The 72,089-nt window shown below is 46.7% G+C and overlaps 1 protein-coding gene and 2 long non-coding RNA genes across 4 annotated transcripts; all 3 read right to left on the bottom strand.

Annotated features, from left to right (window-relative positions):
* Positions 1–55,807: 55,807 nt before the first annotated feature.
* Positions 55,808–59,946, bottom strand: LOC112898414. Of its 2 annotated transcripts, none has more exons than XM_025966736.1 (3): positions 59,692–59,946; positions 59,203–59,558; positions 55,808–56,063 (listed from the first exon to the last, which is right to left on the bottom strand). In XM_025966736.1, exons 1-3 carry the CDS (start codon positions 59,875–59,877, stop codon positions 56,036–56,038), a joined length of 570 nt encoding a protein of 189 aa, XP_025822521.1. In that variant the 5' UTR covers positions 59,878–59,946; the 3' UTR covers positions 55,808–56,035. The 2 variants fall into 2 exon arrangements, with proteins under 2 accessions (XP_025822521.1, XP_025822522.1); XM_025966737.1 differs by lacking the exon at positions 55,808–56,063 and adding an exon at positions 58,551–58,663.
* A 4,432-nt stretch (positions 59,947–64,378) lies between these two features.
* LOC112896468 lies at positions 64,379–64,983 on the bottom strand. Its single transcript, XR_003229462.1, has 2 exons — positions 64,588–64,983; positions 64,379–64,507 (listed from the first exon to the last, which is right to left on the bottom strand). It is a non-coding gene; the product is annotated as an uncharacterized LOC112896468 (long non-coding RNA).
* Positions 64,984–68,362: 3,379 nt separating this feature from the next.
* LOC112896464 lies at positions 68,363–69,056 on the bottom strand. The gene is made up of 3 exons (XR_003229461.1): positions 68,956–69,056; positions 68,569–68,876; positions 68,363–68,488 (listed from the first exon to the last, which is right to left on the bottom strand). It is a non-coding gene; the product is annotated as an uncharacterized LOC112896464 (long non-coding RNA).
* Positions 69,057–72,089: the final 3,033 nt, after the last annotated feature.

Raw genomic sequence — 72,089 nt, 5'->3', positions numbered from 1 at the left:
AAACCGAATTACCTTGGTGGCCAGGAATTTTCTTGGCGGCCAAGTTTGAACTGCCAAAGAATATTGTATTACCTTGGCGGTGCTTCTTAACAGCCAAGAAAATATGATTCAATGGCGGGTTTGTAGGCAGCCAAGAAAATTTGTAATTGCCTTGGCGGTTTTTTAGTCCGCCAAAGTGCACATTTCCTTGGCCGTTTCGTCAAACCGCCAAGGTAAGGGAGCATTTCCTTGGCTGTTTCGTCAAACCGCCAAGAAAAGTGCGCATTCCTTAGCTATTTTGTCAAACCGCCAAGAAAAATGTGCATTTCTATACATATATAAATTTTTGTAGCACATTAGATTGCAATAATTAAGGTCATATTTTAGTTTTATCAAAACAAAATACACCTTAGTTCTGCAATTATTTTTAAAATTGACATGTGATGGATAAACTTCTTGATGGCGTGTACATGTAGGTTTCGCACAACATATATCTCATCCTAAGGCAGTACACATGTGATGTAACCATCAAAGAAGTACACATAAAAGTTGTTTTAGTCCATATATTTATATGTACATTTATATTTGCAATCATGGAAATATTATGATGTTGGCTGGCCATTAGGTTGTCAACCAACCGATATATGCTACCCAGCATCAATCGGCAAATGCTTGCAATCCCGGACGATCAACACCAAATAAAAGAAGATGTGGAAGGGGAACGCCTCATTGCATATGTGTCCTTCCCATTAGATATTTGCACCATAACACACCCATACATGTAATTGATGGCAACAAGGGTTGGATCAATGGCAGGTCATGTATGGCTGGCCACCATTGCAGTAAAAAACGACAGTCACATACACTTAGCAAAATTTTAATTGAAATAATCACCAATGGCGGAACCAGGTGGGTAGCACTATAGGCCTAGGCACATGTTATTTATAAAACCATACATGACTAATGTAATTTTCTCAAACAAGGATTTGATGATGTTTAGTTATCATATCTGAGATTGTTATATATATGAAGTATATATAATGTTTTGTACTAGAATTAGTAAATTAAATAAACCAACTAGTGAAGCTGTGCTAATATCTATCCACACTAAGTTCTTTTGAGCAACAATACTAATTATAAATTAAATGAGGTAATTTTGAGAGAAGAACATGTGGCTATCGTACCATCCATGTATACAGTATGTCGGGCAGCCACCATCAGTTTGACTTGGTTAATTCCTCTTAGTTTTGCTTGGCAAATACATTATAATTTGGTTGCAGCCTCTTGTTTGGCTGGGAATTAAGCATGTAGCTGTAGATGGCATCAAATTTTGTTTATTTACTCAGATTATATGTTAGTTCTCAGTTCTTACATGATCATACAACAACTGAAAATTTACTGATTTGAAGACTGCTGGATCATCACATGGAGGCTCTCACTCAGTTGATGATAGGCGTGATGAAAGCGATGACGATGATGCCACGTACAATGAAAGCGACGACGATGACGATGATGATGACGATGACGATGATGCCTCCTTTGAAGGAAATGTTGATGCTGATCCCTACCTAGAAGGTGAAGTTGATGGCGAGCGACCCATCGAAGGAGATGCTCATAGTGAGAGAGCTGTCGAAGGCAATTCATGATCAGTGACCTTGACTGTGACCTCAACTAAAGCCAACAACTCCTACTGACTGCAGGATGTGGTGTTGACTGTTAGCCTATTTTGGAACAGTAGCATATGACGTGAGTCTGATCTTTTGCTATGTATTTTGTGCATGTGGTGATGTGACATGTAGGCATGATACAGTATTTGCCACAGATTATATGTAGGCATGATGCATGCATATGGCAGACATGTTTGCCTTTAGCTATGCAAAATGGACTTGTGATGAACTAATGGATGTATTATCTATATATTGCTTCTACTATCACAAAATCCAATTTCGATCTGTTGAATTCTGCCTGCCAGTCCATTGTTTTTGTTTCTATTTTCCTAGTTATTTGAAACATTTCCTTGGCCAATGTAACTGAATTAACTTGGCGGTGGAAAGCAGCCAAGCAAATAGAATTAACTTGGCGGCTGCAACGCCAAGTTAATCCTTAATTCCTTGGCTGTTGGTGGTCGCCAAGGAAAACAAATTACTTTGCGGCTATCGACAGCCAAGGAAAGATACTTACTTGGCGGTTCTTGGTCGCCAAGAAAAGTGATTTATTTGGCGGCATCAAGCCGCCAAGGAATGTAATTTACTTAGTGGTAGATAGCCGCCACGGAAATTATATCATTGGCGGTTGCCATGTTTTCTTGGCGCAATGTAGATTTTGCCGTTCATCCATTTCGCTTGGCGGCCAAACCGCCAAGAAAATGATCCTTGGTGGCTAGCCGCCAAGTAAATCGAGTTTCCTTGGCCCTCTATCCTTAGCGGATTTTGCTGCTAAGGATCATTTCCTTGGCGGTTTTGGTATATTCCTTGCCGGTTTTTGGCCGCCAAGGCAATTCGATTCTGGTGTAGTGTTATGAGCTACAAAACAGGATGCAACAATAGTAGAGAGCAGATAATTCAATTAGGGTCTGCAGATCTTATGCCTCCTAATGCATTAAGCTCAGAAACAAATGACAAACTTTATAAGGCTGTCAATATTCACACATTAAGGAACATTAATGAAACAAAAACTAGCCACTAAATAACCAGATTATGAAGTGGTATAAAAAATGTTTATTGTTTGATTAGAAACTTCAACAATTTGAGTAGGCATACACACTGGTACCCAAATCCACTGTGGTACGAATTTCTCTAAAGAATAAAAAGGAAGCTACTAAAATATAGTCCCAATGAAATCAGATATCTTCTAGATCAGAGTACCAGACCAAATGCAAGAGAAAAACTTAAGATTTTTGTAGATTCCTTATTCTAGCATAATGAACGAACTTTCCATTTCGAATTTCAAACACGGTCAAACAAACGTCATCAATTAAGTTGGTTGGTTATATGCTCTGAGTAGCACAATAGAGTTCACAGATTTTGCTAATCTAAACAAAGAAACACGAATTCAGGTCTTCAGGAAGGGGTAGTATCGATACCTTCTCCCTCCTCTCCTTCTCCTGCTCCTTGAGGTCGAGCTCGGCACGCTCGCGGACGCGCATCACGACCAGCTGGACGTAACACGGGGAGAGCAACACCATGACGAGCCTGGAACACGCGCGGACCGCGAGGCCGGCGGCCTCCACGGAGGAGCCCTCCCCACAGACCCAGCGCCCGAGGATCTCCAGGACGGTGGAGACGAAGTTGTTCGCCCATAACGCGGCCAGGAAGGCGTAGAGGACGGCGTCCACGGCCGCGCGGGAGAGGACGCGCAGGGCCCCCTTCGCCTCCGGGAGCGGGACGCCACGAGGCCTCGCCGCCGCCGGCACGGGAACCCTAGCCCGCCGAAGCATCTCTCGCTCTCTGGGTGCGAGCGTGTGTGCGGAACGGAGGCTTCAGGAAGAAGCTTCGGACCAAAAAGGGGTTTAAGGTGACTCGGAGTCTTCTCGGGTCTGGGGGTGGTGTGTGCACCTGAATGGGGTTTGTTAAGACAAGAACATCTTGAGCAGATTATTAGTTAGCTCATCCTCTCTCTGCACACATGTATGTGGTTAATTGGGTAGGTGGAAACGGTACACTTTGAAACTTTGAAAATATTTTGCTCCTAAATCATTTGCTTGTTTTCATCGAATTGAACTTTTATGTTAATTAAGAATATACAATAAAATAAGATCCAATAGAAATATTTTTTCAATCATTTAATTTATAAATATTCAACACTTTTATCGTCAACTAGAATATTTTCTTAGCTAGAACATTTTTCTCAGGACCTAGAAAATTTAATCACTAAGCTGGAATAATATTTTTCTTGTGAACCTTACATTTGTTCCGCTTACTGGCCAGCTCATGTTATGAAATTGGCATTGATGTGATTTCAATTTTTCAGACAGTTATGATCTGGCCAAGTGAGTGTTGTGCAGTACGTATAAATGAATCTCATATGTTCCTTAAAGAGAGATGCTACTGCTTAGTAGTCCATTGCCAGAGGCAGATGCCAAAATCATCATCGACAGTGTGGGTCTCGAGGATTTCTAGATGCTTACAGACAAGCCAAGAGCAACACCTAGGAGAGATCAGTAGAAGAAAATCATGCTCCAGTTTTGTCTCTTCATGTTGAACCATTTTCACGCTCGCCTCTGTGCAGCTACTTCGTGGCCTTGCCATGCGCCGTCACTAAACATGATGTTCTTGTTGCCATTACATCCCATTCCCTTTCGACTTGTGCTTCTGCAAACAATCTCAAAGCTCAAAAACTGAGCGTGTCCACTGCCACTCACATTAGCAGCAGCGCCACGCCAGCATCAGACATAATCAATGTTCCATGGTCCACGTACTACAAGTGAAAAAGTTCAACAACCGAATTTGAGAATCATACAGCACAATCATGAATCGCCAACTCAGCAGCCAACAGAACTAAAAAAACTACACACGCAATACCAAACTAGCCGTTGAAACCTGATTAATCATCGCATGTTCATAAGTAAACATAACGTCCGAGGAAGATAAACCTCTACCAAACCATAAGAACAGTCACTTTATAGCTGGTAGCATTTGTCTTGTAGCGTCGTTTCAGTTACCTAACGATAGCATGAGGCTATGAGCTGCCTAAGATAACATAAACTGAATATCTTCCAGCATGCTAGCAGCTTGATGATTTATACATACATATATATTATGCCAAGAGTGCTTCCGAAATGATGAACAGTCCACACTACAAGGAAACGACAGCATCTCTGGGTCTTGTTACTCCGTGGACTTCCGTATGCTGCGCCTCTTCAAATCTATTCATGGGAGTGAAACTGCCAAAGAAGAGAAGGCCAGACATTTCCAATCCAGGAACACCGCAGAAAAGGCTAAGTAGTTTAGATCAAAATGACATCCTGTACATTGTAAGCAACAAACAACGCATTATACCACAGCTACTACTAGGGTATGGTGATCATACATCACTTTTTAGTTTTGCTTTGTGGACATAGTGGATGACAAGCAAACTAGCAAACAGACAAGCAAACACGCACATACCAAATTCAAAGCTAACGTGGTCATTCACAAATCCAGAAGTACCAGGATACCAGGAGCATACAATTGTGTTGGAGTTTTCAAGTATGATACCATAAGACATCATCTTAGGACAGGAATACACGACACATGCATCATGGTAACTATATGCCCACATTCCTTACAGCTGCCAGTTACACTATGCACTGCTAATGTGGCATATAAGGATATCCTTCAACTCTGCTAACAAAGAGTGACACATGCAACCACCTAGGCCCCTGCAGCGAGCCTACTCCATGGTAGGATTCTACATGCAATTAAGTCAAACAGATGAGAGAAGAGTTCTACATGTTTTAGCTCAAGTTAAAAATATGGGGATGTTCAACGCCACAATTTTGACAAAAAAAACTAAGCTGAAAAAAAAATGATAAAACACCTCACTGGAAAATAGTTAGCTAATAAAAGATATAAGACAACAAAACCTACACCATAGGATGGCGCATCAACAATATAGTTTGGTTGTATCATTAATTCGTTGGTCATGTAAATGCAAGTTACATTTATTTCATAAACAGTAATAAATGAAGATTTTCACTTTACTTGAACGATGACACATCATACTAATTAGCAGAATTTAGCACTGTTAATGGATAAAAAATAAGAAAGTATAAGAAAATATAGTTCTTTCTTGAATTGAAATTGACTATTACGTACTATTCCTATATATAAAGTATAGTTCTATCTTAAACTAAAATTGACTATTAACTACTATTCCTATATTCATTAAATGCATATGCATCTGTGCTAAGAGCAATCGGCAGATGTAGTTTGGTGATAATCATTAGTTGCCAATTGCAACTCATAAGAATACAGTGAGATGCTCCCAAGGGAAATAGGAGTGAGATGCTGCCAAGGGAAATAGGAGTGAGATGCACAAGGGCCACCAACAATTCGGAATAAGAAGCATCATCAATTTAGCAAGTTTTGGACACCATTTGAGATGAATGACAGTTTTTTTATGAAACAGGAGGGGCAAGCCCCTACTGTATATATATTTATAGGAAAAGAAGTTACTAAGTTACATAGTAATAAATAAGAGGACAGATACGAAGCAACTGATTCTAGCCATTCTACAATTCCTAGAAATTACTTCTTCTTTGCTAGATGAATGACAGTAATTATCATGCATGTCATCAATTCAAACTGATTATCAGGCCTGGAATTATTATATTCGTTACAGGATTCCAATTTTTTTTTGTTATTATCATCGGAGAACATGCAGTAATTCACAACTTCTTTGTTATAAAAGGTAGAGCACAAGTTATACAAAACAACTAGGGTCTCAAAAAAAAATACCTAACTAGGAACAACCAAATTAGTATCACTTCACTAAGTAACCTGACAAGGTACACTTACTAACAACCCATGATTGTTTAACACGATAACTTCTGTATATAGAAATCTAGTGATCATTGAAAAGAAATTCCTGCATTTTGTTCGATATTATACTTACATGACATAATAGAAGTAACAAAATTACAAGAAAGGGTTCAAGACACAGCATAGCAAGAAAGAGCAGAAAACTATGCCACCATAATCAAGTTAAAAAGAGCTGAGTACAAAGGAACGCACTTGTTGCTCCTATGAAAATGCATTATAGATGTCTACAAGTAAAACAAACAAGTCACAATTGCTGCCAAATTAGAGGCGCACCCATCGTTTTGCCAACTAAGTGAGCAAAGGGTAATTATGATATGCCGCAGGAGGGCCGCGGCGTGCGCTGCTACAGTGCGCACAGAGGCTACAGCACGGCAGGTCAACATAGCCCCTTCGCCTGTCAGCGGGAACTGTGACCCAACAGTGACAGCACGTCTCCCACTGTGCATGTCACTGGTAGCAGACCCTGTGCAGGCGAGACGGCACAAGACCAAATTCAGACGGAGGATACGCACGGGAGCCGAAGAGTAAGATTTCCGAATCTGTAGCATTTAGAGCTCAAATGTGTACATTATTTAATATATCGCCGGGTCCACCTGTCGGGACCTCGCTCAGTGTACGCGCTCCCCTTGAGCCTATAAAAGGGAGAGCGCATACGTTAGAACACAGGGCACTCTCAGGCTCTCTCAAGCTCGCTCAGGTGCTCACTCAAGCTTGGGCACACCCGCACGGGCTTACTAAGGTTCACTTAAGTCTCTCAGACTCACAGCAATACAACACACAGTGGACGTAGAGTTTTACGCTCTGGCGGCCTGAACCACTCTAAATTCTTTGTGTGCTTTCCGTGTTTATACACATCTTGATCTAGCATTCCTTGGCTTCCCCCAAACGCATCCTAAACTAGGATTAGGCGGGTGCATTCCGCCACCCGGCTGGAGAAATCCTCCGACACATGTCATTTTTCTTTATCGATGTGATCTTCGACTTTACCATTGCGCTTCTTTTGAGCCTTTTATAGAATATATCTAAAAGTCACCTGGAAAAACCTCTCAATTTAAGGGTATCTCGAAAGCTCCCTTACTACTCCATGAGCACATAGAAAATAACTCTACCTCGAGAAGAAAGTAACAAAGAGAAAGAAGAAGAAAAAAGGTAAGAGCACAACGGTTCTAGCGATGGACGGCGCTTCGATGAGTTAGAGTTTGGAGGTTTTGTACTACATACGTTGCCGGCGAGATAGAAAGAGCTTCGGGATGGCTGCCAGCCCAGCGTTGGAGCGAACTGTGAACGGCATGGTAAAATTGCCGGGACGTCACTTGCCGGAAGGTGGCAGATAACCGGTGGCTAATGAAAGCAGCGGGGGGCGCTGACTCCATCATTCCGTGCCAGCCATAGTTGTGGCGGCGGCTCTGATGACTCCCACCAAAGCCGGGGGAGGCGGACGCAGGGACATGTGTAGGGGTCGGGATGCGAAGGGAGGAAATAGCTAAATAGATAGAGGTGGAGTACATATAGAATTTTGTACGGAGGATCTCCTAGTATGAAATGAAGAATTTCGGTGTAGTTGTCTCAAATAAGTAAAGATGAGCTTGAACTAGCACAAATAGGAAAAATGAAAAAAAAGCATATGAATAGATACAAATAACTTGTTACTTGTATCTTTTAGTTTACTTATTCTTAAACTGCGGGATGTATGTTAATCACTTAAGATTTAAAATTTGCAATAAATTAACAACTTGTACAAATATGTAGAAAAATCTCAACTGAATTTCACCATCGCTAATGACTCGAAGAAATCTCATTCCGAATCGAACCCTTGTGCAGACGGCGGCAAGGGGATGGAGTTTGGCGGGACGGTACGTATAGGCGGGAAAGCTCACTGCTGCTCCCGCCAAAACCATGCCAATGCTAGCGGATGGGGAAAGCAGCAGAGGAGGTACGGACCTGCTTTGGATGCATTTGCTAGCCGCACACGAAACCAGTGCCCCCGGGCGAGGGAGCGCCCCCAACGAGCTCGTATTGCCGCGGATTTTGCTCTCCCTTGCCTCTGACCTTGTCGACTTGCTCACCCTAGTAACTTCGACACAGACACAGTTGTGCCAATGGTCGTTAGTTGTGGCCATTGACTTCTTATCCCCGGTCCTCTTTCCTTGACAGAGCGAGCCGATTGCCGCTCGACCGTTGTGGTCACTGATAGAGCGTGCCGGTTGCTGCTCTTTTCCACCAATTATTGCTACCCTTGCATAGAAATTCTGTTGGACATTCCAAATTGTTATGAATACCTAGACCAAACACCAACTTAGACAACAATCAAAAGAACTCTTCCCCCATGTTGCTAGTAGCAATTTAGCATAAGTGGATGTAAACTGTAATTTGTTGTCCTGAAAAAAAAATTCTGTACATGCAATTATTCATTTAACTAAACAGCACGAAACTATATCCGTACATATGATTAGACGAAACTACATCCGTACATATGATTACTATGTAATTAAATATACAAGAATGTGCACATCTCCAAGCAGCATCCACACTATCTCAAATTGGCCCAAGTGCATATAGGCCATAACTGCATCATAACTGAAATCCGGAAAGACATCTGCAATACTGGGATAACCAAACTGACACCCCAGTTTTTGTAGCCAAGAACAATGCACTAGGCAATCATCATTTGGACCGAAAATTATCTATGCTGCATGGATCATAACTTCACAAGCCAGAACAAAATCAAAACAACAGTACATCCATATTGGTCTCAGCTTCAACACTAGTTCGTACAGCCTTGATAGGCTGCCCATATTAAGTTCAACATGAACACCAGTCCTAGCTATGAAATCACAACCATCAGAACACACAACTTAACATTGTAGGTTAGGACATGACCAGAATGGTCTCAAAGGTGAGTCTACAACATTGATGATTTTCACCACCATCACACATTGTTACTCTGGCTGGTTTGTAGGAATTTGCATCTGTTATTAGAAACAGTCCAATTACTCTAACCATCATCTTGCTCGGAGAACCAGAAGAAATTGCAGTCTAACAGAAGAGCACCTGCACGTCCCACAAATTGAACGTCATCAATTAGATTATAGCACATCCATGTCACATCAGTAATCCATCACACAATCATTGCTACTAAAGAATAATTAGAGCATGCATGATGCTACCAGCTAAGCTTTACAAAACAGATCAAGTTGTTAATATCATCCAGACAAACGTTTTATTTCTGAAATGTGATATTTCAAGTCCAACGACAATTGAGCTCAGGTCCATGTTGACAGCTACATAGGGATCACTAAATCGATTTTTAATCACCATTTACTAAATTTCAACATATGCAAACAATTAATAGAAATGACTACTCAGAAGAGAGCATCCCATGCCCCAAGGCGGTAAAGGACCTCAAAATTTAAATTTAGTCTAGATAATCTAAGGGACGGACCCTAAAAGGACCGGACTCTGATCTTATATAATTGAGCTAAAAATATATAAGAGCTAAGTTGGATTGTGAAGAGACCACTAGGGTCATAATCCGTTACCACCCCTACGCCATGCCATATAGACTGTTTCTTTATGATAGTGTACCACAACAAAGAACTGTCACTTTGCATCAATCAATAATAAAAGACTTGATAAATGATATTAGGAAACCTACAGTGCCATTCAAAAGCGGATCACATTTTTTCAGGTCATAAACAGTAGATCCTAAGGACACTAACTTTCATCAATTAACAATTCCACTACTTGTGCCAAAAACTTAAAGTGCAGATCAACATAAGAGTATCAGTGAGTGATTATTGACAGCAAGAGCAACATCAGGTACCTTCAGCGATCCACACACACGTCATGCCGGCAGCGTGACAGCCCAATTCGCCCTGACGAACCTCCTCAATCTAATCATCATGTACGGAAACACGAGGCAGCAGTATTCGAACCACGAGGCCAGGCATCCAGCAAGTGTGATGGCCGAACCAGATTGAGCTAGCGTAGTAGCCCCCGTATCAGCCGGATCCTGCAGCTGACGCCGGGAGGCAGCATTGCGAACCAACAGACCAAGAACCATGACCAGGAAACAGTACACATAGATGACGATCATGACGCCGAGGGCCATCGCATCGGATTCACGCAGGTGGCGGCTTTCCGGCCCCATGGCGATCCCCACCTCGGAAAGGTAGAGGTACGCCCGCGCTCCATCCCACGCCTGGAACAGCGGCCACCAAAATTCGCGTAGCAGCGTTAGCGAAATCCACGCGGAGGATGCTTGAAATCTCGACAGATTAGGCGTGGAAGGAGAAGGCGGCGGGCGAATCCGCCGAGGACGGAGCAGCGCCCCACCTTGCGGACCTTGGACTCGGCCCGCGCCTCCCGGACGCAGAGCACGAGCGTCAGAGCAAGCGAGACGACGGCCACCGCGGGCGGGTACGTCATCAGGTGGCGGCACTTGTCCTCCGCCCACGCGGGGCCCCCCTCCGCGGCGAGGCAGCGCCCCACGGCCCCCGCGATGTGGGCGGCGACCATCACCCAGGTCGCGCCGAGGAGGAGCGCGACGAGCGCGGCCAGAGCGGCCAGCCAACCGCGCGGAATCCCCACCGACCTCGCCCTCGCAGCCACCGCCGCCACCGGCGCCGCCATGGAGGATACCTAACCTAGGGGCTGGAGGATTGCTACGGCGCGGAGGAGAGGGAGCCGGTGGGCGACTGGTTGGACTAGACGGGACGAGAGCGGAGCGTGAGAAGGACGCGAGGAGTGGTGGCGCACGCGGATGGTTCACGCGCAGGCGTGTCTGCGTGGCGCGTGGCGCGGCGCCGCGGCGGGCGCGACGCCCGTGCCCCCGCTCGGGCGGTCGGCGCCGGCCTCGTGTCAGGTCGGGGCGCGGGCACGGTAGAACCTGGTCGAGAGGAGGCTGCTTGGTGCACCCGCTAGGCGTACACAGAGGAGCGGACGCATAAGTGTCAACTCTGAAGAGGTAGCGGGTTACTCTGCTTTGCTCTGTTTTCGTGAATTCTGCCGTCGGCTGCCGGCTGAGCAGGGCAAGCAAAGGAACCCTCAGGAATCAGCACGTTGCACGTACACCTGAGCAGTGTACGATTTCTCGTGTGTGTTTAGCTTGCATCCAAATGAACTTCGGCAACAAGTTTGGCACACGGTTGATCGTAAAGTCTGAGGAAATCACGTCTCTTTGGTCATATCCGATGCACCTCTCTATCAATCCTTGGCCAGACCAAGCAAAGGAAATGGAACATCAAGTCAGAATAGCTCCAAATCCAAGTCGGAACTTGGAAGTAAGAAGACAACAGATTTGCAAATTGCAATCACTGAGCATACAGATTGCAAGTCTGCAACGCGACCAATTGCAATTTGCAAGTAGGTTACCTTAATTAGATTGGCTGTGTTTGGCCAACCCAAATCCAAAACACGAAAATGTTACATCAAACCCTGGACTCACAACATTGGCAATGGAGGTAGCACCAAGAGCAGATGGAACCATATGTGCTTCATTCAAGTGCAATGCTGTTTCAGCAATAAAACTAGGTTCTCAAAAGATTCCGGATCGATTCAGTAGCGTCCTGGGTTAACATATTAACATACCCAGAATGGTTCTAAATACAAAGGGGATAAATATAGTAACATGTGCACATTTTAATTCTGCGGGCAAGATAGAATTTGAATGCAATTACACCATCAGTATCATCATCCTCTCCTTTATCTACCCTATCTCAGTCGGTCTAATCAAGAGGATTGCATATTTTATGGCAAATCCTTGGTCTAATTTAAGCAAAAAACAAAATGCCTAGCAACTCGTACAATTTCTATTTCAAACAGCAGGTTAGAGCAAGGTATAACAAACGAAATGGATTTGCAATAGATGTAAAAACTGCCAACCCCAGCATTTCAACTGGTGCATTGGGTTATCAGGTGTGTTGAGCAACTCACAATTTTGCATGACACCGCAGAGTCGCAGACCAATCAAGCAATGATAAAAAAGGATTAGCATACAGGTACCGTAGGTAGCTCTGCACATGAAACATAAGTATGCTAGACAGCCAATTCAAACATGATAAACCCATGCATTAAGTCTAGCTATATAGATCCTATTCATCTAAAGCTGCAATCGGTCTACCTAGCTAGAAAAAGAAAAGAATACTATAGGCAATGGCATGCCCAGAACGGCTCCGACAGAGGGAAAGAAATTATAGGAACACACTATACTGAAATCATGGCTTGTAATTCTGGGGCAAGTCTGAATTTGCATGTCACTGAACACTTCCATCAGTCTATTCATCTTCTGAGCGTGGAAAATCCAGTTCAAAAGGTCACCTGCACATCATGTAGGCAGAAACTTTTAGTAGTTTATATAGGCTTTTCTTTGGTGTAAAAAAGTAGATTGTAGAGGCATCGCTTTCAAATATTTGTAATAACTGTGTCTTGCAGTATTTTCTTTTAGCAGAGAAGGAAATACATGTTTGGCTATTTCCTGTATGCCCTATAGGTTATTGTATTTTCCTGCCAGCATCTACAAAACCACAGTAAAATCTGATTCTGGCAACTGCCATACAGTTTACAATAGGGTAGGAAGATGGTAATAAATAAAGTATGTAATGCAAATTGATTCGAAAAATCCGTGCATCATTTTGCTTGGAGTTTGGGACCACTTAAATTGGCCGGGGATGAAATATATTACTACATAAACTAGGCCCATGGAGCAGTTTCTCTGATCAGCAGGAGTTTATTCTACGTGAATAGCCCTTCCAACAAGAGGTTTCTAAATACCACACCTCACTATATTTAATCTCACTTGATGACAATAACCGAACACAACTCACAGCAATCATGGGGACAATCTAAGCTGTTACTCATTATGGACAGTAAAGGACCTGCATGTTGATGATATCTCTTGTTCCGACAACTATCCAATCAAACTGTCATTTATTGCAGAGAAATTAGAGGTGACACTATCATGCTATGCAATTTTTTACCAAATAGCTAGTGTGTAATAGCAGAGTCTAGTATGAGTAACCATCCAAGTACAGAGCAAAAAGCTATTAGGTGCAGTATATGTCGAAGGAAGAGGTCCTTTACACCTCACTATATTTAGTCTCACCAATCATGTCATTGAGCTACTCACAACGATCATGGGGACACATAGTGCTGTTACCTATTATGGATAGCAGAGATTTAGCAAAGTTTGGTGATACCTTGTTCACTCTTCAGATAATTTGCCAAATGCCAATTCTATCACTTATGACCCTTTGGATACCAATTAATGCAGATGATATGCAGTACTCCTTAACATAACAACTAGTATGCAATAGCAAAGCTTAGTGATGGCAACCTTTCAAGTTAGGAGAACTAGTAATGTCCTATCGAGTAGGTGAACTCCATATTGAGGAAGGTTTAATACAAATGGAAAAATTATCACAGCAGTAAATTAGAGAAAAAGTAAGAGTTGGAAAATCAACCACCAGATCACAACTCAGAAAGCAGCATGGACATGACTCCAGCCTCCAATGCTAGTTAAACTCCAAGGAAGAACCAAGTATATACAATTGCTGACAATATATCAATATATGCCACACAGCGCATTATATTAAACCACAAGGACAAAAAATCCTCCGAAAGAAAGGTCAATTTGATACTCACTGAAGCACAATGACATCTAAGATTGCAGACAGAGAAGTGATTAATTACCTCGCATTTGGGCATCATCAAGCCGCCAGCGACGATCCCACGCACTTCTCCCTCAAACCACACCAATATAATCTCAGCAGCATGTAGGGAATGACGGAGCAGCAGTGCACAACAGACAGGGCAGGGCCAGGTATCCGGCATTGTAGTGGATGTGACCGGAATGGAACAGACGCGCAGCCACCTGATTGGCCGGGTCCTCCACGAGACGCTGAGCGCCTGCGTACCTGAACGCCTTGCCCCAAAGGATGAGAACAGCAGCGATCAGGTAGATATGGATCGGAGAAACACAAGGGCGCGCGGCCTACCCGTGGGAGAGCGCGACGGTGAACGCCAGAGCGATGACGGCCGCGGTGCCCGCCCACCTGATCGAGAAGCAGCACTCCTCGTCGCACCACACGGAGCACTCCACTGCGAGGCAGCGCTTCACGGACCTGGAGACGCGGAGGGCGCTCGCCAGCCAGAGCGCGCCGAGCAGGAACGCGGCGAGCACGGCCAGGGAGACAAGCCAACCGCCTGGAGTCCTCTCCGCCGCCGCCGCCGCCGCCATGGGAAACCCTAGGGTCTACGAGCTTCCGCGCTGGGGAGCAGACGAGTTGCCGAGTTGGTCTGAGCGCCGCGAGCGTGGGCGTGACCGCGTGAGAAGAGCGGGGCGCTGCGGAGCACCGGGCTTTCTGAGCGGAAGCATGTCCGTGTGCCGTGTGGAGCCTACCTACTGGGTCATGTTGGGTCTGGCCCAAATGGGGAGGGGGGCTGCTGAGCTGCTAAGGGCACCCAGCTAGCTGTACACTGCTTTTTGCTTACTAAGTTGTACGTACACTTGCTTGTTCTGTTGCTGCACGAACATTTGCAGTTACACATACTATGCAAGTTCATATTAAACCACCAACGGGTGAACTGCGTGATGGGGTGAGATTTGCCAATTCATATCATCGACGAGATGATAACAGCGTTGCTATAAAATGAGAACACCAAAGAGAGAATCAGCGACAGCTTGGGAGAAAGCTAGGAAACATATGATAATTTCGACTTTAGGTGAAAGCTTGCTGACGCGAGGAGGATGGTCTGGTCTTGATGGCTACAGTTTACGAATATTTTTCTTTTAACAACAACGTGCGTGTTGTTTAATTAGGTGGACCAATGACATGCAAGTAGCTCGGTGTTTAAACATGCAGTGTACTCAGTGGACATGCTGATCGACTGATCTAAGGCCCTGTTTGGATCTGTTTGGAAGCAGGGACTAAAGGCCATTAAAGCACTAGTAAAAAGTCAATGATGCCCCTGGTTTGCTGCCCCTGCTGCCCCTGGTCTTGCAAACGCAGGTGCCCCTGCGCCGGTCTTGCAAAGAATAGTTTGAAGGCTATCGAAACAGACCGTCAAATTTCAGTATGCGCCACAAAACAGCATGGCGTGCAATGGCCCAAAGCTGAATTGCAATAGGCATTACCTCCTACATACGCGTGCAGGAGGTGTCGAAGTCGTCGGGGGCAACCCTTGCGATCCACTCGGCGAGTACATGTCACACCCGGTTTAAGAAAAGTAACTGAATGCATCCCATATGTGCGCCAGGATCAAGTTCCGCACATACAGTAGACGTCACCAGCGAATATCCGAAACAATGCATTAACGAAAGGAGTATATTAATACTTTATTACATGACCGACAGTCTTAATCTTAAGCAAATAAATAAGCGTCGATAAATAGCAGCGGACTTCAACTTCACAGGCAGTTGACTGGGAGACATACGCCTAGAAATCTCCAATGTCTTCTGGAAACTCCGGAAAGTTATCTTGTTCTGAGCAGCATTATTTTAATAAAGCAAGCGTGAGTACACTTATGGTTGGTACTCAGCAAGTGGAGGGAATAATATGACATGCAAGGCCAATCAAGGATAAGCTGACATGGTTTGACTGCGATAAGCATTTTAGTTGGTCATGTTTTATTTAGCAAGCATTAACTAGGTTTAAGTTTATACCAACCCTTATATAAAAGACTGAGTAAATAAACAACAACAACAATAAAGAATATCAGCTTAAGTCATCTTTAAGTTCAATTATCATGTGAGGGTCCAAGCCGCTCGTAACCGTGAGCACGGCTGATATATCAGTTTTCACTCTGCAGAGGTTGTACACTTTACCCACAGCTCGTGTTTCCCTTGATGCCCGGGTTTGCAAGGCCCTTAAATACTTCCGAGGTGAGTGGCAGGGATTCACTACGAGGCCTTTACAAAGATCCCCTAACTTATGACAATCCGCTAAGGTTTCAAGTCAAAGCGGTCATAACTTCCCCTAATGAGGCGGACGCCTTACCCAGGACCATATCACACCCTCAAGAGGGCCAAGCTATACCCCGACGATGCAACCCCTCTTGCCCTTTCGGTAAGATCATCATAAGCTAAAGTTTCTAATTAATTAGCCAAGACCAGAGCCATATAGTACTGTGGTTGTACTGTTTTCCTGGGTGGTTCTCCATGTTCCAATTGATTCAACATTCTTAATTAACACCAAACAGCATCCCAGAAAAAGTAAAACATCATCATTGATATCCAAGTTATCCAACCTAAATCTATGCAGAAGCAATAGGCGTAGCTACAACATAAATGTAAACACCCATGTTTAATCAAGGAAGATAAATTGAAACTAGGCATGTCCTTAACTTGGGTTCCATCATATTCTAGACACATGCATGCACATAAAGTAAATGTGTATTTGTGAGATTAATAGGACTGAAACATGATCAAGGACCACTTGCCTTCGTTAGCAAACTGCTGCTGCTCAGGAAATTCTTCAAAGTCTTGCCCCTGCGGATCCTCGAACTGCGCACCGTCTAACGTCGCACACAAGCACATACAAACAAGCAATCAAATAAATTAAGAACAGTACACCAATCATTGAAAACAGAACAAAATAATATGCTAAAAACATTGTACAAGTCGTAAGGATCGCGTGAGCGCAAGAATCATTGAAATCGGAGTTAAAACGGAGAAGTTAGGGCTAAAACGGGGTTCCAGGGGCTTATCTGCGAAGATTTGGATCTAAAAAGGACCTAAAACAAAGAAACCAGGGGCTAAAACGAAATTAAACCCTAGACAGAAGGGTTAGGACGCAAAACTAACAGGTCTAGGACGGCGGGTTCTATTTTGGAAAAGCACAGGGGTCTAAACGAAAGAATCAGGACCTAAACGTGATTACTTTTGAACTGGAAAGGACGGCGGGTTGATTTCAGAAAAACATAAGGGCTAAACTGCAAATTTGCCTCGGTTGACCGGTATCTAATTCTTTTGACCCGGGCTAGATCGGTTCTGGGCCGTTGGATCTAGATCCAACGGCCAGGCGGCTCGGGCGGCGGCTGAGCCGCGGCGGAACGCCGGCGGCGAGGTGGAGACGGCGGCGGCTCGCCGGAGCAACGCGAAATTCGCGTCCCCGGCCTCGGTTTCGAGCGCGGCTTGGATGGGGAGGTAGAACGCGACGCGAGGAATCGATCTAGGGGGTTTAGAGGCGGCGAACTTGGCCGGAGCGGCCGTGCGACGGCGAGCGGCGGCTCGGAAACTCCGGCGAGGCCGTGCGGGCGCGGTAGAGCGGGAGGGAGAGGGAGAGATGGCCGGGAGGCATCCTCACCACGTCGCGGTGTACCGGCGGTGGTCGTGCGACGGCGGGGAGCAAGGGAAGCGGCGGCGCGGCAGCGGGCCGAAGCGCGGACGGCAAAGGCGGCGGCGGCGGGCGCAGCTGCTAGGGTTAGGGCGGGGGCGGTGGCTGCGGCGCGGAGGCTAGGGCACGGGGCGGTGGCTTAAGTAGGGGCGCCGCGGAGTGCCTGGGCATGCGGGTCCAAGGCCGATGCGGCGGCGGAGATCGCGCGGGGGCGAATCGAGCTCGGATCCGGCTCGGGTCCGGCTCGGGCGCGGGGGAGGGGAAGACCCCGACAGGTGGGGCCCCCTGCCAGAGAGAGGGAAAGGGAGAGAGCGCGAGGGAAGAGCGGGGCGCTGGATCGGGCCGGGGCGAGGAAATGGGCCGCGCGCGCGAGAGGGAAGGAAAGAAGAGAGGAAAGGAAAAGAGGCCGCGTGCGGGAGGAGCTGGGCTGGACCGGGGAGTTGGCGGGCTGCGCGAGGGGAGGGAGAGAGAGGAGAGGGGGGACTGCGGGCCGGGCTGCAGAGGGAAAAGAGGAGAGGGAGGAGAGGGGTGGCCAGCCGGGCTGGGCTGGGCCCAAGGGGGAAAAAGGAGAGGAAAAAGAGAGAAGATCAAACAAAAACAAAAGGGCTTTTGAATTTGAACTCAAATTTGAACTCAAATTTAATTCAAATAAACTACAACCAATAAAGCAATGCAAAGAGCATGAATGCACATGACATATATATTTTCCTATATTTATTTTTATACCTTAAGAAAATTGCTTATCAAAATTCATGTAACCCTTTAACCTATCATGCCATTCAAATTACTTTTGTACTTTGCAAAATTAGGGTGTTACAAACCTACCCCCCTTAAAAGGAATCTCGTCCCCGAGATTCGGCTGGGCTAGCAAAAAGCTGGGGAAAATCTGCCTGTAACTCATCCTCTCGTTCCCAGGTAGCCTCATCCTCTGAATGGTGACTCCACTGAACTCTGCACATTCGTATCCTCTTACTCCGAGTAATTCTCTCTGCCGTATCCAGTATTTTGATCGGGTGCTCCTCGTAAGTCAAGTCCTCCTGCACATCCAGTTCCTCCAGCGGTAACTGCTCCTCAGGTACCCTCAAGCATTTCTTCAATTGAGAGACATGAAACACATTGTGCACATCTGACAACCGTGCAGGTAACTCTAGTTGGTAAGCCACCTCGCCTTTCCGTTCTAGAATCTTGAACGGACCAATGTAACGAGGCGACAATTTCCCTTTGACCTTGAATCTGCGCAAACCTCTGATAGGTGACACCTTCAGATATACGTAGTCGCCTTCCTCAAAGGTCAACTCCCGTCGTCGAGTATCTGCATAGCTTTTCTGTCTTGACTGAGCCACCTTCAAGTTCTCACGAACAACCTGTACCTGCCTTTCAGCCTCTTTAATGATCTCAGGTCCGAACAGCTGACTTTCACCTGTCTCACTCCAATACAACGGAGTCCTGCACTTCCTGCCATACAGTGCCTCGAACGGCGCCATCTTTAGACTGGCCTGATAACTGTTATTATAGGAGAACTCTGCGAACGGCAAACTCTTGTCCCAACTGCCTCCATGTTTCAGTGCACAGGCTCGGAGCATATCCTCTAACACCTGATTTGTCCTTTCGGTCTGCCCATCAGTCTGCGGATGATAAGCAGAGCTGAAGTTCAACTTCGTATCCATTGACTCATGCAGCTTTTGCCAGAATCGAGACGTAAACTGAGTACCCCTGTCTGACACTATCTTCTTAGGTACTCCATGCAAGCACACAATTCGCGAGATGTACAATTCTGCCAGTCGTGCACCTGTATATGTAGTCTTCACCGGTATAAAGTGAGCTACCTTGGTCAATCGATCCACTATGATCCATATCGAATCATAACCATCTCGTGTTCGTGGCAAACCCACAATGAAATCCATACCGATTTCTTCCCATTTCCACTCCGGCACCTTCAAAGGCTGTAACAATCCGGCTGGTCTCTGATGTTCTGCCTTGACTCTCTGACACACATCACACAATGCCACGTGAGCTGCAACGTCACGTTTCATGCCATACCACCAATATCTTTCCTTCAGATCCTGATACATCTTAGTACTGCCAGGATGGATAGAATAAGCTGAGTCATGAGCTTCCTGCAGAATTTTCTCTCGGAGGTGGTCCACATCTGGTACACATATCCTCTTTCTGAACCATACTGTCCCATGTTCATCTTCAGTAAAATCTGGTGCCTTGCCTGCTTCTATCATTCCTTTTATTTCCTGTATCTTAGAGTCCTCAAGCTGACCCTTCCGTATGTCTTGGCCGAGGGTCGGCTCAACCTCTATAGTGATTCCTTCCGTATGAGCGACGAACCCCAGGTTGAGTCGTTCAAATTCCTTGTACAACTCCCGAGGCATCTGGCTAATCATCGTCGCGTTTACATAGCTTTTGCGACTCAAGGCATCCGCAACCACATTTGCCTTCCCTGGGTGGTAGTGTATCTCCAGATCATAATCCTTGATAAGCTCTAACCATCTGCGCTGCCTTAAATTGAGGTCATTCTGAGTGAAAATGTACTTCAAACTCTTATGATCTGTGTATATCTGGCATCGGTGACCCAACAAGTAGTGCCTCCAAATTTTCAGAGCATGTACCACTGCTGCCAACTCCAGATCGTGCGTGGGGTAGTTCTGTTCATGCTTTCTCAATTGACGGGATGCATATGCAATCACGTGTCCCTCTTGCATCAATACACAACCGAGACCCTGCTTGGATGCGTCACAGTAGATATCGAAGCTTTTGTAAATATCAGGCATAGCCAACACTGGTGCAGTTGTCAGCCTCTTTTTCAGCTCCTCGAAACTATCCTGACATGCCGCAGACCATATAAACTTCTTGTCCTTCTCTAGCAGTGACGTAAGGGGTTTCACTATCTTAGAGAAGCCTTCAATAAATCTCCTGTAGTATCCCGCAAGTCTTAGGAAACTCCGGATTTCCGAAACGGTCGTGGGTGGCTCCCATTTCAACACATCTTTTACTTTCCCTGGATCCACTGCAATACCTCCGCCGGTAATGACATGACCCAGAAATGAGACCTCATTCAGCCAAAATTCACACTTGCTGAGCTTAGCATACAACTGATTATCCCGGAGCTTCTGCAAAACGAGTCTCAAGTGCTCCTCATGTTCCTCTTCATCCTTGGAGTATACCAGAATATCATCAATGAACACCACCACAAACTTGTCGAGATACTCCATGAACACTTTGTTCATCAGGTACATAAAGTAAGCTGGAGCATTAGTCAACCCGAACGACATCACCGTATATTCATATAACCCATACCTAGTAGTGAATGCTGTCTTGGCAATATCTGAAGGTCGTATCCTCAGCTGATGATAACCTGACCTCAAGTCAATCTTTGAGAATACCTTGGCTCCCCTCAACTGATCAAACAAGTCTTCTATACGCGGCAATGGATACTTGTTCTTGATAGTCACCTCATTCAAGGCCCTGTAGTCAACACACATCCGCTGTGTACCATCTTTCTTTTCAACGAATATCACGGGTGCTCCCCAAGGTGATGAGCTAGGACGAATGTACCCCTTACCTAGCAATTCCTTCAGTTGTTTCTTAAGTTCCTCTAATTCACCAACTGACATTCTATATGGCCTCTTGGCAATGGGTGCAGTACCAGGTAAAAGATCTATAATAAATTCAATGTCACGTTCAGGTGGCATACCTGGCAAATCATCAGGGAAGACGTCTGGATACTCGCTGACAACTCTGATATCTTCCATCGAACTGGCCTTCAACTGATTCACTGCACAATCTGCTGCCGATGGAAGTGTCGCGACAAACTCGAATCTTTCACCTTCCTGACTAGTGAGAACCACTGATCTTTTGGCACACTGAATTACTGCATCAACCTTGCATAGCCATCCCATTCCAAGTATGACATCGATTCCCTTGGAATCCAGCACCACAAAGTTTGCACGAAACTCTCTGCCCACAATCTTGAAACTGACTCCAAGACACTGATACATGGCCCTCATATTTCCCCCAGGTGAACTAACTAGCATATGGTTTGGCATAGAATGCACGGGAATACCATGTTTTGCAACAAATTGAGCAGAAATAAAAGAATGCGACGCGCCAGAATCAAACAAAACTGATGCAGGGGCAGAGTTGACTAGGAACATACCGAACACAACGTCCTGAGCCTCCTGAGCGGTCTCCGCGGCCACATGATTCACACGCCCGCGGACGTAGTTCTGCTGACCCCTATTGCTCTGGGGCGTCTGCGTGTTGTTTTGGGGCTGTTGCTGCTGCTGCGGAGTTTGCCTCTGTCCATTGTTGAACTGGCCTGGAGTGTTCTGGCCATTTCCTCTGGGACAACGATTTGCATAGTGTCCCGCTTCTCCACATCTGAAGCAAGTATTACCACTGGCGGGAGCAGTGGCGTTGTTTCTCACCGGTGCGCCAGCAGGAGTGCCCTGGCGATTCTGCTGAAAGTTGGAGCGCTGCACTGACTGACCGGCATGTTGAGCTTGCTGCTGCTGCTGCCCCTGTTGGTTGAAGCGCGGGTACTGACTCTGCCCGAAGTTGACATTCTGTCCCCCTGAGCGGAAAGGTGTCCCCTGCGGGGCGTTGAAGCGAGGACGTGCATTGCTACTGGACTGCGTCGATGACTCGTACTTTCTCTTCTGCTCACCCATCTCCTTGCGAGCATGCTCCACCATGATGGCTTTGTCCACCATCTTCTGGAAACTGTCAAAAGTGTGCACCATTAATTGATACTTGATAGGACCAATCAGACCCTCCCTGAAGTGATCCTGCTTCTCCTCATCATCTGCAACATCTGCAGGAGCGTAACGAGACAGTTGGATGAACTTGTCCCGATACTCGCTCACGGACATTGTCCCTTGTTTTAGTGCAAGGAACTCTTGTTTCTTGAGCTTCATCAGGCCCTTGGGTATGTGCTGCTCCCTGAACTTGCTTCTGAACTCCTGCCAATTGATGGTGTCGGGATTGTCATGAGCTGCGGTGTAAGCATCCCACCAATCCGCAGCGGTCCCTTCCAGCCTGCCTGAGGCGTAAAGGACCTTCTCCCTATCGGTGCACTGAGCGAGATTGAGCATCTTCTCCACGGTCTTGATCCAGTCATCAGCTTGAAGTGGATCCGGTGAGTGAGAGAATGTGGGAGGCTTGTGACTCATGAACTCCCTGTGTCTGTCCCTTGTTGGTGGTGGTGGAGGTGGTGGAGCTTGGTTCATCTGAGCCTGCATGTTGGCGATGGTGTTCGCCATGTTGGTCAGCAGCTGAGTCTGGGCGGCGAGAAACTGCTCCATCCCTGCGGGTGGTGTCTGGTGCGGTTGACTTGATTGCGGATCGGGGTTGGTGTTGTTGCGCGCCCTCTGTCGCGGCACTGCAGGTTGATCAACTCCTGATCCGGACCTGGTGTTCACCATCTGATTGGGTTAGAAAAAGGAGACTCATGAATTCAATCATGGAAAAAGGGCAGGAACAAGGGTAAGGTAAAGATAGCAAAGAAATAGACATCCCCAACATCTTACTAACTATATATTTATTTTAATAGCTTGATATGGTTGTGGTCATCACTCCACAACCTATCGCAATCATTACAAAGATCCAAATCATATCATTGTCACAAAACCAAACACACCTCTAATTTAGCACACTATTAAGATCGTTCGTACTAGCGATTACAAAAGACTCTTAGAAACTCCTTCTTAGAAAGAAGCACACTCCTAACTTAATTCCTAAATCTATCCTCTAACGATAGCTGGTGCGGTAGCCGGGCTCTCCGTAGTGCACGCGCTTGCGAGGGGGTGACTCAGGCAGGTACTCCTTCGGCTCGTCACTGTCGTACTCAGGAGGTAACACTGGATCTCCTCTCAGCCGAGCCTCCAGAATTGCCTTCTCCCTGATAGTCTTCAGCAGCTTTTCCTTGACCTCCAGGATCTCTATCCCGGCTGCGTCTAGATCCGTGCTGAGTGCAGCGACCAGCTCCTGCGTAGTATCCATGAGTAGGCTCCCTTCCCCAGAGGGTGGGGCAGGAATCTGCGCACAAGTAGCTCCTCTCTTGCGCCGTGGGAACTGCTGAAACTCCGTGCCCTGAAGATCTTGCTTGTAAGCGTGACAGAGATAGTAGAGTGCCCTCCTGGCAGCTTCACTAGTCCCTGCCTCTAAGGTCTTCCTAGGCACTGCGTCAAAGTGCTTGGAGTACTCCACCCAGCAGCCAGGTCTCTCATCTGGGACACAAATCAATACTGACACCAACCACTCTTCCTCCTGCTGGGCATTCCTGAACAAGTGAGCCTCGTAATGCGGCTGCCGCGGAAAACCAATCTTCTGCATAGCCCTCCAGAGAAGCGCGGGGAATGGACCCTCAACTGAGTCCAAGTGAAGTATCTGCTTCTCATAGCGAGGCTCAGGTGGTGGTGGGTTTGTGGCGACAGCTGGCTCTGGATCATCATCTGGATCGTCGTCATCCTCCCCTGGTGCATCGAAGTCATCCTCACCACCCTCATCCTTGCCTCCATCTGCGGCACCTGAAGCACCACCATCTCCTCCTGCAGGGCCCTCATTGCTACCGCTTGAGACCTCTGGATGGTCGTCTGGCAACTCCATGGGCTCCTCCTCAGTGTCGGTCTCCACCCATCCTCCATGGGAATGATCGAAGCGGTGATCATCCACTGGTTCAGACACCTCCTGCAAGTGATGAATCGGATGCGGTGGTCCACAGGTGCGCTTACGGGCAGTCTGCCTAGTCCTGACCATCTGCAGCAGAAGTAAGGGCAACGCAAGATAGAGGACGTTTAGAAGAATGCTATGAGTGACCTTAAAGCAAGAATGCATTTTCTTGTAAAACATCAGCACACTTGGGAGACAAGCATGAGTTCAAGGAGGAAAAGATAGTGAGGTAATAAAGAAATAAGCAGTTTTCAAAAGCAAGCAGGCAGAAACTTGGTTTCTAAGCAAGATAAGACTTAAAATTCGACCATTACTAGCTAGGCTAACGTCCTACAGTCAACACTGCTCTGATACCACTTCTGTCACACCCGGTTTAAGAAAAGTAACCGAATGCATCCCATATGTGCGCCAGGATCAAGTTCCGCACATACAGTAGACGTCACCAGCGAATATCCGAAACAATGCATTAACGAAAGGAGTATATTAATACTTTATTACATGACCGACAGTCTTAATCTTAAGCAAATAAATAAGCGTCGATAAATAGCAGCGGACTTCAACTTCACAGGCAGTTGACTGGGAGACATACGCCTAGAAATCTCCAATGTCTTCTGGAAACTCCGGAAAGTTATCTTGTTCTGAGCAGCATTATTTTAATAAAGCAAGCGTGAGTACACTTATGGTTGGTACTCAGCAAGTGGAGGGAATAATATGACATGCAAGGCCAATCAAGGATAAGCTGACATGGTTTGACTGCGATAAGCATTTTAGTTGGTCATGTTTTATTTAGCAAGCATTAACTAGGTTTAAGTTTATACCAACCCTTATATAAAAGACTGAGTAAATAAACAACAACAACAATAAAGAATATCAGCTTAAGTCATCTTTAAGTTCAATTATCATGTGAGGGTCCAAGCCGCTCGTAACCGTGAGCACGGCTGATATATCAGTTTTCACTCTGCAGAGGTTGTACACTTTACCCACAGCTCGTGTTTCCCTTGATGCCCGGGTTTGCAAGGCCCTTAAACACTTCCGAGGTGAGTGGCAGGGATTCACTACGAGGCCTTTACAAAGATCCCCTAACTTATGACAATCCGCTAAGGTTTCAAGTCAAAGCGGTCATAACTTCCCCTAATGAGGCGGACGCCTTACCCAGGACCATATCACACCCTCAAGAGGGCCAAGCTATACCCCGACGATGCAACCCCTCTTGCCCTTTCGGTAAGATCATCATAAGCTAAAGTTTCTAATTAATTAGCCAAGACCAGAGCCATATAGTACTGTGGTTGTACTGTTTTCCTGGGTGGTTCTCCATGTTCCAATTGATTCAACATTCTTAATTAACACCAAACAGCATCCCAGAAAAAGTAAAACATCATCATTGATATCCAAGTTATCCAACCTAAATCTATGCAGAAGCAATAGGCGTAGCTACAACATAAATGTAAACACCCATGTTTAATCAAGGAAGATAAATTGAAACTAGGCATGTCCTTAACTTGGGTTCCATCATATTCTAGACACATGCATGCACATAAAGTAAATGTGTATTTGTGAGATTAATAGGACTGAAACATGATCAAGGACCACTTGCCTTCGTTAGCAAACTGCTGCTGCTTAGGAAATTCTTCAAAGTCTTGCCCCTGCGGATCCTCGAACTGCGCACCGTCTAACGTCGCACACAAGCACATACAAACAAGCAATCAAATAAATTAAGAACAGTACACCAATCATTGAAAACAGAACAAAATAATATGCTAAAAACATTGTACAAGTCGTAAGGATCGCGTGAGCGCAAGAATCGTTGAAATCGGAGTTAAAACGGAGAAGTTAGGGCTAAAACGGGGTTCCAGGGGCTTATCTGCGAAGATTTGGATCTAAAAAGGACCTAAAACAAAGAAACCAGGGGCTAAAACGAAATTAAACCCTAGACAGAAGGGTTAGGACGCAAAACTAACAGGTCTAGGACGGCGGGTTCTATTTTGGAAAAGCACAGGGGTCTAAACGAAAGAATCAGGACCTAAACGTGATTACTTTTGAACTGGAAAGGACGGCGGGTTGATTTCAGAAAAACATAAGGGCTAAACTGCAAATTTGCCTCGGTTGACCGGTATCTAATTCTTTTGACCCGGGCTAGATCGGTTCTGGGCCGTTGGATCTAGATCCAACGGCCAGGCGGCTCGGGCGGCGGCTGAGCCGCGGCGGAACGCCGGCGGCGAGGTGGAGACGGCGGCGGCTCGCCGGAGCAACGCGAAATTCGCGTCCCCGGCCTCGGTTTCGAGCGCGGCTTGGATGGGGAGGTAGAACGCGACGCGAGGAATCGATCTAGGGGGTTTAGAGGCGGCGAACTTGGCCGGAGCGGCCGTGCGACGGCGAGCGGCGGCTCGGAAACTCCGGCGAGGCCGTGCGGGCGCGGTAGAGCGGGAGGGAGAGGGAGAGATGGCCGGGAGGCATCCTAACCATGTCGCGGTGTACCGGCGGTGGTCGTGCGACGGCGGGGAGCAAGGGAAGCGGCGGCGCGGCGGCGGGCCGAAGCGCGGACGGCAAAGGCGGCGGCGGCGGGCGCAGCTGCTAGGGTTAGGGCGGGGGCGGTGGCTGCAGCGCGGAGGCTAGGGCACGGGGCGGTGGCTTAAGTAGGGGCGCCGCGGAGTGCCTGGGCATGCGGGTCCAAGGCCGATGCGGCGGCGGAGATCGCGCGGGGGCGAATCGAGCTCGGATCCGGCTCGGGTCCGGCTCGGGCGCGGGGGAGGGGAAGACCCCGACAGGTGGGGCCCCCCTGCCAGAGAGAGGGAAAGGGAGAGAGCGCGAGGGAAGAGCGGGGCGCTGGATCGGGCCGGGGCGAGGAAATGGGCCGCGCGCGCGAGAGGGAAGGAAAGAAGAGAGGAAAGGAAAAGAGGCCGCGTGCGGGAGGAGCTGGGCTGGACCGGGGAGTTGGCGGGCTGCGCGAGGGGAGGGAGAGAGAGGAGAGGGGGGACTGCGGGCCGGGCTGCAGAGGGAAAAGAGGAGAGGGAGGAGAGGGGTGGCCAGCCGGGCTGGGCTGGGCCCAAGGGGGAAAAAGGAGAGGAAAAAGAGAGAAGATCAAACAAAAACAAAAGGGCTTTTGAATTTGAACTCAAATTTGAACTCAAATTTAATTCAAATAAACTACAACCAATAAAGCAATGCAAAGAGCATGAATGCACATGACATATATATTTTCCTATATTTATTTTTATACCTTAAGAAAATTGCTTATCAAAATTCATGTAACCCTTTAACCTATCATGCCATTCAAATTACTTTTGTACTTTGCAAAATTAGGGTGTTACAGTACATGAGGCACAACGCCTTGTTGTTGAGCGCCACGGCGTCCGTGAGGTCCGCCTCGAATGCTCGTACTCCCGCACCGCCGCCGCGTAGTCCTTGGCCACAATGCACTCCAGTGCGTGGTTGCGGGCGTGGAGGTTGGCGTGCTGCGCGGGGTCCTCAGCCGCGGCGGCCACGGCGGAACGCCGCGACGAGGTTGCCGATCTGGAGGTGCGCGTAGGCGAGATGGGAGAGGAGCACCGGGTCGCCCGGCTCACGTGCGGCGATGTTGGCAAGGAGGGTGAGGGTGACGTCAAACTCGCAGTGGGCGAGGTGGTCAGCGGCGAGGAGGGACGCGATGAGGGTGTCGCGAAGGCGCCACTCGGGGTTGATGCGACGGTGGATGGACCGCAGTGGAGGCCGCGTCGGGTGGCGGAGGCGAGGATCAAGGGGGCGGCGGGGCGAGGCGCGAGGGGATGCGGTGGCGGGAGCAGAGGACTGAGATACAGTGCCGGGGGTGAGGCGCGAGATCTGGCAGGGGCGAGGCGCTAGGGGGAGGCGGCAACGGCAGGTCCCGGCGAGTGAGGGGGAGAGGACGAGTGGATAGGGTAGGTGGGAGGGGCAGAGGATGGAAAGTGGGACTTTTAGTCCTTTTACTAATGGACTAAAGGGCTTTAGTCCCCTTTTAGTCCATATGTTTGGAGCCCTTAGGGACTAAAAAGTTCCAAAACTGTAGTGCTAAACTTTAGCAAGGGGATCCAAAAAAGGCTCTAATATGGAACCCTGAAGCTTCTAAGCTTGAGTACATGCGCCATTAGTATCATTATCTCCTGGTCTAGATATGAGTTAATTTCAAGCAGAAGAAGCACTGCCATGTGATTTGGACCAGCCTTTATTTGTTTGACGAGGTCTCCAAATTTATCCCGCAGTTTCACATAGATCCCCAAACTCTCAAATCGTTCATTTGGATTCCTAAATCGTGTTAAGTGGTCCATCTGAGATCCCAAACACATCACGCGAGCTTCCGACGCAGACGTGGCATGGCACGTGGTACCACGCTGGTAAATATTTATAAAAATCCTCCTACATAGTCTTATGTTCACCCATTTGCTCCTCTCTCTCTCTCCCCCCCCCCCTCACCAATCTCTCTTCCTCTCACGCCCCCGCACGACCGAGGCATAGAAGCGAGTGCGGCAGCCAGCTTGCTGCCGGCGACGAGGCTCGGCCCAACCGCACCCTTGGGCAGCCACAAGCCCCCAAGTGCCCTTGGCTTTCCCCTTCCCCCATAGACAGAGGCCAGCGGCGACAACCCCCAACTCCGGCGAGGGCAACCATGGCGGCCGACCATTGGCTCGGGGAGCACCAGCACAACCCTAGTAACAGTCCACGGGCCCCAACCGGGCCGGACCACCGGAGCAGGTAGCTCCGTGGTGATCCCCTCGGCCACGGCACGACCATAGTGGCGCGCCGCGTTCCGGCCACTCCGGCCATGGAATGACGCCGCAAACCGCTTATACCCCTCCTGTGCACCTCCTCACACCCCCTAGACCACACAACACTGATCCCCACGGCCACAAAGGCCTTGCTCACAAGCGTTCTTGATGGCTAGGCTCGGCGGCGCCCGAGAAGGAAGAAGACGGTGAGAAGGTGGTGAGAAGGTGACTGCGGTGAAGAGCCTTAGCTCACAAGCGTCTCAAATGGGTTGTTGAGGTGCTGTGCAGGGCATATGTGAAAGGAACTGAAGAAGGAGCGAACGACGGCGAGGAATTTTTGGCCGGAGAAGGAGCTTGGCAAAAGGGGAAACAACTGACGCAGGGGAGATGAATGGTGAGGGGAGGGTTTTATGCGAATTTCTCACCAATCTTTCCGCTACCAGCCCGTCGACCATGGGAGCGCATGCCCGCGTGTGCCCTGTGCCTGCGGGGAGCTCAGCTGCACCTTCGTCGGCTCGCTGCTGGAGCTCCTTCGATGGACGACGAGGAGGCCACATTCCTAGGATGCTCCGTAAGATGCTCCACGGCGCATCGAGGCAGATGCTCCTCAACGTCCGTGTCGATAGGGCCTCGAGTTGATATCCATGCACTGCACAGCTCGGCCTTGTCTGAGCGAGAGCCGTGAGCAACGCGGTGCGTGCGGGGGCCATGAGCTCTGCCGCGACTACGCGGACAAGGGCCACGAGCTATGCCGCCGTGTGTAGGCGAGAGCCACGAGCTCCGTCGCCATGCAGGTAGGGCCGCGCGCGGGTGAGTGCCGCGAGCTCGGCCACCGTGAGGGCGTGGGGGAGAGAGATGAATGAGGGAGAGGAAGAGGAGAAAAAGGAGAAGATAAGATTATGCATGGGGATTTTTGTAAATATTTGCTAGTATGGCACTGCATGGCATGCCACATCGGCGTCGGAAGCTCACGTGACATGTTTGGGACCTCAGACAGACCACTTAACACAATCTAGGGATCCAAATGGACGATTTGAGAGTTTGGGGATCTGAAGTGCAATTTACTCTTGTTTGATCAATACCGCAAATATTCTTATATAATTATTATATTATGCCTACATATGTATTCTCATGACCAATTAGACAAACCAACGAGGCGGTCTCGATCCAGGTTAACTGGACATACATCCTGGACTACTATAAAATTCTTTTGTCCATTCAAAATACCAATTACATACGTATAACATAATAAAATTATATCTTATGAGGTTTAGTTCCACACTGAAACTTGACGTGGAGAAATCACAGCCATTGAGATGGAATAACTCCCATCCCTCAAACAAGTTGATTTACATGAAGTTAGGCCCATGGCTCTGGTTGAGTTATGGTCTAGATCTGGACCTAAGATTGTGGTGGCTAGTGTTGTAGTAGCCCACGTCGTCTAGGACTAGCAACCACTAAGATTGTGGTGGGTGGCTAGTGTTGTAGTAGCCCACGTCGTCTAGGGTGCCTTTGCTTGGGCTTTTGCACCTACTTTTGCTTTTGCAAAAGCCAAAAGCCAACCCAAAGACTTAAACGGCCCAGGTGCTTTTGCCCAAAAGCAGCTTTCACCCTAGTACAAATGCAAAAGCACCTCCCCCTGCTTTCAGTGGCTTTTGGGGTAAAAAATTACCGATCTGCCACTGATTATGAAAAAAAACAGTTCGTTCTATCCACCTCCCGTCCCCATCCGCTCTAGCGTCCCCATACCGCCCCCACCCCGCCCCCCCCCCGCCCCCCGCCTCCCGCCCGCCACCGCCCAGCCCAGCCGCCCCAACACCGCCCACCCCGGCCGCGCTGCCCTGACGCCGCCCACCCCGACACCGCCCGCCTCGGCCGCTCCGAAGCCGCCCGCTAGCTGAGGTCTGTATAATTTGCAAGAATCTGGTAGATTCCATTAACCAATTTGCAAGATTCGCTAGCTGAGGTTTGTGTATGCCTTTGCACTTGGTTTGTTTTGGAACTAGCACACCTCGACGCCGCGCCGCCCCGACACCGCGCCGCCCTGCCCATCCCGACGTGAGTATTTCACACAAATCCATGATTAAGAGTTTTATAGTATTCTTATGGCCAATCTTATCGGTTGTCTGGGTGCGAAATTAAGAGTTTAAATATAATATCATATTTGAACAAGCATTTGAGCAAGTACATTTTTGTTTGGAAAATTCCAACTTAATCATGCCGCATGCAAATTGATTGGAAAATTTTGGTTTGGCTCAAGAATGGGTGACAAAGAAGATTGGGGTGATTTTTTTGAGGCACATGTACGATGCATGCAAAGAAGAAATAGAAGCTGGGAATAGGCTGTTGGGAATTTTTACTACTACCGGTTGGAAGAATCTTGTATTAAAGTTTGCAGAAAAATCTGGTGATAAACGTAAAAAAATAATTGAAGAACAAGATAGATGCTTTGAAAAAGGATTACACATTTTTTATGGAGTTCAAGAATCTTGCAACTGGACTTGGATGGGATGAGGGTAAACAAACTGTGGACTGCTCGGATGAATGGTGGAATGAACACCTTGCTGTAAGTGCAATAATCTGACTTTGATATTTTTCCACTAATATTTGATATATACTCTGCCTTGCTGATTTTATTTTTTATTTAATTTTAGAGGTGCAACAATAAAGAGAAAGCAATCAAATACCTTCAATTTGATAGTTTTCCACTAATATTTGATATATACTGTGTCTTGCTGATTTTATTTTTTATTTAATTTCAGAGGTGCAACAATAAAGAGAAAGCAATCAAATGCTCTCATTTGAAGTTCCGGAAACAAGGTCCAAAGTTTTTTGATGATATGCATTATGTGTTTGGCAAGGCACATGTTAGTGGGTCTTCCGCATCATGTCCTGGAGATATATCGTTTGATGATGCAAGTGATGAGGATAAGGATATGGTACCAAAACCTATAGAGAATGTTGAAAAGACAAGAAACATAGAAAAAAGGAAATGCAAGGGGGCATCCATCGGTTCTGAAGAGAAGAATGAGAAGAGCCCTTTCTTTCGTTTGTATAAGAGCACTTGTCAGAAGATAGAATATGCTGCAGAGAAGATCTCCAAAAGTGTTGAAGCATCATCCGCTCCTCCAACCAACCATGTTCCTACCGTAGCAATGACTATGAAGATGATGAAAGAATATGGGGTGGAAGAAAGAACTGCTCTAATGTATACAGCCACCTCACTTATTGTGAAGCTAGAATTTAGGGAGGTTTTTAGCTCTTTAGAAACAATTGAGGGAAGGCTCGATTTGATTAGGAAGGAGCATGATGGACGCCAGTGATTTCTTGTTTTTATATTTTAATATTTTAATGTTTCAAAGATCTGAACCAATTTGGCATGTAAAATGCTAGTTATTATTATTATGTTATTATTATGTTCTGTTGAACCAAAAATATTGTTGTTCTTCTGTAGATGGATGAAAAATTAGCAGATGTCGCCAAAAAAGGGCAAAAGGGATTGTTGATGCTACCTGGACTAGCCCAACATGCTGCTATTATGGAAGAAATGGGGAGTTGTACAATGAACGGTATTTGCACAAAGGTGATTACAGGGAAACGACGGAAACTGGAATTCAATGGGTGATGAGGTGCATGGATCGTTGAAAGGATCGATGGACCAAGAGGGGGGGTGAATTGGGCCTTTGTCAATTTCTAAAACAAGATAAAGCAACCTTAACCTATGCAAAACTAGAAAGGCACCAATTCACCAACCGGGTAACTAAACACTTACGCAAGCTAGGAAGGATAAAAAGAGATAAAGCCTAGCAAGGTAGAGCTAACTAGTGATCCCTAAATCAAGCACATGAATGAATTGCATGAAAGATAATACTTGAATAAGTAAAGTGGACAAGGGACAACCGGATTTTTTCCCGTGGTATCGATGTGTTGGCACACACCCCTATTCCATGTTGTGACACTCACAAAGAGTATTGTCACCTCCCAAGTCACCAAGACGAGGGCGCTCACTAAGAGTCTCCGTTCACCAACCCGGTGTGGTGGAGATCAAGCCACGTACAAATCTCTTCTCCGGGCTTCCACAATCCTTGGCAAGCTCCGCGAGAATCACCTCGATCACCAAGATCGCCTAGGTGATGCCAATCACCAAGAGTAACAAGCTAAGGCCTTCACTTGAGCAAGACCCAATCACTGAGAATGGATGCACACAAGCTTCTCTCTACTCAAGTCCTTAATCTTGCTTCTTGAATGATTGAATGAACAAGTGTATGAAAAGATGAAGCTCAATGTGGCTCTTGACTATAGTATAAGTGTTTGGATGTTGCCTGGTGTCAAGAGTATTAGAATGACCCATTGGAGGGGTATATATAGGCAGCTCACACGAATAGAGCCGTTGGAGAAAAAGCTGCCAGAAAACTGCGTAGCGCCGGTTAATCCGACGTCCCTCCAATAGTCATCGTCGGTTTAACCGGTGAATGTAAACTACCCCTTCTGAAAACTAGCCGTTACAGCATGGGCAGATTAACCGTCGTTGCATCGGTTTAACCGGTGAGTGTAGTCATCCATTGATCAACTGAAATACCAAGTCTCTGGACAACTGCACCGACGGCCAATTTTAAATAGCGTCGGTTTAACTGGTGAGTGTAGTTGTCCACTGATCAACTGAAAACCGAGTCTCTGGACAACTGCACCGACGTCATTTTCAAATAACGTCGGTTTAACCAGTGTATTGACTTGTCCAGACCTGCTGACCTTATTTAACCGACGTATAGAAAACTTGAGGCGTCGGTTAAACCGGTGTTAAGGATTTTTCTGATTTTGCCTTTTCTGACTTGAGTCTTGAATGAAATCCAAATATTCTTGAGATATAAGTTGAGAACCACTTATTTGAGCTTCTTGAAACCTGAGTGACCATTGTGTGCATCCATTTTCAAATGACCATGTCCATGCTCAAGTTACTAAGCCTAAACCCCTCTTAATAGTGCGATCACTACAAAACTATAAAACCTATACTAACCTAAGTGTCCTTCTCAACCTTATGACACTTAGGACTAGAAGGATCCTTAGTCTTGACATATTATTGAGTTGAATGCCGAGATCGCCTTTTTGAATAATGAAAATTAGGGGCCTCTTTTGACATATAACCAAATGAGCGATAATGATCTATAAATCTGCACAAACTCATTAGTCACAATAATGGTTGTCATTAATCACCGAAACATACCTTAAGGGCCTAGATGCTTACAATCTCCCCCTTTTTGGTGATTGATGACAACATAAACATAGATAACGAGAGAGCGAGAAAGATAAAACATGAATCAACACAAGCAAACTCGAAAAGAGAGAATCAAAGAACTCAATGGCTCAAACGAAATCCATAGATATGTCTCAAAAGCTCAGCATGCTCAAATGACAAATGTACATATCCATGAACTAACACCAAATATAGTACAATAAGAAACATCAAGATCCTGATCACGAGCTCTCTCTCTAATGCTACCCTCCCCCTGACTCCCTCTCCCCCTTTGGCATCAAAGCCCAAAAAGGAGCGATCTACGGATCCAGCTGACGAGGTACTACAAGAAATCGATCTGGGTTGTCGTCGTCGTCGTCGTCGGACGGTGGATCCTCGGAGACTGAAGGTAGCTGCTGATCTGAAGTGCCTGCTGGTGCTGAGCTGACCGGAGGTGTAGCTGTCGTCGAGGCTCTGGTGCTAGCACTGCCGGGGAGAGGGTCCGTGGAGGTAGTAGCCGGCTCAGCAGAAGATGTGTCAACATCTGAAGTAGTAAGAGCTGATGCTGCCGGCTGTGACGACTGCTGAACTAAGGACACCTCTCCGCCTCCCCCTGAAGGTAGTGGCTGTGGTACGACGGGGAGGCCAACTGACTGCACTGCAGAGGGTGACTCCTGGAAGAGTGAGGTCGCAGGCAGTGGAGAGAAGAGGGGACGACTCGCAGACCCAAGTAGTGCTGACAATGAGAACATGATCTCTGGGGTCGCGGAAGAAGCTGGAGCAGTGGAGGCTGGAGCTGGTGTAACTGCAAGTGGTGGTGCTCCAGCACTCTGAAGGCCTGTCTGTCCTAGCTGCTGTGGGGCGAGTCCGGTGTGAGAGTATAGCTGTGAGATCATCCCGAACATCGCCATCATGCCCTGCTGCATCTGCTGAAACTGAGCGTCTGTCCTCTGAGATACTCTGTCAATGAGGCCGACAAAACGCTCCTCTGTAGCAGCTCGCTCTCGGGCGGCCTCTCTCTGTATCTCTGCAAGCTGGGCCTCATGGGCTCTCCTGGCCTCCTCCTGAGCACGGCGATCCTCCCTCTGCTGTGTGACCAGCTGCTGCAAAAGTGCAGTGAGCTCAGACGGCTGAGACACCTGAGACTCTGAAACTGTGGTAGCTGCAGCAGCTGACACTGGAGCTGGCTCTCCGGAGCCTCCTGCCTCGTGATCATGACTCGCTGGAGCAGGTGCAGGGAAGTACTCCTCGTCCTCGGAGGAGTCTGACTCTAGGTCTGACCAATGTATCACATCATCTCCTCCGGGAAGCTGTGCCTCTGCGGCCAGCAGTGCCTCATCCTCCTGTGCTACACGTGCCTGTACCTCAGGTGACAGCCGTGCTATGGCAGCTCTATCAGCCTGCCTGCCTCTCCTCCGGTCCGAAGGAGCTGTCGGACGGTAGACGGGGAACCATGGAACCTCGTCCTGGCGGTATACTGCACTGACTAGTGACTCAGCTGGCACAATCATAGAGCAGATAAAACTGATCCAGTGAGCATATGGAAACTGACGCACGACCCCCATCCCATCAGTGATGACATCCTCAATCTCAGCCAAGATAAAATCAACTATGTCAAATGGCTCATGAGTGAGTATGTGAAGAAGTAGCAGCTGCTGCAGACCTGTAAACCCCTCTGGGTAGCCACTCCTCGGGAGCAAAGTCCTCCGGAGTGCCATGTGAACAGCGTAGGCCTCTGGGGTCAGTAGGCTCGGGACTCTGGCGTAAGAAGCCGGGAAGGGCTGGCGGAAGCACTGTGAGATTGCCTCGTGAGAAGGTGCAATTCCGCCAATCATGGCTCTGCGCGGTGGATCTGCATCACCATATACCATCTCGTGCAGGGAGACGTCAACCAAATCAACTCCTAGAATCCCTGCAAGTGTCGCTCTGGACAAACCAAATACCTGCCCTCCAAACATGAAGTGAACAGCTTTGCGCTCAGGGGCTATCCAAGCTGTGGCATAGAACACCCTGACCCAATCCTCGATATATCTGTTCCTCTCAATCGAGAGCAACCTGGGCAGACCCCTGAAGTGATCAAAGTGCTCCCTGACATCGGCTCCCCCTGCAGCTGTCCTCAAAGAAACCCAGTCAAGAACTCTGTGAGGAAAGATCCTGTGGCCCCGCCTCTGATAGGTCTCGTAGAAACTGGCCTGAAGGAGTGTCCAGAATCTGCGATCAACCCTGCTGTCACGGGTCACCGGGAACCACTCCTCCTGTACACTCCACCTGAGCCTCTTGACCTTTGCCACATTGGCCTTTGTCAAGTTCTGGAGCAGCACGCCTGGCTCCAGACGCACGACAGTGTCCATGCGGAACACTGCACGCTCGGCCGCTAGGGCCTCGGCTCGACGAGCTGCAGCAGCTGCTGCGGTGGACCTGCGAGGCTCCTGTGGCTGGTGGCCTCCTCGTGTCCTAGGTCCGGTGCGACGCTCGGTCGCTGGTGAAGTCTCCTCTGCGGGGGACGTCTGCCGGGTGCGGCCAGAACGTCGTAGAGCTGGTGACTGCTGTGTATCCTGCCCCTGAGACTGCTCAGACTGATCTGTCTCTGAATCTGAATCGGACTCTGTCGCTGAAGGTGACTGCTCTGACTCTGCTGCTGCTGCTGCGGCTGTGGCTCTGGTGGCCCTGGCACCTCGGACTCTGCCCATCCCTCTGCCTCTTCCTCTGCCCCTGGCTGACGCATCTCTGATCGCGAACGGACGAGCACGGCCTGATGCCTGCTCCTCGGCGGCCTTAGCCACCATCTCGGCCCTCTCGGCCTCTCTCGCTGCGCGAGTCCGCTTGCGCGCGGGCTCCTCGACCACTATCTCCTTCCCCTTCCTCTTGTCACGACCCATCACGACACAGTGAGTAATAGGAACGCGGCGCGGCGAGCTAGGGCAAAATGCCGAACACGTGGCGTGCGCGGCGTGGATGCACAAGAGTGGTGCAATGCACGTGGGCGGTGGCACGGCGGAGGTGCAGTGCGTGCGGAGCAGGAAGCGCTGGTGCGGTGACACGCAGGCGGCGGATGGCGGCGGCGAGGTTGCGGTGCAGGCGGCGTACGGGCGCGGCTGGGGTGGCGTGAACGACGCAGGGCGGCGGCGCAACGAGCGGCGGCGTGACGGGATGCGGTGCGACGGCGGTCGGTGGTTGTGCGTGGGCGGCAAACAGTGACGGCGCGGAAAGAGTGCGGGTGCAGGCGGCGGCGGAGGCGACAGATGGCGGCGGACGGCGGCGCGGTGGAGGAGTTGACGGCGGTGAGGGTGAGCGCGGGCAGCGGACGGCAGAAGGTGGACGGGCGGCAAAAAACGGAAGAGTGAGCGGCGCGGTAGCAAGAGAGATATATGACATGTGGGCCCCGCAGATTTTCTTATCGCCGGTTGAAACGACGCTTAGGTTTTGAACACCGGTTGATTGCGTCGGTGTAGTTTACCAGAACTCTGCCAAATCTGCATCTGTACGCCGGTTGAACCGATGATCTGAAAGGTGAACTCGTCGGTTGATCGATGCGAATAACAGTTGATTTTCAGGTCAAATTTGTGATCTGTTCATCGGTTGATCCGATGCTGCGAACTTTGTATACGCCGGTTGAACGCCTGAAATGACTGAGCTGAAGCTGACACTTAGTAACGCCGGTTAAACCGATGGGTATAGATCCATTGAACGTCGGTTTAACCGGTGAACCCAAAAACCCTCTCTCAGCTCACTTTTCTATGCTAAGTCCAATGAACTTATAAGATTCAACTAAACTCAAGTTAATGGACTTGCATAGGCGACTTTACCCCTCAAAATAGGATATCTTAATATCTTAAATAGTTTTTCTTTTCAAAATCAAGGAAAAGTCACAAGAGAGACACAGCGCCAAATTAAAATGTATGAGTCATGTCATAGGAATATTGAAGAAGGAAAGCTTCAAACCCACCATGACATTGCTCACTAGGCAATAACGCACCTAACACTTTACTCTTTTCACTTCTCATGAATTAAGATCTTGCATGTAAAACAAGTCTTATTTTCATCAAGTGATCTCCTTTGTGACCCTTACGCATGCAATGATAATGCAAACCACATGCGAAGAAAAGGTAAACATGAAGTGCACAACTATATGACAAGCAAATGCATGGCGAGAATTTAAATCTACTTGTCAAGTTTGATCCCACGGAAAGCTTCATCATGATGAGCCTTTCTACAAGCCTAGAGGAAAACAAGTGGACCACCACCTCTAGCTAAACCCTTGCTCATCACTATCTTACCCTGGTTAGACAAGTGTCCTATATGTATGCATTTTTCTATATGACATGGCAACTTACATGACGTTTGCCGCATCTAATACATTAAGCTCATTTCTTAGCCTAACAAAGGTACTCTCGTCTAAAGGTTTTGTGAAAATATCCGCCAATTGCTCCTCGGATCTCACACCTTGAAGGGAAATGTCCCCCTTTCTTCATTTGTTTGACTTGAAAACCAAGGAAGAAGGTCAATTCGCCAATCATGGACATCTTAAATTTTCTAGACATCATGGTAGCAAACTCATGGCTTAGTAAATCATTAGTTGAGCCAAAGATAATATCGTCAACATAAATTTGACAAATGAAGAGATCCCCGTTGACGTATTTTGTGAACAAAGTGGTGTCCACCCTCCCGATCTTGAAGCCTTGCATGATTAGGAAGTCACGAAGCCTCTCATACCAAGCCCTTGGAGCTTGTTTGAGCCCATAGAGTGTCTTCAAACACGGGAGGTTGCTCAACATAAACAAGTTCGTCAATAAAGCCATTTAAGAATGCACTTTTCACATCCATTTGATATAACTTAATATTATGTTGTGAAGAGTAAGCAAGAAGGATGCGAATAGCTTCAAGTCTTGCGACGGGAGCAAAAGTCGAGATGCCCATTTGTAGCCATAGGAGTCTTAATTGGCTTGCATTCATCCATCTTGAACTTCTTCAAGATATCTCTAGTATATTTTTCTTGATAGATGAATGTTCCTTCTTTCATTTGTTTGACTTGAAAACCAAGGAAGAAAGTCAATTCGCCAATCATGGACATCTCGAATTCCCTAGACATCATGGTAGCAAACTCATGGCTTAGTAAATCATTAGTTGAGCCAAAGATAATATCGTCAACATAAATTTGACAAATGAAAAGATCCCCGTTGATGTCTTTTGTGAACAAAGTGGTGTCCACCCTCCCGATCTTGAAACCTTGCATGATTAGGAAGTCACGAAGCCTCTCATACCAAGCCCTTGGAGCTTGTTTGAGTCCATAGAGTGCCTTGTGCAACCTATAAACATGGTTAGGATTCCTCGGATCTTCAAACCCGGGAGGTTGCTCAACATAAACAAGTTCGTTAATAAAGCCATTTAAGAAAGCACTTTTCACATCCATTTGATATAACTTAATATTGTGATGTGAAGAGTAAGCAAGAAGAATGCGGATAGCTTCGAGTCTTGCGACCGGAGCAAAAGTTTCACCAAAATCCAAACCTTCGACTTGAGAAAACCCTTTTGCCACAAGTCTTGCTTTGTTGCGTACCACCACCCCATGTTCATCTTGCTTGTTTCGAAAGACCCACTTTGTGCCGATGATGTTCTTGTCTTTCGGAGGAGCTTCGAGGACCCATACTTCATTGCGGGTGAAATTGTTCAACTCTTCTTGCATGGCCATCACCCAATCCGAGTCCTCAAGTGCTTCCTCTATACTAGTGGGTTCTTACTCCTTTGGAAGGACTACCAATGATTTGACCAATTGGATGATCCTTGGAGATGCGACCATGTTTCACTAGCGGTATTTGCGTGGATGCTTGTTGGGATGGATCATGAGTGACTTGTGCTTGTGTTGGAACATTTTGCTCTTCTTGTTCTTGGACTTGGGGTGTTGGCGTTGACACATTTTCTTGAGGTAGTGGATCAACTTTATCTTGATCTTCATCTACTAGGGGTGCCGTGGAGGTGTTTGGCAAAGATGTGGAAGTTCCTCCCCCTTGATCATTGTCTTCATGCACCTCCTCCGGCTTGATATCCCCGATGGACATTTTCTTTAAGGCTTCTTCAATCTCTTCATCCCCTACATTTTCATAGCCAACAACCTCCTCTTGGGAGCCATTAGATTCATCAAACTCCACATCACATGTTTCTTCAACTAACCCGGAGGTTTGATTGAATACTCTATATGCTTTGGAGTTTGATGCATAACCAAGAAAGAAACCTTCATCACATCTACTTTCAAAGTTACCGAGCCTTTTCTTCTTATAAATGAAGCATTTGCAACCAAAGACTCGAAAGTATGATATATTTGGTTTCCTCCCGATGATGAGCTCATATGGAGTTTTCTTGAGGAGTCGGTGAGGATACACTCGGTTGGATGCATGACATGCCGTGTTGATTGCTTCCGCCCAAAATTTCTCGGACGTGCCATAATCATCCAACATTGCTCTTGCTAGGGTGATGAGTGTCTTGTTCTTTCTTTCCACCACTCCATTTTGTTAAGGCGTGTAGGTGGCGGAAAACTCATGTTTGACTCCTTCTTCATCGCACCATTCTTCAATCTTCATATTTTTGAACTCGGTGCCGTTGTCACTCCGAATCTTCACAATTGGGGAATTGTATTCCCTTTGAGCTTTTCTTGCAAATGACTTGAAGATTTCCGGAGTTTCACCCTTATCACCTAGAAACATGACCCAAGTGTAACGTGAAAAATCATCAACAATTACTAGGCAATAGAGGTTACCACCAATGCTCTTGTATGAAGTTGGACCAAAGAGATCCATGTGTAGTAGCTCGAGCGGCTTGAAGGTAGACAACATCGTCTTGATGGGATGATGAGTTGCAACTTGCTTCCCGGCTTGACATGCTTTGCATAGCTTGTTCTTGTCAAAAGTGACGTCCTTTATGCCGGTGATCATCCCTTTCTTGTGGGCTTTCTTGAGGTTGCTCATGCCAATGTGAGCAATTCTTCTATGCCAAAGCCACCCAAGAGACGACTTGGTGAAGAGGCAAGTCATGGTGCTTGTTTGCTTTGAAGAGAAATCCACCAAATAGATATTGCCATGCCTAAACCCTGTGAATACCAATGACTTGTCTTTTTCATGAGTCACTGCAACACCATTCTTGTCAAAGGCACACGTTAGTCCAAGATCACATAATTGTGCAATAGAAATAAGATTAAAACTAAGTGCTTCTACAAACAAAACATTTGAAATGGATAAATCTTTTGAAATTGCAATTCTACCCAAAACTAAGACTTTCCCCTTTGAGTTATCACCATAGGTGACATGTTCATGATCGCCGGGGTCTTCAAGAGAGGTGAACATGCTATCATTGCCGGTCATGTGTTGAGAGCAACCGCTATCAAGTACCCAATGTTTTCCACCGGCTTTATAGTTCACCTACACACATGAGAATTTATTTTTGAGTTTTCGGAACCCAAACAAGCTTTGGGCCTTGCACATGTGTGACAAGAGCTTTTGGGACCCAAAGTTGCTTGGGGAGCTTCTTCTTCGACTCTTTAGCAATTTTGCCAATGAACTTGGCCTTCACCTTGCCCTTCACTTTACTCAAGAGAAAATGATTATTTTGGAACATTGATGAGTAATTCTTAGGTAATTTAGGAAGAGGACGTGATGGTAAAGTGCACTCCCTAGTGTGGTTCCCGGTGACTTGGCAATGTTGGCAATATGAGCCCACTTCCTTGATGAAGCTTGTCTTGATCTCCGGAGAAGGAGTTGTAGCCATGTTTGGCTCCGGAAATGAACCAAGACCTCTCTTACCATAGTCACGGGCATTGTTAAAGAGAATCTCCTTGTGGATGTATTCTCCCCTTGAGAGTTTCTCCACACTACTCTTGAGGCTTGCCACTTGATCCATCAATTCCTTTTCCCTAGAAGAAGCAAGCTTGGGCACAACATTAGTGGCATATGCATCAATGAGTAGGTCATCACATGAGGTAGAAGCATTGACCTTTTCATGAACAACTTTCTCAAGAGTTGGGTCAATAACTTCATAAGCAAATTCAAGTTCTTGATACTTGTGAGCCAACTCATTATGCTCTTGTTTGAGCTTTTTGTGGCTCTCTTCAACTTGCTTAGCAAGTACAAGTGATTCATTGTGCTTTTTGAGCAAGTCATTGTACTTACTAAGTAAGTCGGAGTGGGCAAGCTCTAACTTGGCATGAGTGCTCTCAAGAATTTTGACTTTGCCCTTTTCCCTCTTGATGACGGATGTATACTCATTGATGAGGTTAGTAAATTTATTTGGATCAAGCTCTTCATCACTATCATCTTCACTATCTACCTCACATACCTTGGTGTTACCTTTTGCCATGAGGCATATAGGAGGCGGAGGTAGAGATGGTTCTTCATTGGTGAGGGCGATGGTGACAATATCTTCTTCATCACTTGAGTCTTCGCTTGATGAGACATCGGTCACCCACTCTTGTTTCTCCACCAAGAAACTTTTCTTGGTGTGCCCTTTCTTCTTTGGGAAGAGCTTGGTCTTCTTGTCATGGGTCGTCTTCTTCCCAAATCTCTTGTTTTTGTTCTTCCTCTCCTCTTCTTCATCATCGCTTGAATCATGGCGATGCTTACTCTTGTTGTCCTTGCTTCTTTTGTCCGGCTTAGGGCAATTTGGACGGATGTGTCCTTTTTCGCCACAATTGTAGCAAATCTTGTTCTTGACATCCATTGGCCGGAACATTCCCTTCTTGGAGTCAAAGTTGAAGCCCTTCTTATTGATCTTCTCATTCAAGCGTGTGAACTTTCTCATCATGAGAGCAAGTTCTCCATCATCTTCAACATCGGATGAGCTCTCATGATGATCATCTTCTTCATTGCTTGAGCTTGAGTCTTGTTTGACCATCTTGAGCTTGCGGGATTTGTTTGTCTTGGTCTTTAGATCAATTGACTTGCTTGATGTTGGCTCTTCGGACATACCAAGAATGCTCATTTCATGAGCGCGAATTTCGCCCACAAGTTCTCCTACTTCCATTGTGGCGAGATCCTCCTTTTGAAGCATAGCATTGATAATGTTATACTTGGGCTTCGGGAGGAGCATGAGGATCTTGCGATTGATGGATGCACTGTCAATTTTGGATATTTCAAGTGCATTAATGACCTTGACAATGACATTCAAGCGAGAATAAATATCATTGCAATTTTCATGAGCTAGCATTTTGAAGGAATCATACTTAGCTCTAAACAAGTGATATTTTTGCTCACGAACTTTGGTGGAACCTTCATGAATCTCAATGAGCTCCTTCCAAATATCACTTGCTAGGTCCATGCCATTTACTCTAGCAAAGACCTCCTCACTAATAGCTTCGAAAATTGCATTTCTAGCTCTAGCATTCCATTTTAATTGGTCGGGGGTGGGATCTCCGGTGAACCCGACTTTAGTTGCCAACCATACTTCGGGGGCAATCGCATCAAGGTATGCGGCCATGTGAACTTTCCAATAGGCAAAGTTCTTGCCCTCGAAGTGAGGCGGCGAACCACCCATCTTGGCCATAGCTCTAGGCGGTGAAGCCTAATGATCCAAATGAGCAACCTGGCTCTGATACCAATTGAAAGGATCGATGGACCAAGAGGGGGGTGAATTGGGCCTTTGTCAATTTCTAAAACAAGATAAAGCAACCTTAACCTATGCAAAACTAGAAAGGCACCAATTCACCAACCGGGTAACTAAACACTTACGCAAGCTAGGAAGGATAAAAAGAGATAAAGCCTAGCAAGGTAGAGCTAACTAGTGATCCCTAAATCAAGCACATGAATGAATTGCATGAAAGATAATACTTGAATAAGTAAAGTGGACAAGGGACAACCGGATTTTTTCCCGTGGTATCGATGTGTTGGCACACACCCCTAATCCACGTTGTGACACTCACAAAGAGTATTGTCACCTCCCAAGTCACCAAGACGAGGGCGCTCACTAAGAGTCTCCGTTCACCAACCCGGTGTGGTGGAGATCAAGCCACGTACAAATCTCTTCTCCGGGCTTCCACAATCCTTGGCAAGCTCCGCGAGAATCACCTCGATCACCAAGATCGCCTAGGTGATGCCAATCACCAAGAGTAACAAGCTAAGGCCTTCACTTGAGCAAGACCCAATCACCGAGAATGGATGCACACAAGCTTCTCTCTACTCAAGTCCTTAATCTTGCTTCTTGAATGATTGAATGAACAAGTGTATGAAAAGATGAAGCTCAATGTGGCTCTTGACTATAGTATAAGTGTTTGGATGTTGCCTGGTGTCAAGAGTATTAGAATGACCCATTGGAGGGGTATATATAGGCAGCTCACACGAATAGAGCCGTTGGAGAAAAAGCTGCCAGAAAACTGCGTAGCGCCGGTTAATCCGACGTCCCTCCAATAGTCATCGTCGGTTTAACCGGTGAATGTAAACTACCCCTTCTGAAAACTAGCCGTTACAGCATGGGCAGATTAACCGTCGTTGCATCGGTTTAACCGGTGAGTGTAGTCATCCATTGATCAACTGAAATACCAAGTCTCTGGACAACTGCACCGACGGCCAATTTTAAATAGCGTCGGTTTAACCGGTGAGTGTAGTTGTCCACTGATCAACTGAAAACCGAGTCTCTGGACAACTGCACCGACGTCCATTTTCAAATAACGTCGGTTTAACCGGTGTATTGACTTGTCCAGACCTGCTGACCTTGTTTAACCGACGTATAGAAAACTTGAGGCGTCGGTTAAACCGGTGTTAAGGATTTTTCTGATTTTGCCTTTTCTGACTTGAGTCTTGAATGAAATCCAAATATTCTTGAGATATAAGTTGAGAACCACTTATTTGAGCTTCTTGAAACCTGAGTGACCATTGTGTGCATCCATTTTTAAATGACCATGTCCATGCTCAAGTTACTAAGCCTAAACCCCTCTTAATAGTGCGATCACTACAAAACTATAAAACCTATACTAACCTAAGTGTCCTTCTCAACCTTATGACACTTAGGACTAGAAGGATCCTTAGTCTTGACATATTATTGAGTTGAATGCCGAGATCGCCTTTTTGAATAATGAAAATTAGGGGCCTCTTTTGACATATAACCAAATGAGCGATAATGATCTATAAATCTGCACAAACTCATTAGTCACAATAATGGTTGTCATTAATCACCGAAACATACCTTAAGGGCCTAGATGCTTACAATCGTCCAAGGTATTTTTATAAGATGTTTCGGATGAGCGTCAAGATTTTTATGGTGCTTCATGACTCGCTAGTCTCTACCAACGGATTGATCTCTACCAATAATGTTTCATCCATTGGGTCATTGGTGATTTTTTTTGGATTACCGGAGGACCACAATCATTTTCACAAGCTGAAAATCGTTTCACTCGGTCGCTTTGGACAGTTCACATGAAATTTCATGAAGCTTTGAAGTGTATGCGCAAGTTGGCTAAAGATAATATTATTCCGAGATATCCTACTTTTTCTTAGAGAACCGTTTTTAGCCATACTTCAAAGATGCAATTGGAGCAATAGATGGTTCATATGTGAAAGTGGTAGTGCTAGTGGATGAAGTGGTTAACCACACATTTCATCACGGATATATATCTCAGAATATGCTAACAATTTGTGACTTTGACATGGGTTCACCTTTATTATTGCTGGTTGGCCAGGTGTATCCTCAATCATGCATTGGCAAATTTTCCTTCATTTCCCGTACCTCCTAAAGGTGTGCATGGTACATCATTTTCTTCATTTTACGTTAGTTGTACTTGTATTATTTATTTTGCCTCACTTGCTTACTTTTATAGAAAAATATTATCTCGTGGATTCGGGTTATCCAAACCGAATAGGGTATCTTACACCTTACAAAGAAAGCACATATCATATACCTAAATTTTGGCATCGTACAGGCCCTCCTCAAGGAAAGTATGAGGTGTTCAATTTCTTGCATTCGTCCCTTCAAAATGTGATTGAAAGATCTTTTGGAGTCTTGAAGTAGAAGTGGCGTATTTTGAAGAGTATGTCAAGTTTCTCACCTCGTACTCAAAAGCATATAATCTTGGCTTGTTTTGCTTTGCATAATTTTATCCGTGATAGCAATTTGCGTGATAAGGAGTTTGAAACATGTGATGCTGATGAGCAGTACTTGGTACCATCTATAAGTTGCACGGCACAAATATAAGAAGATGGGAGTGAAGAGGTAGAGAATGAAGATACCATGAATACCATTCGTGACAAGATTGCTGATGATTTGGTTAGTGCGAGAGGAGGATAGTTAAGTTGACATACATCATAATTTCATAAGCTATTTACCTTGTGTAATTGCTACAGTTTTATTTATGCGGACCATATGGATGAAAAACTTAGAAAATTTAATATTTTTCTTTCCAAAAGATACATTTACATGTGAAATAGTGAACGTATTATGTTTGTACGAGTATTTTGGTTTATATACAGTCCCACAAATCTTCAAGGGTATTACAGGTATTTCATCCACAACACACGGTTTTCCACAGCTCACAGCTGCTCTAACCAAACGGTCTTCTACTTTTCCCACAACAGCTTTTCCACAACCCACAGCTCACAGCAGATTTTTCAAAAGCCACAGCCCAACCAAACACACCCTATATCTCTCTACCCTTTTACTCCAAGAAAATATCTCTCTAGGTACTCTATTGAGGCTTAGCTTAGTCCTCCTTTTGTGTTCAACCAAGTAGTTAGAGAAAAAAACTAAATAGGATGTAATAACTTGATTGGTTATCCTCCCAACTAGACATCTCTCTATTTATTTTAGAGGGTATGGAATTGATGGTGGGATGTTTTTGTTTATAAAAGATTCTATAACTCTTATCACATCTTGTGAGAATTAATGCGTTGCCTCCAATAGTACCAATTAGTAATTGTAAGATGGCCAAACAATGGGGAAAAAACACACATGATCAAGCCAATCGGCTTCCACTGTAGCTGTATCTAATGCTGTGAGTTCTGCTCCATAGTAGATCTCGTCAGGATCGTCTGTTTGCATGATCTCCATGAAAAGCAGCACCGCCAAGAGTGAAAACGTATCCACTGGTGGCATACAGCTCATCTAGATCCGATATCCAATTAGCATCATTGTATCCTTCCAGTACTGCAGGAAAACCGGAATAGTGAATCCCGTATTCCACAGTACCCACCAAGTAGGGCATTACGCGCTCAAGCGCACGCCAATGATCATCTCTCGGATTACTAGTAAACCGGCTCAACTTGCTAACAGCAAAAGAGATATCAGGCCTCGTTGCACTCGCAAGATACATGAGTGAGCCAATTATCTGTGAATATCTCAATTGGTCTCTGCCAATTCTTTTGTTCTTTCGAAGGATCAAGCTCGGATCATAGGGAGTTGGACTAGATTTGCTATCCTTATAGCCAAACCGATTCAACATTTTCTCCACATAATAGGATTGCGAAAGAGTAATCCTATTCTCTCCCTTGATCAGCTTGATGTTGAGAATAACATCAGCCTCACCAAGATCTTTCATATCAAAGTTTCGACACAAGAATATCTTGACCTCGTTGATCATATCAAGACTAGTGCCAAAGATCAGTATGTCATCGACATACAAACACAATATAACTCCTTGACCCCCACCATAGCGGTAATACACACATCGATCAGCCTCATTGACACTAAAGCCTGCTGATATGAGTGTCAAGTTGAATTTCTCATGCCATTGCTTAGGTGCTTGCTTTAGAGCATACAAAGATTTATACAACTTGCACATCTTGTTCTCATGACCCTCTACTACAAACCCATCAGGTTGTGTCATGTAGATTTCCTCTTCCAGCTCTTCGTTGAGGAAAGTTGTCTTAACACCCATCTGATGGATGAGAAGACCATGCGAGGTAGCCAGGGAGAGTAGAACACGAATAGTAGTCAATCTCGCAACAGGTGAGTAAGTATTAAAGAAATCTTCGCCTTCTTTCTAGGTATAACTCTTAGCCACAAGTCGAGCCTTATACTTGTCAACAGTACCATTAGGCTTAAGGTTCTTCTTGAACACCTACTTGCAACCCACAGGTTTGCAACCATAAGGTCTTTTGACCAGCTCCCAAATTCCATTGGAGAGAATGGAGTCCATCTCGCTACAGACTGCTTCTTTCCAATCATCCGCATCAGGAGATGAGAATGCCTCAGTGATTGTTTTGGAAGAATCATCTATGAGATAAACAGTAAAATCATCACCAAAAGACTTTGCAGTCTTTTGCCTCTTGCTCCTCCTAGGAGCATCACTGTGAATCTCCTCATGATTTGATTCTAGTGTGTGTTCATCATGCTTAGAAAATTCAACAGATTCAGGAGTTGTATTCATTGTTTCATTGAGAGGTAATGAAGATATAACATGCGAGTCTTTCATAGGAAAAATATTCTCAAAGAAAGTAGCATCACGAGACTCGAGCAGTGAATTTACATGCATATCAGGCACTTCAGATTTAACTACTAGAAATCTATAAGCAATGCTATGATGTGCATAACCCAAAAAGATACAATCCACAGTTTTAGGTCCCAACTTACGCTTCTTGTTGATTGGCACATTCACCTTGGCCAAACAACTCCATGTATGCAAGTAAGAGAGTGAAGGTCTTCTCCCAATCCAATCCTCGTAAGGAGTCTTTTCCTTATTCGTCATGGGAACTCTATTCAGGACATGACATGCAGTCAATACTGCCTCCCCCCACCATGCCTTAGATAATCCAGCGGTGTCTAACATGGCGTTAACCAAGTCAGACAACGTGCGATTCTTTCTTCCGGCAACCCCTTTTGATTGGGGTGAATAGGGAGACGTCCTCTTATGAATAATGCTGTGTTCCGCACAGAATAAGTCAAAATCGTTAGAGAAATATTCACCTCCTCGATCGGACCTAAGTCATTTGATCTTTTTCTCAAATTGGATTTCTACTTCAGCCTTATACATTTTAAAGCAGTTAAGAGCCTCATCTTTTGTTTTCAACAAGTACACGTAGCAAAATCTAGTTGCATCGTCAATCAAGATCATGAAATATCTTTTTCCACCTTCTGTTAACACGCCATTCATCTCACAGATATCTGAATGGACCAGTTCTAGAGGTGTCAAATGTCTCTCCTCTGCCACCTTGTGAGATTTTCGAGGTTGTTTAGATTGCACATAACTATGGCACTTAGAACCTTTGACTATAGAAAATTTCGGAATTAAACTCATCATGGAAAGTCGAAACATAGAGCCAAAATTCAGTTGACATAAACGCGAGTGCCAAACAGATGCATCGCTATCATTTATACCATCAGAAATTAAGTTCACGGACTTATTACAATAATCTGAAACTGAAAAACGGAAAAAGCCTCCGCACTCATAGCCTTTACCGATAAATTATCCACACTTAGACACGATAAATTTATTGGACTCAATCACTACATTAAAAGCATCCCTGCACAAAAGGGAGCCACTACCTAGATTCTTGCCGATAGTAGGGACATGCTGCACGTTCTTCAGCTGCACGATCTTTCACCGTGCCAACACCATGAACAGTAGCATATGACCCATTGCCCATCATCACGGTAGAATCCCGAGTGGTCTGGTAATAAGAAAATAAGGTAGCATCAGAACACACATGAACATTTGTACCAATATCAAGCCACCAACTAGTAGATTGAAATACTAAAAAAACCGAAGGTAAAGAATTATACCCACTGGTTTCCACTCCAGCCATGGTGACCGTGTTCGCAGTCTTCTGCTTAGGTGAAGGCTTCCTTCCTTTGCGGTGTGGGCACTTCTTTGCCCAATGATCGGTAGATCCACACACAAAATAATCTTGACCTTCCTTGAATTTCTTCTTCTTGAAAGTAGTGGTAGGCTGCAGCTTGGTCTTCTTTGCCTTGCCCTTGCCTTTGCCGTGAGACTTCTGCACCATGTTAGCACTAGTATGGCCCTCAGCAGCCTTAGACCACCCATCCTTGGCCCGAGCTTTCTCCTCAACATCAAGGGATGCTATCAGATCAGACACTGATATCTCCATCCTCTTGTGTTTGAGAGTAGTGACGAAATCCCTCCATGAAGGAGGCAACTTGGCAATGATGCCACCAGCCACAAACTTGTCGGGTAGGTTGATCTTGAGATGCTCAAGCTACTTGGCCATGCACTGTATCTCATGAGCCTGCTCGACTACAGATTTCCCATCGATCATCTTGTAGTCATGGTACTGCTCCATGATGTACAACTCAGCGCCAGCATTTGTGCTGCCATAGTCGGCCTCCAGGGCATCCCACAACTTTTTAGCATTTGTGTGATGAAGGTACACATCTTGTAGACGATCTACAAGTGTACCGATCACAGCGCCCACAAAAAAGTGTGTTGGCCTCGGTAAAAGCCTTCTCCTACTCAGGGGTAAGAGTCCCCTCAGGTTTGCCCTTGGATACCCACAGCACGTTCATGGCAGAGAGCCACAGAATCACTCTCGTTTGCCATCTCTTAAAGTGCTCGCCAAAGAACTTCTCGTGCCTCAGAGCATCAACAAATCCAGCCATGAAACTGAAATTCCTATCATAAGATTTTTGGATTGATGCAAAAAAAATAAGAGTTTCAGTTTTAAATTAACCCGAAGATAAATCATGACCATGACAAAAATTGCGTACAGAAAATAAACAGATCTAAACATGCTCATCAAGTGATTTAAGATATAATATTGCAGCAGTAAGATCAACCCTAACCAAATCATACTAGGTATGAAAGATATAGTTAGGGATAGAAAATCGAGCGTGTAAGACGACGGCGACGATCAGCACCTCCTCGTGCTTGATGACGCCGAGTCACGCCCCACTGACGAGGAGGAAGATGAGCCGTGGCGATGAGGATGTAGAGGACGACGATATGGAAGCGTTCAAGCAGTCGCATGGAGCGCTTCCCAAAAATCTTATTCGCCCTCTCCCAGTGTAGGATCGCTGAGGACGAGGTTCCGGAGACCTGCTCTCCCGATCGTCGGTGCATGCCAACAAACGGGATGAAGTGTGCTGGTTAAATGCTGGCGGTGAGGAGGAGAGAGGCATCGAAGAACAAGTTGTATGAACTCTTACTCCTTCTCCAAGCTAATCTGTTCTCCGATTGCCAATCCCTCCTCTGCTTCTGATCTCTTCTGAGTTCTTCCTTCCCTTCCCCACTATCCTTGCTGTTAACAGAGACCCACATGAAATTTCTTCATATTGGAGCACCGCAAAAGTTGCCAGCATAATTTACTTAGGAAAACCAGCAGGATTCGCCAAGAAAACATCGGCATGCGGCAATGCGGCATCCATAGAACGGGCAAATTGAAGCAAACAGCATCTTAGGAAGCGACTATGTCGTCCCATCATTAGCACTTAGCAGAGTACATACAGCTCGAGTGATAAACTACTGCATCATGTTTTACTTCCCGTTGGCACGAAATTGAAGTTTGCGAGATGTTCTATGCATTAATTGTATGAAAAATAGTCATTTCCTGGCTGAGTGCAATCTATCAGTTTCCACGATAGTTTCACGACAGAGAGAACAACTTGTAACATGCGTTTAGTAGATGGCATTCTCGTTATTCCTAGTCTTGAACCACTGGCAGAAGGTAAACTGAAGCTCTTCTCATCCAAGAAATGGAAGAAATGGCATGTGTTTCCAGAACTGAAATTGTAGCAGGAAAAGGTCAGTTTTACACATAGAATTGACAATCAAAATAGATCAGATAAACCAGCAACACATCCAATTATATCTGATATCGAATTCTTTGTTGAAATGGAATGCAGCATTTTGCAAATTGCAATCATTATTTGGTTTGAAAAGTACAAATCTATGACAACAAATAAAAAATCGGAGAGCTAACTTTAGGATCAGTTGGTGTTGATGGCTTGGTGCCACCAATTTCATCGTAATACAGTGATAGGACACACTGCACAATTGTCGAAATTAGGAAGCATTCCTTTTGGTAATTTAGACCATGTACTGCAATGATTAATTAGTTCAATTATTGCACATTAAACATCATCATAATGTCTGAGCAATTATCCAAAATGGGGAATTAATATACCCACTAGATAGCATTTTCATCCATAAACATGCCATTTTAATTTTATTTCCAGTTTACAATAAGATGAATATAAGTATATAGACAAATAATATTTTTTAAAAATAATCAAAGAACTAAGCTTATTAGCTGAAGCTGCTCTATTTCATGGCTATTTCATACTGGATCAGTTTTCATAAGAGAACAAATACTCAGAGATAAAATGACTGGACTATTCTGATCTACAGATAAAGGTAAAATGTTCATCCAATCTTCAATACACAGTAATTGATGTAGATAAATACTGTGTACAATATACCCATTTGAACAACATATACACGCACTAGCTTAAAGCAACCTTCAAAAAGAGACAAAGAGTGCACTGATGCACTTTCTATATGACTCACATGTACCTTATAGTAAAATTACAACAGATAGACAGGTGCAGCATAAGGAGAATTGGCAGTGATGAGGAATATTCACCCTTGATAGTTGCTTAACTTCATAAATATGGATCATTTTTAACAAACAAAGGATTATGAACTACTCCCTCCGTCCCAAAGTATTAGTTGTTTTGGCTTTTCTAGGTGCATAGTTTTTATTATGTATCTAGGTATATGTTGTTATGTCTAGATGCATAATAAAATTTATGTATCTAGAAAAACCAAAACGACTAATAATTCGGAACGGAGGGAGTACTAATTGCCCTCTACACTACACTGAAATTGCTACCTGTGATTGAACAACTAATATAAATCAGCACACTGTGTCAATTCAGTCTTCATGTAAGTGCTAACTGCTTACAAGAATGCAGGAATGCACATTTGGTTCACCACACAGCCAACAAGTAAACTAAACTGGTTGAATTTGAATAGGGTAACCCACACTAATTGCAAAGGTTTTGACGCCAATTGTTCATTCACCTATATAGAGCGGAAGCACTAAACATAGACACATTTTCAGAAAGTAGAGAATACAGTCATCCATTTATCAGACTGCTAATAAGAGCAACAAGCTATGATTGACAGGGGCTGGTGGTCGTTTTAATTCAATTTTATATTTACTTAATCGGTCATTTGAAGCAACTAAAGAGTAATGAGTATATTCCCTGTGACATCAACCAAATTGGTGGAATAATCAGATTACTCCCTGAACACAAGCAGTAATGCCAAACATAAGTACACAATACCAGGCACCAATTTTCAGAAACTCTGCACCTATTTGGATGTTGGGCTGCATGACACCGTGACAGATATATCCATCGAGCATGTGGTGGGTTTACAAAAGTCAAACCACAACTGATGAAGACGTAGAGGGAAATATGACGTAGAGGGAAAATATCTTATTATACCTCGGATGATCACAGTACTCTATGCTGCCGTTATGCCGTAGCACCGCCGCCATTCGCCGTAGCAGCCATGTAGTTGCGGACCATGCGGGGGAAGCTGTAGACGCATATCCAAACAGAGAACAGGAAGAGCACCAGCTCGGTGACGCTCGCGCTACAGCCACCAGCCCTCTGCCCAGCCACCACACGCGGCGGTAGCGGCGGTGGCGGCGGCGGTCTCCTCCTCCTCGCCGCGTAGGCACGGAAGATCAGCAGGGCGACGAGGCAGAACATGCAGACGCCGACCGGCCAGACGTACACCTCGTCCCTCAGGAAACGCTCCACGGCCGCGTCCACGCCGACGGCTTCCTGGCCTCCGCGCTGGCGCTGGGATTGCCACGGGGAACGAACCAGCATCACCACACAAAACCTCACCACAAATCTGAGGAGAAGCGAAGTGGGATCGGAAAGGGGAAGCGGGAGCCGAGCCGAGCAAGCCCGCACGCCGGTACCTCGGGGATGCTCACGCGGACGGTGTAGAGCCTGAGGGAGACCTGGGAGAGCAGCGCGGCGACGAGCACCAGGGGCGCGCGGAACCCGGTGAAGACGTCCTCCACGCGGAGGTCGCGGCAGCGGGCCCAGCATCGGACGATCGCGACGACGGCGCTGGCGGTGAACGCCCACGTCGTGGCGGCCCAGGTGTAGAACGCGGCGCCGTCGGAGAGCAGCGCCATGGCGGCGTGGGGGTTGGTGGGTGGGCTCCGGGCGGCGGTGGAGGGCGTGGGCTGGGGTGTGGGGGCGCTGGAAGTGGGGAGGGGAGGAAAGGGAGGCGGGCGGACGGGGGTTTTGCGGTGGCCAGGTGGGTGACGGAAGCTTGTGGAGCTGTCGGGTGTGGAATCGTGCGTGCCCGTAGCGGCAGATGCAGTCTTGCAGAGGGGGGAATCTGGTGCGCGCACCTATCTGATGCACACAATTTGGTGCAAACAGATGTGGTTTCCTCCCATGTTCTGATTCTTTTTGAGCGAGATGCATAATCCTTCAACTTAATCTGGATTCTTATCTAGGTCCAGAAACTCAAAATGAGCATATATGTCTTTAAAATTTTTAATTTGTTCATACTGTGTGAGATTATTACATGGTTCATCCTAAGTGAGATCAAGGTCCATAATTGTGGACGAGAATTCGGAAATAGTTTAACGACCCCTTGTCCATTTTTTGTTGTCCTTCAGTCTTAAGAGATTTTGGCCTATAGTAGCTAAGTTGAAGAAATTAGCTGGATTCTGATCTGTCCATTTTATCTGTCCGTTGTCACCCGTGGTTGACCAGATGATTGAGCATGCACCCGGTGTAGTCTTGGTCGCTACATGCTGCCGTTCTGCGTTTGGCACCTCTCCGCGCCGGCCGGTGCGAGTGCGACCAACGTTGTGCAAGCGCAGTTACCTTGGTCGCAACTCGCAGTGAAGCAGCATCCATGGTCGCGGTATCCACCAGGCCAAGCATGGTGGCACAAAGGATGACAGGGACAGGGCAACGTGACCACGAGCGCTGGCCGCTGAAACACCCACACCCGCCGAAATGCAAACCCGGAAGTCCCGGCGGCGGCCGGGCGGTCACGCCCACGCCCGTGCAGAGAGCCCGCTCTCGCCGCCGGTCCGAGCGGGAACGAGGCGGAGGCCAGCGCGGCGCGTTGCGTGCAAAACGAAGCGACCACGCGGCTGTCTCCTGAGTCCTGACGCATGCCCCGGCTGTCTGGTCGGCCGGTCGGAACAGAGGAGGTCAGAGCCGGGAGGGGGGTTGATCACAAGCGCAGCGACTGAAAACCGCAGTGAGAAGCTGCTGGCCATAGGCCAATCGGCAACCTGATGCAGGTCACGATACTACATTTGGTTGGATCCAGGATTCCAGGTGCAATGTGCACGTCTGAACAAGTCCGATCCTGGACCATGTATGGAGCGTACCATACTCAGTGGCAGAATCTACGAAGTAAAAGACCAAGTATGAAGTATCTAGAGAACTTCCTGAACTTTTAAGTTTCAAAACTGAAGCTCGTCGTCCGGTTATGTTTGTAACACCTACATGGACTGATGGACGATAGCCATATCCTAGTTGAACTATGCCGTATGTTCCAAAATGGTTTGAGGGCACAAACAACTGGAAACGTGTAGTAGCATTGAATCTTGTTACTCCAACGACTCACAGAAAGGAAGCTAGAGCGCTTTTACTCCATCAAAATGCCACGTATGAAGATTGACACCTGTAATGGGAACAGTGAATAATGTCAGTTTCACGCATAGAAATTTCTTGCATGAAGTCGAATATTAGAAATTTGCAACTCACATGGTCCTTCCATCCCAAAAGAAATTGAAAACTAACGCAACACAAACGAGGATAAGAGATAATAGAAAGCTTTAGTTGGTGTGCTACCAATCTCATTACAATATAGCGATATCACACAAACACACTGGTCTATTTCATCCAAAATTAGGCAGTGTTGAAAGCTATAGGCTGTAGGATATTCTGTAGATAGATTGCGCATGGTGTTGGAGTATGTTTGAGAAGCTGAAAAGTCTGTAAATAAACCCTGTGTATAGCCAGGGTCGCTGCCCAGACGGCACTGTAGCAGGCTTAACGAGCACAGCAGCGCAGGCAACCTATTTGGGTTAAGTCTAGAATCAGGATGACAAATCTTAGTAGGCTGAGGCAAGGATAACACAAAAAATGAACAAAGACCAAAGACAGCTAAAGCTACCTGCTCAAGTTCATGAAAAATCTATACACTATAGAAGCTTTAACTTTTAACAACATCAGCATCCAGTTTTGTGTATTAATCAAGGATGACATTGGTGTATGGGAAGGATATAATTCAATAAATTCATAAGAAATGAAATATGTTGATCCCAAGGGTCTTGACTCTGGACTCTAATCAGATGACAAAAAATTAGTTCCAGCACTAATAGACAGTAACTGATGCTACTAAATACCATGCACTGTACGCGTATTAGAAAAACATCTTAGAAAAGGTTTATCCAAATACTGTACTCAAAACAGTTACGTAGCAGCAAATTAAGGAACTTCATGCAATCATCAATATTCACCACATGTATGAATTATGATGTATCTGTGATGAAAAAAAAATCACTCTCAACAAAGTGAGCCAACTTACTCTCTACACCTAAAAATGGGATAATTGAACATCTAAAATCAGCACTGGATATTGTGCTAACCCAGCCTTCATAGACTTAAGTGAGTTACAAAGGCAGCCATATGCACAGCCAATCAATTGACAAAATTGCATGAGTTTGGCTAGAGTAATTACCGACTGCAAAAAAAAAATTACCGATACAACTAGATCAATCAAATGTACCAAATAGCTTATGGCTGACTATAGCAAATGTGATACTGAATCAACCAGTCACTTGAAAGAATGTACAGTTAGGATTCAGGACTAGAGAGGGTGCTGGAAAAAAAAAGAGAGAGACAAAAATGGACAAAACATTGGAAGGACTTGTGCCCCTGCCTCCTAGCTAGTACTTATCAAAGCTTCAACCTAGGTTAATGATTTAGAGTGAGCATAAGGAGAATTTGTGTGGTGCCATGACTATGAATAGAAGGTGGAGTCTATCAGCTAGAGATTAATGTGTGCCTATGAATAATTAACTTCATTTACAGATTTTATTCCACAGCCAAGTATGAACACTCTGAACAAAAAACACATGGAAGAATAAGGCATAACACATATGATGATCAATCTGTCCAATAGATACATATGATTAACAAGAACGGAATTAACAAAGTAAACGATAACTGAAACTAAATTTGATGATTTATGCTGGCCATTTTATCAGATAAGGAGCAGAACAAGGTGTCCAGTTAATGCATACACTAGATACCATATGGATCAGCATCATGCCACAGGATTGCAGTATCTAACAAATAACATTAGTGGCACACAAATATACATTATCTGGAAGAAGAATAAACACGAAAATCCCAACAGTTAAAGTGGAAATTAACTTAGAGGAAAGTACATGTAAATTAAATACATATTATCTCATAACTCCAAGTTTTGGAAGGCGCAAATAGTGGCCACCTTCCTTGTGAACAGAGAAACCAAACAGCAAGCCACATCATCCAATGAGACAGGATATACCAAAAGTTCCACTCACATTGTGCTTACGTATGCTCATCTAAGTGATCAGATCACTCCATTAGAAGTAATGATTGCAAGTGAACTAAAGTAGCACAATAATCGAGCAGAACTTAAATAACCCTGATATCAAACTAACAATCAAGTTGGTGAGTTGGTGGACTAGAGCACTAAGGACTATTTGGAAACTTCACATCTTCTAGAAAAGATCAAATTAACTCAAGCTTGCAGGAATGCACATTTACGGACAAACTTTCCATTATCTGGTAAAATGCTATTCCCACTGTCACAATTACTGGGTAAACAATTAATAAACACAAGCTTAAGGAAAATTTTCCATTAGTTGGCAATAGAAGGTGTGAAAGTCTGTCGCCTTTCTAGTCAACAGAGAAGTACAAACAGCAAGCCATCCAATGAGATGAGAAATGACATATACAAAAAGTTCAACCCAAGTTTCTGTTATGCTGAACCAAGTGATGATTCCATTAGAAGCCATGCTAACTTGCATCAAAGTAGCATGAACGAGCAGAAATAAAACATCATTGCTACTGAATTAACAATCAAATTGGCGTACACGAACAGTAAGGACTATCTCCCATATATGACCAAGCAATGAGGCCAACCAAAAGTACACAAGACTAGACAAAAACTTTGGACACTCCCATTCTACTTCAGCCAGCCAGTCAATCTAACTCATGCTTGCAGGACTGCAAAATTGGACACAAACAATCCATTACCTGGAAGAAGAGTTAATACCACTGTTGCAATACAGGTACAAAACAATTAATGAACACAAGCTTTTAATGCAAACTTTCCATTCATGGAACAAACATTTTAAGGAAAACTTTTCATTACTGTACATTAGAAGGTGAGAAGTTCTGCCACATTTCTAGTAAACAGAGAAGCACAAACAGCAAGCTAGACATCCAATGAGACGGGATATACCAAAAGCTCAACCCAGTCAAGTGGTGAGTAATCTAGCAGAAATAAAACATCCATGATACATAACTAACATGCAAACTGGTTTACACCAGCACTATAGAGTATCCTGTATTCCCTACAGGCCTACACACGAACAAGAATTGCATCCAAACAGACAATGCAGAAAACTAGGCACTAAACATTTGGAAACTCCTCTGCTATCTCAACTACACGCCAGCAATTCAAATCGAGCTTTGCAGGTATGCCAATAACCAAATCATCAGAAGTTCAGAACTGGATGAGATCACTCAGAGATGGCTTATACCTTGGATGATCACACACTATGCCGGCACCTGCAGGATCCCCGCCCTTCGGCAGAGCAGCAATGTGGTCGCCGGCCACGCCAGGGAGGCAGTAGACGCATGCCCAAACAGAGACAAGGAAGAGCATAGGCTCCACAAGGGTGTCCCAGCTGCAGCCGGTAGCCCTCCGCCCAGCGCGCCCGCTCCTTCCAGGCACAAGCGGCACCATCCTCCTCCTCCTCCTGCCGGAGGCCTCCACGCAGGCACGGAAGACGGACACGACGACGCAGCCGAGGACGCAGCCAGCGACGACGAACAGGAGCGGCCAGGCGTCCTCGCCGTCGATCAGGAGGCGCTCCGCCGCCGCCTTCCCGCCGGCCTGCCATGGGAACCAAACCCAACCATCGCCACACGAAACCCACAAATCAATCCAGCGCGCGACAAATTTCCGGGGGGAGATGAAAGCGAAGGGGGAATGAGGGTAACCCAAGTCCGGCCGCCACGACACGTACCTCGGGGCCGTCGTCGGTGTACAGGACAAAGGCGTTGGTGCCGAGCAGCGTGCTGACGACCGCCCCGGCGGCGTGGGTCCGGCCGTAGGGGCGGATCCAGCCCCGTACGGACGCGAAGGCGACGCCGACGAGGACCGCGCACGCGGCGGCCAGGGAGGCGAACGCGGGGTGCGAGGGGAGGGCCATGGGAGCGGGAACCCTAGGCTCGAGAGGCCTGCGCGCGGCGGCGCGGGAGGGTGGAGGCAGGGGATGGGAGTGGTTGGTGAGTTTGGCCTGGAAGCTGGAGCGGGTGCGCGTGGCGGAGGGAGGCGAGCAGCCCGGGGTTTTGTCCATTTTTTTATTCGCAGGCCCGGGGGTGTTTAGAGGTGGCGGAGTGGGTGATGGAAAGTTGTGAGCGGTGGATGCCCGCCCAGATAAACCCGGTCCAGGTGGCAAGGATAATTCGTAGGAACACATGCTCGATAAACACGTTATATTACACACCCCCTGTACATCGGGTGATTGAAATTTCAGGTTTTGTCCATGTTAATAGCAGATAATGGGATGGTTTTCATTTGACGACTTCATATCCAATGCTATATTATGATATTTTGTCAACAAGATGTTACCTCGGTAGATTTGAAGACTCCTTGTAGCATACACAACATTTGAATTTAATAACCAATAATGGTAAGAGGACTATTGATACTTAGTAATAGCAACCAAAGATTTATGTGAAAGGAAGCAATGGATTCTTTTTTAATTTGAGACCCACTTTCTTCCACGTTGGCTCCCATCAAAGATGTAACTTGTCTCGTTCTTTTTTAGTCCAAGGCAGTATGATCGCATATATATCAATTTTGGAACGCATCTCCCACTCGATAACGACCGTGCCACAGTGCTTATACGTACGGTCGTACCGCGCGCGTAGCGTGGGCCGCAGCCGGATCAGAGGCTAGGAGCACGCGCGGCGCGGCACACGGGAGAGCGCGGGGCCCATCGTACATCGCCCATAGCGTCGTTCGGCGTTTGAGTATACAGCCGGCTGCTGGAATCTTTGACATAGCTTATTTATTTCTTTCACAGAGTTTGTTGGTTCCTATATTGAAGCCGGCTATAAGCTTAGTCCAATCCCAGCTAAGAAATTATATAGTAACGTACATAACATGCCATGTCACATAGATACCATCTAAAACTATAACTTCCAATGTATATTTTGTAATTGTGACTACAAAATAAATTCCTCCAATAACTTTTCTCCTCTCCCTACCAATCACCTTCCTCCCCACGCTTTAATTCTATCTTAGTATTTGTGATATCCATCATAATAGGTTTCATGTAGTTTGTTAGGCTTTAGTTTTTTCAAACAAACCATTTCTTGCACGAGATCCAGTTTCTTGATCTTTTTGCTCTCTCTCCTCTTTAACTGCATTGCCAAATCAGCAAAATATTCTATATGGCAGCGATTAAATGCTATAAAAATCATCCTAGTCACTGCATTAGGACTGCCCTTACAGCCCACATCTCCTCTCTCTCCTCTCCTCTCCTCTCCTCTCTCATCCGCCTCAGCATTCAACCTGCTTACAACTTCTTATAATACTTAGGGATCGGGGGGGGGGGGATTGAGAAGCAAAAGCTTACCAGCAGCCTCGTCATCGCCGGTGACGGCGGTTGTGTCCTTGTCGCCGCTCATGGCACTGACGGCGAGGTTGTCCTTGGAGTTGACATGGCAGCGGCGCTTAGTGAAGATGGTCTTCGCCGTGTGCTGGGCCGGGCTGAAGAAGAGCGTGACCTTCTTGGCCTAACCGGCGTCGACCATCTTGCGTGTCCCCGCCTCCTCCAGGGCTGCCGCTCTCCTGTCCTTCATCCCTTCGTTTTCCACTTCACCACCGGCCCCTAATGCTCACCCGCTCCTTCTCCCTCTCCCTCTCCCTCTCCCTCTCCCTCTATTTTGGGGAAAAGCGCCTTGTGGAAGGGGAAGGCGAGCGAGGCAGGGCCGGGGGTTTTGATATGGCCCCGTGGCCCGTGGATGACGTGCGAGGATATCTGTTCGTGATACAGCTGTGTCCTGTGCTGTTGCCTGCTGGCCAAACCCACAACGCATTGACAGTCTTGGGGCTGCTGTATGCATAAAGTGAAATATTATAATATAGTGATGGCAAACTGTTACAGCAATGAAGCTGAAAATCATTTCCACAACTAAGTTACTTATCATAATCTTGTCTGGGTATCTATCATAATCACCACGAACAGTCCTGCAGTGACCAAACGCACATCTAAATTTGTAATCTTAATTCAGCAAGGTAACTTGATTATCACCTAGCAATAAGCAATGTTGTAGGCATTCCAAGAACTAACACATATATAACCGTGCTGAAGGTTTGCTGAAGGTTTGGTGTTCTGTCATTACTTCTTTCACTAGTTTCATCATATCCACCGGGACGATGGAGTTGTTGCTGGACACTGGTGAGGATTTATGGTACTCTTTCACAACTTGCTTCAGGGAATCATGTATGAAGTCCTTTAGATCAGAATCCCCCCCTCAACTGATGAAAGCTTCTTTCACAGCTTGATGGACCAAGATTTTAATGGTACTAACGTCCTTATCAACACCATCAGATGCCCGAGTGATAGAATCCTCTATAGAGAGTGCTTGGATTGGTCAGTTGGTGGGTGTGAGAATAAAAAAACTAGAAGGCTAGCACCGTGATGCTCTTCTCCCACTTTCAATCCAGCTCATTGCTGGCGTGCTTCAGCACCTTCCCCTCCTCGCCCGCTTCCTTTCTTGCCTCCTGGTCGGCCTCCTCGCTCATTTGTTTTAGCCCCTCCTCGTCCTCCATCTTGTCATCCTAGGACGTGTCCATCTCCTCCTCCTTCCCATCCTCCATGTCCGATAGCCTCCGATCTATGAAGAAAATTTTTGGAATCCGCAAAAGGGGGCAGAAATCGGTTTCTTAGGGATGGGGGGGGGGGTCGAGAAGCAAAAGCTTACCAGCAGCTTCGTCATCGCCAGTGACGGCGGTTGTGTCCTTGTCTCCACTCATGGCGCCGACGGCGGGGTTGTCCTTGGAGTTGACATGGCGGTGGCGCTTGGTGAAGATGGTCTTCGCCGTGTGCTGGGCCTGGCTGAAGAAGAGCGCGACCTTCTTGGCCAAACTGGCGCCGACCATCCTGCGCGTCCCCGCCTCCTCCAGGGCTGCTGCTCTCCTGTTCTTCATCCCTTCCTTTTCCACTTCACCACAGGCCCCTAATGCTCACCCGCTCCTTCTTCCTCTCCCTCTCCCTCTCCTTCTCCCTCTATTTTGGGGAAAAGTGCCTTGTGGAATGGGAAGGCGAGCGAGGCAGCGCCGAGGGTTTTGAGGTGGCCCGGTAGCCCGTGGATGATGTGCGAGGATATCTGTTCGTGATACAGCTGTGTCCTGTGCTGCTCCCTGCTAGCCACACCCACAATGCATTGACAATCTTGGGGCTGTTGTATGTACAAAGTGAAATATTATAATGTAGAGATGGAAAACTGTTACAGCAACGAAACTGAAAATCATTTCCACAACTAAGTTCCTTATCAGAATCTTGTCTGGGTATCTATCATAATCACCACGAACAGTCCTGCAGTGAGCAAATACACATCTAAATTAGTAATCTTATCATAAAAATGGACTAATTGAGCAAGGTAACTTGATTATCACCTAGCAATAAAGCAGTGTTATAGGCGTTCCACGAGCTAACACGTATAGCACCCTGCTGAAGGTTTGGTGTTCTGTCATTGCTTCTTTCACCACTTTCATCATATCCAGCGAGGCGATGGAGTTGTTGCTGGACACTGGTGAGGAGTTATGGTACTCTTCCACAACTTGCTTCGAGGAATCACGTATGAAGTCCTTGAGATAAGAATCCCCCCCAATTGATGAAAGCTTCTTTCAGAGCTTGCTGGACCAAGATCTTAATGGTACCAGCGTCCTTATGAACACCATCAGATGCAAGAGTGATAGAATCCTCTACGGAGAGTGCTTGGGTTTGTCAGTTGGTGGGTGTGAGAATAAGAAAACTAGAAGGATGAGTTTGAATTTGTTGTACCATCGTGTTCGGAAGTGATTTCATCCCGCGCCGTGATGCTCTTCTCCCACTTTCGATCCAGCTCGTTGCTGGCGTGCTTCAGCGCCTCCCCCTCCTTGTCCACTTCCTTTCTTGCCTCCTCGTCGGCCTCCTCGCTCACTTGTTTCAGCCCCTCCTCGTCCCCCATCTTGTTATCCTAGGACACGCCCATCTCCTCCTCCTTCCCATCCTCCATGTCCGATAGCCTCCAATCTGTGAAAAAAATTTTCGGAATCCGCAAAAGGGGGCAGAAATCGGTTTCTGGCTGAAGAAGAGCGCGACCTTCTTGGCCAAGCTGGCGCTGACCATCCTGCGCGTCCCTGCCTCCTTCAGGGCTGCTGCTCTCCTGTTCTTCATCCCTTCCTTTTCCACTTCACCACAGGCCCCTAATGCTCACCCGCTCCTTCTTCCTCTCCCTCTCCCTCTCCCTCTCCCTCTATTTTGGGGCAAAGTGCCTTGTGGAAGGGGAAGGCGAGAGAGGCAGCGCCAAGGGTTTTGATGTGGCCCGGTAGCCCGTGGATGATGTACGAGAATATCTGTTCGTGACACAGCTGTGTCCTGTGCTGCTCCCTGCTAGCCACACCCACAATGCATTGACAATCTTGGGGCTGTTGTATGTACAAAGTGAAATATTATAATGTAGAGATGGAAAACTGTTACAGCAATGAAGCTGAAAATCATTTCCACAACTAAGTTCCTTATCAGAATCTTGTCTGGGTATCTATTATAATCACCACGAACAGTCCTGCAGTGAGCAAATACACATCTAAATTAGTAATCTTTTCATAAAAATGGACTAATTGAGCAAGGTAACTTGATTATCACCTAGCAATAAGCAGTGTTATAGGCGTTCCACGAGCTAACACGTATAGCACCCTGCTGAAGGTTTGGTGTTCTGTCATTGCTTCTTTCACCACTTTCATCATATCCACCGAGGCGATGGAGTTGTTGCTGGACACTGGTGAGGAGTTATGGTACTCTTCCACAACTTGCTTCAAGGAATCAAGCATGAAGTCCTTAAAATAATAATCCCCCCCAATTGATGAAAGCTTCTTTCAGAGCTTGCTGGACCAAGATCTTAATGGTACCAGTGTCCTTATGAACACCATCAGATGCAAGAGTGATAGAATCCTCTACAGAGAGTGCTTGGATTTGTTAGTTGGTGGGTGTGAGAACAAGAAAACTAGAAGGATGAGTTTGAATTTGTTGTACCATCGTGTTCGCAAGTTATTTCGTCCCGCACCGTGATGCTCTTCTCCCACTTTCGATCCAGCTCCTTGCTGGCGTGCTTCAGCGCCTCCCCCTCCTTGTCCGCTTCCTTTCTTGCCTCCTCGTCGGCCTCCTCGCTCACTTGTTTCAACCCCTCCTCGTCCCCCATCTTGTCATCCTAGGACACGCCCATCTCCTCCTCCTTCCCATCCTCCATGTCCGATAGCCTCCGATCTGTGAAGAAAATTTTCGGAATCCGCAAAAGGGGGCAGAAATCGGTTTCTTAGGGATCGGGGGGGATTGAGAAGCAAAATCTTACCAGCAGCCTCATCATCGCCGGTGATGGCGGTTGTGTCCTTGTCGCCGCTCATGGCACCGACGGCGAGGTTGTCCTTGGAGTTGACATGGCAGCGGCGCTTAGCGATATGGTCTTCGCCATGTGCTGGGCCGGGCTCAAGAAGAGCGTGACCTTTTTGGCCAAGTCGGCCCTGACCATCCTGCCTGTCCCCGCCTCCTCCAGGGCTGCCGCTCTCCCGTCCTTCATCCCTTCGTTTTCCACTTCACCACCGGCCCCTGATGCTCACCCGCTCCTTCTCCCTCTCCCTCTCCCTCTATTTTGGGGAAAAGCGCCTTGTGGAAGGGGAAGGCGAGCGAGGCAGGGCCGGGTGTTTTGAGGTGGCCCCGTGGCCCGTGGATGACGTGCGAGGATATCTGTTCGTGATACAGCTGTGTCCTGTGCTGTTGCCTGCTGGCCAAACCCACAGCGCATTGACAGTCTTGGGGCTGCTGTATGCACAAAGTGAAATATTATAATATAGTGATGGCAAACTGTTACAGCAATGAAGCTGAAAATTATTTCCACAATTAAGTTCCTTATCATAATCTTGTTTGGGTATCTATCATAATCACCACGAACAGTCCTGCAGTGAGCAAACGCACATCCAAATTTGTAATCTTAATTGAGCAAGGTAACTTAATTATCACTAGCAATAAGCAGTGTTGTAGGCATTCCAAGAGCTAACACATATAGAACCGTGCTGAAGGTTTGCTGAAGGTTTGGTGTTCTGTCATTGCTTCTTTCACCAGTTTCATCATATGCACCGGGGCGATGGAGTTGTTGCTGGACACTGGTAAGGATTTATGGTACTCTTCCACAACTTGCTTCAGGGAATCATGTATAAAGTCCTTTAGATCAGAATCTCCCCCCCCCCCAACTGATGAAAGCTTCTTTCAGAGCTTGATGGACCAAGATCTTAATGGTACTAACGTCCTTTTCAACACCATCAGATGTAGGAGTGATAGAATCCTCTATAGAGAGTGCTTGGATTGGTCAGTTGGTGGGTGTGAGAACAAAAAAACTACAAGGCTAGCACCGTGATGCTTTTCTCCCACTTTCAATCCAGCTCATTGCCGGCGTGCTTCAGCGCCTACCCCTCCTCGCCCGCTTCCTTTCTTGCCTCCTGGTCGGCCTCCTCGCTCATTTGTTTTAGCCCCTCCTCGTCCCCCATCTTGTCATCCTAGGACGTGTCCATCTCCTCCTCCTTCCCATCCTCCATGTCCGATAGCCTCCGATCTATGAAGAAAATTTTTGGAATCCGCAAAAGGGGGCAGAAATCGGTTTCTTAGGGATGGGGGGGGGGCTCGAGAAGCAAAAGCTTACCAGCAGCTTCGTCATCGCCAGTGACGGCGGTTGTGTCCTCGTCTCCACTCATGGCGCCGACGGCGGGGTTGTCCTTGGAGTTGACATGGCGGTGGCGCTTGGTGAAGATGGTCTTCGCCGTGTGCTGGGCCTGGCTGAAGAAGAGCACGACCTTCTCGGCCAAGCTGGCGCCGACCATCCTGCGCGTCCCCGCCTCCTCCAGGGCTGCTGCTCTCCTGTTCTTCATCCCTTCCTTTTCCACTTCACCACAGGCCCCTAATGCTCACCCGCTCCTTCTTCCTCTCCCTCTCCCTCTCCCTCTCCCTCTCCCTCTATTTTGGGGAAAAGTGCCTTGTGGAAGGGGAAGGCGAGCGAGGCAGCGCCGAGGGTTTTGAGGTGGCCCGGTAGCCCGTGGATGATGTGCGAGGATATCTGTTCGTGACACAGCTGTGCCCTGTGCTGCTCCCTGCTAGCCACACCCACAATGCATTGACAATCTTGGGGCTGTTGTATGTACAAAGTGAAATATTATAATGTAGAGATGAAAAACTGTTACAGCAATGAAGCTGAAAATCATTTCCACAACTAAGTTCCTTATCAGAATCTTGTCCGGGTATCTTTTATAATCACCACGAACAGTCCTGCAGTGAGCAAATACACATCTAAATTAGTAATCTTATCATAAAAATAGACTAATTGAGCAAGATAACTTGATTATCACCTACCAATAAGCAGTGTTATAGGCGTTCCACGGGCTAACACGTATAGCACCCTGCTGAAGGTTTGGTGTTCTGTCATTGCTTCTTTCACCACTTTCATCATATCCACCGAGGTGATGGAGTTGTTGCTGGACACTGGTGAGGAGTTATGGTACTCTTCCACAACTTGCTTCAAGAAATCACGTATGAAGTCCTTGAGATAAGAATCCACCCCCAATTGATGAAAGTTTCTTTCAGAGCTTGCTTGACCAAGATCTTAATGGTACCAGCGTCCTTATGAACACCATCAGATGCAAGAGTGATAGAATTCCCTACAGAGAGTGCTTGGATTTGTCAGTTGGTGGGTGTGAGAACAAGAAAACTAGAAGGATGCGTTTGAATTTGTTGTACCATCGTGTTCGGAAGTGATTTCATCCCGCACCGTGATGCTCTTCTCCCACTTTCGATCCAGCTCGTTGCTGGCATGCTTCAGCGCCTCCCCCTCCTTGTCCACTTCCTTTCTTGCCTCCTCGTCGGCCTCCTCGCTCACTTGTTTCAGCCCCTCCTCGTCCACCATCTTGTTATCCTAGGACACGCCTATCTCCTCCTCCTTCCCATCCTCCATGTCCGATAGCCTCCAATCTGTGAAGAAAATTTTCGGAATCCGCAAAAGGGGGCAAAAATCGGTTTCTGGCTAAAGAAGAGCGCGACCTTCTTGGCCAAGCTGGTGCCGACCATCCTGCGCGTCCCTGCCTCCTTCAGGGCTGCTGCTCTCCTGTTCTTCATCCCTTCCTTTTCCACTTCACCACAGGCCCCTAATGCTCACCCGCTCCTTCTTCCTCTCCCTCTCCCTCTCCCTCTCCCTCTCCCTCTATTTTGGGGCAAAGTGCCTTGTGGAAGGGGAAGGCGAGAGAGGCAGCGCCAAGGGTTTTGATGTGGCCCGGTAGCCCGTGGATGATGTACGAGGATATCTGTTCGTGACACAGCTGTGTCCTATGCTGCTCCCTGCTAGCCACACCCACAATGCATTGACAATCTTGGGGCTGCTGTATGTACAAAGTGAAATATTATAATGTAGAGATGGAAAACTGTTACAGCAATGAAGCTGAAAATCATTTCCACAACTAAGTTCCTTATCAGAATCTTGTCTGGATATCTATCATAATCACCACGAACAGTCCTGCAGTGAGCAAATACACATCTAAATTAGTAATATTATCATAAAAATGGACTAATTGAGCAAGGTAACTTGATTATCACCTAGCAATAAAGCAGTGTTATAGGCGTTCCACGAGCTAACACGTATAGCACCCTGCTGAAGGTTTGATGTTCTGTCATTGCTTCTTTCACCACTTTCATCATATCCACCGAGGCGATGGAGTTGTTGCTGGACACTGGTCAGGAGTTATGGTACTCTTCCACAACTTGCTTCAAGGAATCACGTATGAAGTCCTTGAGATAAGAATCCCCCCAATTGATGAAAGCATCTTTTAGAGCTTGCTGGACCAAGATCTTAATGGTACCAGCGTCCTTATGAACACCATCAGATGCAAGAGTGATAGAATCCTCTACGGAGAGTAATTGGATTTGTTAGTTGGTGGGTGTGAGAACAAGAAAACTAGAAGGATGAGTTTGAATTTGTTGTACCATCGTGTTCGCAAGTGATTTCGTCCCGCACCGTGATGCTCTTCTCCCACTTTCGATCCAGCTCGTTGCTGGCGTGCTTCAGCGCCTCCCCCTCCTTGTCCGCTTCCTTTCTTGCCACCTCGTCGGCCTCCTCGCTCACTTGTTTCAGCCCCTCCTCGTCCCCCATCTTGTCATCCTAGGACACGCCCATCTCCTCCTCCTTCCCATCCTCCATGTCCGATAGCCTCCGATTTGTGAAGAAAATTTTCGGAATCCGCAAAAGGGGGCAGAAATCGGTTTCATAGGGATCGGGGGGGATTGAGAAGCAAAATCTTACCAGCAGCCTCATCATCGCCGGTGATGGCGGTTGTGTCCTTGTCGCCGCTCATGGCACCGACGGCAAGGTTGTCCTTGGAGTTGACATGGCAGCGGCGCTTAGCGATATGGTCTTCACCATGTGCTGGGCCGGGCTGAAGAAGAGCGTGACCTTCTTGGCCAAGCCGGCACTGACCATCCTGCCTGTCCCCGCCTCCTCCAGGGCTGCTGCTCTCCCGTCCTTCATCCCTTCGTTTTCCATTTCACCACCGGCCCCTGATGCTCACCCGCTCCTTCTCCCTCTCCCTCTCCCTCTATTTTGGGGAAAAGCGTCTTGTGGAAGGGGAAGGCGAACGAGGCAGGGCCGGGGGTTTTGAGGTGGCCCCGTGGCCCGTGGATGACGTGCGAGGATATCTGTTCGTGATACAGCTGTGTCCTGTGCTGTTGCCTGCTGGCCAAACCCACAGCGCATTGACAGTCTTGGGGCTGCTGTATGCACAAAGTGAAATATTATAATATAGTGATGGCAAACTGTTACAGCAATGAAGCTAGAAATCATTTCCATAATTAAGTTCCTTATCATAATCTTGTCTGGGTATCTATCATAATCACCATGAACAGTCTTGCTGTGAGCAAACGCACATCCAAATTTGTAATCTTAATTGAGCAAGGTAACTTGATTATCACCTAGCAATAAGCAGTGTTGTAGGCATTCCAAGAGCTAACATATATAGAACCCTGCTGAAGGTTTGCTGAAGGTTTGGTGTTCTGTCATTGCTTTTTTCACCAGTTTCATCATATCCACCGGGGCGATGGAGTTATTGCTGGACACTGGTGAGGATTTATGGTACTCTTCCACAACTTGCTTCAGGGAATCACGTATGAAGTCCTTTAGATCAGAATCTCCCCCCCCCCCCAACTGATGAAAGCTTCTTTCAGAGCTTGATGGACCAAGATCTTAATGGTACTGACGTCCTTTTCAACACCATCAGATGCAGGAGTGACAGAATCTTCTATAGAGAGTGCTTGGATTGGTCAGTTGATGGGTGTTAGAAAAAAAAACTAAAAGGCTAGCACCGTGATGCTCTTCTCCCACTTTCAATCCAGCTCATTGCTAGCGCGCTTCAGCGCCTCCCCCTCCTCGCCCGCTTCCTTTCTTGCCTCCTGGTCGGCCTCCTCGCTCACTTGTTTTAGCCCCTCCTCGTCCTCCATTATGTCATCCTAGGATGTGTCCATCTCCTCCTCCTTCCCATCCTCCATGTCCGATAACCTCCGATCTATGAAGAAAATTTTTGGAATCCGCAAAAGGGGGCAGAAATCGGTTTCTTAGGGATGGGGGGGGGGGCTCGAGAAGCAAAAGCTTACCAGCAGCTTCGTCATCGCCAATGACGGCGGTTGTGTCCTTGTCTCCACTCATGGCGCCGACGGCGGGGTTGTCCTTGGAGTTGACATGGCGGTGGCGCTTGGTGAAGATGGTCTTCGCCGTGTGCTGGGCCTGGCTGAAGAAGAGCACGACCTTCTCGGCCAAGCTGGCGCCGACCATCCTGCGCGTCCCCGCCTCCTCCAGGGCTGCTGCTCTCCTGTTCTTCATCCCTTCCTTTTCCACTTCACCACAGGCCCCTAATGCTCACCCGCTCCTTCTTCCTCTCCCTCTCCCTCTCCCCCTCCCTCTATTTTGGGGAAAAGTGCCTTGTGGAAGGGGAAGGCGAGCGAGGCAGCGCCAAGGGTTTTGAGGTGGCCCGGTAGCCCGTGGATGATGTGCGAGGATATCTGTTCGTGACACAGCTGTGTCCTGTGCTGCTCCCTGCTAGCCACACCCACAATGCATTGATAATCTTGGGGCTGCTGTATGTACAAAGTGAAATATTATAATGTAGAGATGGAAAACTGTTACAGCAATAAAGCTGAAAATCATTTTCACAACTAAGTTCCTTATCAGAATCTTGTCTGGGTATCTATTATAATCACCACGAACAGTCCTGCAGTGAGCAAATACAAATCTAAATTAGTAATCTTATCATAAAAATGGACTAATTGAGCAAGGTAACTTGATTATCACCTAGCAATAAGCAGTGTTATGGGCGTTCCACGAGCTAACACGTATAGCACCCTGCTGAAGGTTTGGTGTTCTGTCATTACTTCTTTCACCACTTTCATCATATCCACCGAGGCGATGGAGTTGTTGCTGGACACTGGTGAGGAGTTATGGTACTCTTCCACAACTTGCTTCAAGGAATCACGTATGAAGTCCTTGAGATAAAAATCCTCCCCCCCAATTGATGAAAGCTACTTTTAGAGCTTGCTGGACCAAGATCTTAATGGTACCAGCGTCCTTATGAACACCATCAGATGCAAGAGTGATAGAATCCTCTACAGAGAGTGCTTGGATTTGTCAGTTGGTGGGTGTGAGAACAAGAAAACTAGAAGGATAAGTTTAAATTTGTTGTACCATCGTGTTCGGAAGTGATTTCGTCCCGCACCGTGATGCTCTTCTCCCACTTTCGATCCAGCTCGTTGCTGGCATGCTTCAGCGCCTCCCCCTCCTTGTCCGCTTCCTTTCTTGCCTCCTCGTCAGCCTCCTCGCTCACTTGTTTCAGCCCCTCCTCGTCCCCCATCTTGTCATCCTAGGACACGCCCATCTCCTCCTCCTTCCCATCCTCCATGTCCGATTGCCTCCGATCTGTGAACAAAATTTTCGAAATCCGCAAAAGGGGGCAGAAGTCGGTTTCTTAGGGATCGGGGGGGATTGAGAAGCAAAATCTTACCAGCAGCCTCATCATCGCCGGTGATGGCGGTTGTGTCCTTGTCGCCGCTCATGGCACCGACGGCGAGGTTGTCCT

The sequence above is a fragment of the Panicum hallii genome, chromosome 6, assembly GCF_002211085.1.
Source record: "Panicum hallii strain FIL2 chromosome 6, PHallii_v3.1, whole genome shotgun sequence".
Taxonomy (NCBI): domain Eukaryota; kingdom Viridiplantae; phylum Streptophyta; class Magnoliopsida; order Poales; family Poaceae; genus Panicum; species Panicum hallii.
Note: the sequence above shows the minus strand (reverse complement) of the source record. Positions and strands in the feature narration are given on the sequence as shown.

Bases quoted from the DNA above. Each gene is read 5' to 3' on its own strand.
- LOC112898414 (XM_025966736.1), bottom strand. From the start codon at position 59,877: ATGGCCCTCCCCTCGCACCCCGCGTTCGCCTCCCTGGCCGCCGCGTGC. The intron at 59,559-59,691 runs GTACGTGTCGTG...TTCCCATGGCAG, and splicing joins ACACCGACGACGGCCCCGAG to GCCGGCGGGAAGGCGGCGGC. The intron at 56,064-59,202 runs GTATAAGCCATC...TTCCCATTACAG, and splicing joins ATAGTGTGTGATCATCCAAG to GTGTCAATCTTCATACGTGG.